The sequence below is a fragment of the Primulina eburnea genome, chromosome 12 (assembly GCF_022965805.1).
Source record: "Primulina eburnea isolate SZY01 chromosome 12, ASM2296580v1, whole genome shotgun sequence".
In the NCBI taxonomy this organism is placed as follows: domain Eukaryota; kingdom Viridiplantae; phylum Streptophyta; class Magnoliopsida; order Lamiales; family Gesneriaceae; genus Primulina; species Primulina eburnea.
The window spans coordinates 13,288,890-13,360,978 of record NC_133112.1 but is presented as its reverse complement, the minus strand read 5'-3'; the positions used below and the strand labels follow the sequence as shown (position 1 = coordinate 13,360,978).

Genomic DNA, 72,089 nt, shown 5'->3' with positions numbered 1-72,089 from the left:
AGGTTGAACCACCTAAACTTTAAATCTATTGCTTATCTGAGTAACCAAGATCTTGTAACTGGTTTGCCCAAAATAAATTTTTCAAAAGATAAAATTTGTTCAGCATGTTAGTTTGTTAATCAAATAAGATCTTCATTTAAAAACAGGGGCTGTAAATCATCTTGTCGATGCTTAGAACTGCTACATATGGATCTTTTTGGTCATATACGAGTCATGAGGTTAGGGGGAATGAAATACACCCTGGTGATTGTTGATGACTTTTCAAGATTTACTTGTGTTATCTTTATAAAATCCAAAGACCAAACTACTGCACAACTGATAAGCTTTTTAAAAGTCTCTTAAATGAAAAATCATTTGGGATTGATCGAATAAGGTCTGACCGAGGGACTGAATTCATCAATCAAACTCTTTCACAATGTTTAGAAAATACTAGGATCAAGAATGAACTCTCAACAGCTAGAACTCTTCAGAAAAATGGTGTAGCTGAGAGTAGAAATTAAATAGGACCCTTAAAAAAGCTCCTAGAACAATGCCTGCTGATTCTGATATTTCTCAGAGGTTTTGGGTAGAAGCAGAAAACATTTCACGCTACACTCAGAACAGAACAATGATTAATAAGAATTATTTGAAAACACCGTGTGAGATCTGGCATGGACACAAAAGTGTGGTTTCTTATTTCAAAATATTCGGTTGCAAATGTTTTATTCTTGATAATGGAAAAAATCATTTAAAAGCTTTTGATGCTAAATCTACAGAGGAAATATTTCTTGGGAATTCTTCAGTTATTAAAACTTACAGAGTTTTTAAAAAATGCACCTTAAATATAGAAGAATCTATTAATGTTGTATTTGATGAATCTGTGCTAACTGATAAGCCAAATTGATAGGACTCGTTTTTACGTGTTTTTAGTGTTGGTTTTGAGTCGCATTCATGCATCATATTTGTTTGTTTTAGTTTAATTTAGCATTTTTCTAGCATTATTTAGCATATGACTGATCTCGTGTAGTTGGTGGTTATTTTGTAGGAATTGAACCAAAAAGTGGGAGAATATGTGCCAAAACATCGAGAAGGACTCGCTAGGGCGGTCACAATTGACCGCCCCAGCGAGCATGTTGGTCTAGCCGAGGAGTTGTTGCGAAAGAGTCTCGCTTGTGACCGCCCCAGCGAACCCAGGGACATGGCCGAGGAATTTTCTGCGAGAACCTCTCGCTAGGGCGGACACTTTTGACCGCCCTAGCGAGGCACGAGATTTGAAAAGATTTGTTTCACTTTTTATGGACTCTATCCTACACCATAGACCTAATACACGAGAGGGGCGCCGTTTTTCAGACTTTATCAGACTTTTCATCATCTTTCTTGGAGAAAAGCCGAGGAGCAAAGGAGATTTCGAAGACATCGAGATTTCCACGCGTCGTGGCCGTCATCCGTCGTCATCTTTAGTATTTTCATTATTCAGTTTTTAATTCTTAGGTTGTTGTTGGTTTTTATTATGAATTTTAGTAGCTAAACTCTAGATTTGTTGGGATTTGAGGGGATCCTACCCCGTACTCGTTGTTTAACATTATTTCTCGACGTTTTTACTAGTGATTTGTTTATGCTATTGTTCTTTTTTATGTCAATCGAAGCTTAGCTAACTTCCTTTGATTATTTCATGTTGTTAATGATTTCGATAGAATAATTAACAATACGATCAAATAGTATAAACCACGGATTTACAATTTTAGTAGATATACGGAATTGGGTACGTGTCGATAGTGATAGTTCACCCGGATGAAAGCTAGTGGATTCCATAGAATGTAATGCAATCTTGAACTGTTAAATATTTGAGAACACTTAAGTACTGCATGTTTTTGATTAGTATTAATATAGCTCGACAGAGTATATTAATTAGTCTAGGGAATTCCGTCGAATGCACGAGTAAAAGTCGAGTGTAGTTAGTTAAACACGAGTGGTAGGTGAACTGATAATTTCCAAACAAATTCATTTCTCATTTGATTTAATCCAAATTAATCATTGCTCTCTTGAACACATTTTCTTTGCATTTTAATTATTTGAATTGTTTATTCTACATTAGTTCAATCATCAAATCAATTTATCGTTGCTAAAGAAATTTTACTTGAAAATAAAAATAGTCTGACGCAGTCCTTGTGGATCGATACTCGTATTCACTTACGTTTATTATAACTTGACTATCGTGCACTTGCGATATTTAAATCGAGCTTTCAATTATAAAATAAATTTTGGGACTATTCACTGTGCAAGTTTTGCTCGATCACAAATGATCCAGTTGAGCTAGTTGATCGCCTTACAGATATTAGTTTGGAGGATGATAATGAAGAATAGAATCACATTAATTGAAATATCTTTCAAACGCCAGAACCAGAAGTGCTGGATCAATCATTTGAACAAGAAATTGTTACTGATAACCAGTTGGTGGAGCAAAATGACAATACTCAGTTACCTACTGATACAACAGCAACTGAAACTGAAGAAAATATTCAGTTGCCAACCGAAGCAGTTGCTGAGATGGATGCAACAAATGCTGAGTACAGATGAAAGAAATCACATCCACCAGAATTGATGATAGATAATCCATCTGATCTGGTAAAAACTCGGAATCAAATGCTTAATTTTTGTCTTGTGTTGCATGCGAAGATCACTCGAGATAAAGCTTGAGCCTTTTGACCCCGAGATTGAACGCACAGCTAGACGTCGAAGACAACAACAAAGACTCAAAGAACAGATGGAAAGACACGAGCAAGAACGTGGAGAGGAACATCGTGACAATAGACAAGTTGAGATACCACGTCGCATACCAATGTTGGATTATGCACAGCCGTCTCTTGATGGAGCACGTCCAAGCATCGTAAGACCAGTCATCCGAGCTAATCAGTTTGAGATCAAGCCAGCTATCATCCAGATGATTCAGAACACTGTTCAATTTGGGGGAAGTGCACTTGACGACCCTAATTCTCATATAGCTGACATTTTCTTGAAATTTGTGATACTTTTAAGTTTAATGGCGTGTCTGATGATGCTGTTCGTTTGCGCTTATTTCCATTTTCACTGAGAGATAAAGCTAAGTCGTGGTTAAACTGTTTGCCTGTAGGGTCTATCACTACATGGGAGGATATGGCAAAGGCATTCCTGATCAAGTACTTTCCTCCATCGAAGACTATGAAGCTTAGAGCCGACATTACTACTTTTGCTCAATATGAGAACGAGTCACTCTACGAGGCATGGGAGCGCTACAAGGACTTGTTGAGGAGATGTCCACACCATGAGCTGCCGCTTGGGTTAGTTGTTCAAACTTTCTACTACGGTCTGATTACTCCTAACCGTACCATGATAGATGCTGCGGCATGTGGTAATTTACTGAGGAAAACGGCTGAGGAAGGGTATGAGTTATTGGAGGAGATGGCTGCGAGTAGCTATCATCCTCAGTCTGATAGGCAGAGACGAGGTGCTGGAGTTCATCAAGTTAATGATTTGTCTGCGGTTTCAGCACAGTTAGAGACGTTGAATAAAAAGATTGATGGGATGAGCATGAGTGGGTCGGTTATGCGTCTGCAAGAAATTTTCTGTGACAAGTGTGGGGGTGAGCATGACGTGCAGGATTGCCAAGATGGCAATCCATTCTATGTGCCTGAGGGAGCACCGGTAAAACAAGTGGGATTCCAGAACCGTCCTAGAAATGATCCTTATTCGAATACATATAATCCGGGATGGAGGAATCACCCAAACTTTTCATGGGGAGGTCAAAACAACCAAAGTCGCCAACAAAGAGGTCCACCATATGGGATGCACCAAGGATTCAAGCCAGAACCGCCTCGGGAGGAGAAATCCAATTTAGAGCAAATGATGACTAAATTTATTTCTGCCACCGAGACGAGATTTCAGAACCAAGATGCATCCATAAAGGGATTAGATAATCAAATTGGACAATTGGCTAAGTTGATTGCTAATAGGGAGCAAGGAGCTTTGCCAAGCAACACCGAAGTTAACCCAAGAGAACATGTGAAGGCTGTGGAATTGCGTAGTGGGAAAGCACTCGAGTCTAATGAGGAAAAGACCAAGCACGGTGAGGATGAGGTGGAAACTCGAGGAGGTAAGTCTTCTAACTCTACACCTACACCTATTGCACAAAATAAAATTGTTATCCCCCCACCTTTTCCTGCAGCAATGAAGAAAGCTAAATTAGATGCACAATTTGGTAAATTTCTTGAGATGTTTAAAAAATTGCATATTAACATTCCTTTTGCTGATGCTTTATTGAATATGCCAAGTTATGCAAAATTCTTGAAAGATATCTTAGCAAATAAGCGGAGGCTAGAAGATCACATGACTGTGAATTTGACTGAAAATTGCTCCGCTTTAGTTCAAAACAAGATGCCTCCTAAGCAAAAAGATCCAGGGAGTTTCTCTATACCTTGCATTATTGGTGAAATTAATTTTCATAAAGCTCTATGTGATCTTGGTGCAAGTATTAATCTGATGCCTTTGTCTGTGTTTAGGAGACTGGGATTAGGTGAACCCAAGCCAACTAGGATGTCGTTGCAGCTGGCTGACAGATATGTCAAATATCCACGTGGGATTATCGAAGATGTTTTGGTGAAAGTGGATAAGTTTATTTTTCCTGCAGATTTTGTGATACTTGACATGGAGGAAGATGTAGAGATGCCTTTGATTCTAGGGAGACCGTTTCTGGCTACAGGGAAAGCACTGATTGATGTTGAAGAAGGGAAATTGAGACTGAGAGTTGGAGAAGAAGAAATTGTTTTTGATATCTTTAATACTCTCAAACACACAATGCACAATGATAGTTGTTTTCGTATTGATGTCTTAGATTCTCTCATTTGTGATTTTGTGCAGGACGGATTGAAGGAACCATTAGAGGTCACTCTCACTACTGAAAAGCAGGAGGACGAGCTAGACGAGGAAGAGATGGAGATGGTAGCTCACTTGAATGCCATTCCACCTTGGAGAAAGCAAGTGAGGCTTAGACTAGAGGAATTGGGAGACAGAAAAGATTTAATGCCTCAAAAGTTAAGCCTAGAGGAGCCACCTACTTTGGAGCTCAAACCACTACCTCAACATCTCAAGTACGTATATTTAGGAGAAGATAATAAATTGCCTGTTATTATTTCCTCTTCTTTGACAGATGATATGGAGAGTAAGCTCTTGGGAGTCCTTAAGGAGCATTCGCTTGGAAGGTTTCAGACATAAAAGGGATAAGTCCTTCGATCTGCATGCACAAAATTATCATGGAAGATAAATACTCACCTCTAGCACAACCACAAAGGAGACTCAATCCAAAGATGCAAGAGGTAGTAAAAGCTGAAACAATCAAACTTTTGGATGCAGGTATTATCTATCCTATCTCTGATAGTGCGTGGGTAAGTCCTGTACAATGTGTGCCTAAAAAGGGTGGGATTACTGTTATTACTAATGAAAAAAATGAGTTGATTCCCACTCGAACTATTACGGGTTGGCGTGTGTGCATAGATTATAGGAAGTTGAATGATGCAACCCGTAAAGATCACTTCCCTTTGCCATTTATCGATCAAATGATTGAACGACTAGCAGGTCATGAATTTTATTGCTTTTTAGATGGATATTCGGGGTACAATCAAATCACAATTGCACCTGAGGACCAAGAGAAAACTACTTTCACTTGCCCTTATGGTACTTTTGCGTTTAGGCGTATGCCCTTTGGTTTGTGCAATGCACCTGCAACATTTCAAAGATGCATGACCGCTATCTTTCATGACATGACTGAAAATTTCCTTGAAATCTTTATGGATGACTTCTCTATTTTTGGCTCCTCATTTAATGAATGTTTAGAGAATTTGAACTTGGTGTTAGTTAGATGCGAGGAGAGAAATTTGGTGTTGAATTGGGAGAAGTGTCATTTTATGGTTCAAGAGGGGATTGTGTTAGGACACAAGGTATCAGAGAATGGAATTGAGGTTGACAAAGCCAAGGTGGAAGTAATCAAAAACTTACCCCCACCTTCATCAATAAAAGGAGTTAGAAGTTTCCTAGGGCATGCTGGTTTTTATAGGCGTTTCATTAAAGATTTTTCCAAAGTTGCTAAACCTTTATCCTCTCTGTTGATGAAAGATGCTGAATTTAATTTTGATTCTACTTGTCTGCATGCGTTTGAGATACTCAAGGAAAGCTTGGTGACAGCACCTGTTCTGACTGTCCCTGATTGGGAGTTACCGTTTGAGGTGATGTGCGATGCTAGTGATACAGCTGTTGGTGCGGTGCTGGGTCAAAGGAAGAACAAGGTATTTCATACCATCTACTATGCAAGTAAGACTCTAAATGATGCTCAATTGAATTACGCTACTACTGAAAAGGAGTTACTTGCTATAGTATTTGCGTTCGACAAATTTCATTCATACCTTGTTCTGTCTAAAGTAATTGTGTATACAGACCATTCTGCCCTCAAATACTTGCTTGCTAAGAATGATGCGAAACCTAGGTTAATTAGGTGGATTTTATTATTGCAAGAATTTGATCTCGAGATTCGAGATAAAAAGGGTGTGGAAAATGTAGTTGCTGATCATCTGTCTAGGCTTGAGCATGTTAGAATTAAGGGGGTTGATGTCGATATAGATGACTGGTTTCCTGATGAACAATTGCTTGAGGTAAATGCGTGCCCTTGGTATGCCAATTTTGCAAATTTTCTTGTCACTGGCACACCTCCACCTAATCTATTGTTTCACCAAAGAAAGAAATTCTTTTCAGACGTGAAATATTATTTTTGGGAGGAACCATTTTTGTTTAAGATATGTGCAGATTCCATGATACGAAGATGTGTGGCAGAGGAGGAAACCAATCAAATTCTGAACCATTGTCATGATCGTGAGGTAGGTGGTCACTTTGGACCCATACGGACGGCATCTAAGGTACTTGAATGTGGCTTCTATTGGCCAACTCTTTTTAAGGATGCTCGTTTGTATGTTCTCAATTGTGATAGATGCCAACGCAAAGGTAATATTTCCAACCGTCATGAGATACCCTTAAATAATATTGTTGAGTGTGAGATATTTGATGTGTGGGGGATTGATTTTATGGGTCCTTTTCCTGCATCTTTTACAAAGAAATTTATTTTGGTGGCCGTGGAGTATGTATCGAAATGGGTGGAGGCGGAGGCTTGTGGCACTAATGATGCACAAGTGGTGTTAAAATTTTTGAAGAAACATATTTTTAATCGATTTGGTGTACCACGTGCAATCATAAGTGATGGTGACACCCATTTTTGCAACAAAATTTTTGATAAACTATTGGGCAAATATGGTGTCACCCACAAGGTTTCCACTCCATACCATCCCCAAACTAGTGGACAAGTTGAAGTGTCCAATCGAGAGATTAAGAGGATTCTAGAGAAGACGGTCAATGTGAATAGGAAGGACTGGTCCATTCGGTTAGATGATGCTTTGTGGGCTTATCGTACTGCTTTTAAAACACCTATAGGCACTACACCATATAGGTTACTTTTTGGTAAAGCATGTCATCTACCAGTAGAATTAGAGCATAGAGCATATTGGGCGACCAAAGCACTAAACTTTGATTTTGCTCTTGCAGGTGAGAAACGTTGTCTGCAGTTGAATCAGTTGGATGAGTTTCGAGGACACGCTTATGATCTGGAACTATCTTACAAGGAACGCACCAAACGAGCCCATGATAAACGCATCATAAGAAGGGAATTCAAAGTGGGTGAAGCAGTGTTGTTATACAATTCTCGCTTACGACTCTTTCCGGGCAAGCTAAAGTCAAGGTGGTCAGGACCTTTCACTATAGCCAAGGTGTTCCCATCAGGTGCAGTGGTGTTGCATGATGGCAAGGAAGGGACGTTCACTGTGAACGCTCAACGATTGAAGCACTATATCGGTGGCACAATTGAGCCACAAATTGGGGTCACTCCGCTCCATGACAGTCATTGAGGACATGGGTGAAAAGTCGAGCTCTAGACTGTAAATTGAGAACTACTTCTACTCCCTATGTTGAGTTTATCTTTTTCCTTTATTCCTTAATCGCATCATTTGCATTTAGGTAGTTGCATGGCATGGCATTCATTGTTTTTAATTTTTTATTTATTTTTTTTCGAGAGTGTCTCGCTAGGGCGGTCAAAACCGACCGCCCCAGCGAGACCTCGTTTTTTTTCAAAAACATAGCCACCGAAAATGCCTCGCTAGGGCGGTCACTTTTGACCGCCCCAGCGAGCGAATTTTTTTTAAATTGGTTTTACTGGCGAGAACCACTCGCTAGGGCGGTCCAAAGTGACCGCCCCAGCGAGCACTCATATTTTTCAAATAAGTTTTCGGCGAGAACCACTCGCTAGGGCGGATACTTTTGACCGCCCCAGCGAGCCCTCATATTTTTCAAATAGTCTGTCACCGAAAACTTCTCTCTAGGGCGGACACTTTTGACCGCCCTAGCGAGTCGCGCAGATATAAAAACCTTTCCCCTTCTCCTTTCTTCCCCACTTCGAACCCTACCCCTTTCCTCTCAAATAATCGGCGCCCCCTCCATCTTTTGTGCTTAATCCTTCTTCTTTGTTGATTTTTCAGGGCAAAGACTCCATTTTGGTCCATACTTTACACAAGGAAGCACTTAGATTACAAGATTTTCTGCTCCGGTCATCTTCCACAAATTCCGGCGAGCTTCTCCGGCGACCTTCAACAATTTTCCGGCGGTTGGATATTTTGTGCACTCCACTCCCCACATGGCACCCAAAAGATCTAAGGTAACTCGTGGTGCCTCTAGTTCTCGGTCTACTCCGTCTATGTTTGTGAATGATAATGCTAGGGAGAGATATGAAAATGCTAGACTACATAGGAAACCAATCCCTGAGCGAGGATTTAGCCCGTGTATGATCGGTCAATTTGCGGAGTTCCTAGTAGCAGGAAGAGGGTGGACTGCCTTTGTGGCACAACCGAACGCAGCAGTGGTTCCGGTTGTGCGTGAATTCTATGCCAACGCTCCGGAGGGGAATGAGCACAAGGCATTTGTGAGGGGACGTCTAGTCCCGTATGATTCCCATACGATCAATGACATGTTGGGTTTACAGTCGGTTGATGATTCGGTGTTTCAGGCGTGGGTGCTTAACCCGGATTATGATTTGATTATTCGCACACTCTGTTATCTGGGCACCATGTGGAAACAACCGGGGACGTATACGGTTTTTCTTGAAAAATTTTTGAAAGTGGACGCGGCATTGTGGTATGCGTTTTTATCTAAGAGATTGATGCCGGTCGGTCATACGAGTGATGTGCAGCGTGAGCGGGCGGTTGTTCTGTATGCCATCTATACTGGGATGGTGATTGATGTGGGCAGACTCATCTTTGGACAGCTCAACATGTGTATAAACAACAGCAATTTGGCGTTTTACTTTCCGACGATCGTGACTGAGCTATGTGCCCGAGCGGGGGTGATATTTGCTGACGATGATGAGTGGCTACCGCCGATGAGAGCCATTGATGAGGCTCTTTATCGATCCAAGAGGGAGAAAAGACAGGCTGAGCTGCCCGAGGAGGTATTTTTCGATTATGGGAGAGCAGCTCAACCACCTCCGGCCTTAGGACATGCACCACCACCTCCGCAGCCACGCCGCTGTGCCATGCGAGATCGCATCAACGAATTGGGCGCTTGGGCCACTTATCAGACTGAGTATCAGGCCGTTAATCAAGCTCATATTCAGAACATCGAGTACTTGGTGCAGGGGATCTCCACTCATTTGGGCATCGACACGTCCGGACGGCCACCTGCACCCGCATACCCGCCACCCTTCCAGTTTCAGTACCATTATCCTATACCCCCAGCAGCTGACGAAGGAGTTGCACCGCCTGAGCATGACGAGGAGGGTGATTTCTGACCAGGGGAGTTTACTGTTTCCTCTTTCTTTTTATTTATTCTGTCATTACATTTGCATTCATGAGTTTTTTGGTTTTTAGTGTTTGTTTCGTTTTGTGCACTGAGGGCATTGCACAACTCTAGTATGAGGGGGGTAGATTGTTTTGGTTGTTTAGTTAATTGGCTTAGTTTCGTTGCATTTATTTTGTTTGGTGTCGTTTATGGTGAGAAAACATAGTTTATGAGCCAATGATGATTTGAATTGATAGTTTACAAAAGTATTGATTGGTTCACTTCGTGAATGGTACTCTTGATTGTTAAAGCATGAATTTTGGTACAAAATTTGAACTTTTTGAGCACACATGTGTGGGGACTAGAATTTTGTAGGAATAATGGTGAAAGTTGAAAGTTTTGTGTGGTTAACTTGAAAGGCACCATTTATGAGTTGATTTAGCATGTAAACCCTTGAAAATAAGTCGCTAATTGGGACCTTGAATGAGAAAATTTAATTTGCCACTTTACATTTACCTCCTTTCCAATGCACTGAATTAAAATGTCATACTCCTAACCAGCTGTAATCCAAAGTATTATATTCTTAGCCTAGGGAGTACATGTGTGAAAATTGTGCATTTAAAAAAAAAAAAGAAAAAGAGAAGAAAGAAGGAGATGTAAGGTGAAGGGGAGCCGAAATAAAAGGAATGAAATTCTATTCCTAGGCTAAAAGTTGGAGATGTAAGGAGACGAGGAAAGTCAGACGAAAAGTCTTGACGATTGCACAATGAAAATGATCGGTGTACTCCCAACTTTTAGCCACTTGAGCTTATTTTCCTTCTTTTCGACACCCTTATCTGCACTTAGAAGTTGAATAAAGTTCAATTTATGGCTAGTGATAAATGGACACGGGGATGCATGCTAGTGAGACTGGTATTGAAGTGTTAATTGAGTGACTCGCATGATTTGATAATTGATCCATTTGAAGTACGAATGACTAGACCCATCATGACACACACACACGTTCAAATTAGTGTCGAGATTTATGTGTAGATGAGAATGAGTATTCGGTTGCGATTTGACTTGATTGGTAGTGGGAAAGTAAACTGAGGCATGAACATAAACGGTGTCAACTCACCATTGACATTTACTCGTGTTAGTTATTTCTTTTTTGAGTAATTTTGTGGTTGTTGAGTTTGTTTAGTATCTCGTGCTTTAACCTATTTTACTCGAGGGCGAGCAAAAAGTTAGTATGAGGGGGTTGATAGGACTCGTTTTTACGTGTTTTTAGTGTTGGTTTTGAGTCGCATTCATGCATCATATTTGTTTGTTTTAGTTTAATTTAGCATTTTTCTAGCATTATTTAGCATATGACTGATCTCGTGTAGTTGGTGGTTATTTTGTAGGAATTGAACCAAAAAGTGGGAGAATATGTGCCAAAACATCGAGAAGGACTCGCTAGGGCGGTCACAATTGACCGCCCCAGCGAGCATGTTGGTCTAGCCGAGGAGTTGTTGCGAAAGAGTCTCGCTAGGGCGGTCAAAAGTGACCGCCCCAGCGAACCCAGGGACATGGCCGAGGAATTTTCTGCGAGAACCTCTCGCTAGGGCGGACACTTTTGACCGCCCTAGCGAGGCACGAGATTTGAAAAGATTTGTTTCACTTTTTATGGACTCTATCCTACACCATAGACCTAATACACGAGAGGGGCGCCGTTTTTCAGACTTTATCAGACTTTTCATCATCTTTCTTGGAGAAAAGCCGAGGAGCAAAGGAGATTTCGAAGACCTCGAGATTTCCACGCGTCGTGGCCGTCATCCGTCGTCATCTTTAGTATTTTCATTATTCAGTTTTTAATTCTTAGGTTGTTGTTGGTTTTTATTATGAATTTTAGTAGCTAAACTCTAGATTTGTTGGGATTTGAGGGGATCCTACCCCGTACTCGTTGTTTAACATTATTTCTCGACGTTTTTACTAGTGATTTGTTTATGCTATTGTTCTTTCTTATTTCAATCGAAGCTTAGCTAACTTCCTTTGATTATTTCATGTTGTTAATGATTTCGATAGAATAATTAACAATACGATCAAATAGTATAAACCACGGATTTACAATTTTAGTAGATATACAGAATTGGGTACGTGTCGATAGTGATAGTTCACCCGGATGAAAGCTAGTGGATTCCATAGAATGTAATGCAATCTTGAACTGTTAAATATTTGAGGACACTTAAGTACTGCATGTTTTTGATTAGTATTAATATAGCTCGACAGAGTATATTAATTAGTCTAGGGAATTCCGTCGAATGCACGAGTAAAAGTCGAGTGTAGTTAGTTAAACACGAGTGGTAGGTGAACTGATAATTTCCCAACAAATTCATTTCTCATTTGATTTAATCCAAATTAATCATTTCTCTCTTGAACACATTTTCTTTGCATTTTAATTATTTGAATTGTTTATTCTACATTAGTTCAATCATCAAATCAATTTATCGTTGCTAAAGAAATTTTACTTGAAAATAAAAATAGTCTGACGCAGTCCTTGTGGATCGATACTCGTATTCACTTACGTTTATTATAACTTGACTATCGTGCACTTGCGATATTTAAATCGAGCTTTCAATTATAAAATAAATTTTGGGACTATTCACTGTGCAAGTTTTGCTCGATCACAAATGATCCAGTTGAGCTAGTTGATCGCCTTACAGATATTAGTTTGGAGGATGATAATGAAGAATAGAATCACATTAATTGAAATATCTTTCAAACGCCAGAACCAGAAGTGCTGGATCAATCATTTGAACAAGAAATTGTTACTGATAACCAGTTGGTGGAGCAAAATGACAATACTCAGTTACCTACTGATACAACAACAACTGAAACTGAAGAAAATATTCAGTTGCCAACCGAAGCAGTTGCTGAGATGGATGCAACAAATGCTGAGTACAGATGAAAGAAATCACATCCACCAGAATTGATGATAGATAATCCATCTGATCTGGTAAAAACTCGGAATCAAATGCTTAATTTATTTATTTATTTATTCAACTTTCGTTTCCCAATTGGAACCTAAGAAAACTGATGAAGCTCTTGCTGATCCTAATTAGATAAATGCTATTGAAGAAGATCTAAATCAGTTTACCCATAACAATGTCTGGAACTTAGTTCCAAGACCAGTTTCTAAAACCATTATAGGTACAAAGTGGGTATAGAGAAACAGATTGAACGAAGATGGTTTAGTTGTGCGCAACAAAGCGAGGCTTGTAGCACAAGGATATAGGCAAGAAGAAGGAATAAATTATAATGAAACTTATGCAACGGTTGCAAGACTGGAAGCAATCAGAATTTTCCTTGCCTATGCCTCATTCAAGAACTTTAAAGTCTATCAGATGGACGTGAAAAATGATTTTCTGAACGGTCAGTTGCAGGAAGAAGTATATGTTGAACAACCACCATGTCTTGTCAATCACTCTCTTCCTGATCTTGTTTATCATTTGAACAAAGCCTTATATGGTCTTAAACAAGCTCCAAGAGCTTGGTATGAAACTCTTTCAAAATTCCTAACTGATCATAATTTTAATGTTGGATCAGTTGATAAGACTCTGTTCAAATTTTCAAAGAATGATCACATTTTACTTCTGCAAATATATGTTGATGATATTATTTTTGGGTCAAATAACCCCAAATTATGCGAGAAATTTGCTAAGTTAATGCAGGAAAAATTCGAGATGAGTATGATGGGTGAACTGACATTTGTCCTCAGTCTGCAAGTGAAGCAACTAGAAATTGGTCTTTTTATCAGTCAGACCAAATATACGAAGGAATTTCTTAAGAAATTTGGCATGAAAACATGTTCAGCTGCAAGTACTCCCATGAGTTCATCAATCAGATTAGACAATGATCAAGGGGGAATATCAGTTGAGACAACACTTTACAGAGGTTTAATAGGTTCATTATTGTACCTAACTGCTTCTCGTCCTAATATTGTATTTGTTGTTTGCATGTGTGCTAGATTTCAGACATATCCTAAGCAGTCTCATTTTCAGCTGCCAAATGTATTTTAAAATATCTTAAAGTACACAAAATGTGGGCTTATGGTTTGCTAAGAATTCTTCTTTCAATTTAGTTGGATATTCAGATGCAGATTGTGTAGTATGTAAGCTAGATCTTAAGAGCACCAGTGGATGATGTCAGTTTCTAGGAGATAGACTGATTTCATGGTTCAGCAAGAAGCAAACATCCATAGCAACTTCCACAACTGAAGCAGAATACCTTGCTGCTGGAATCTGTTGTGCACAATTGATCTAGATTCAGCAACAACTGAAAGACTATGGAGTCATTGATAAAGAATCGCTAATATTTTGTGTTAACATAAGCACGATTGCAATTACATACAATCCAGTTCTTCATTCTAGGACCAAGCATATCAATGTCAGGCATCACTTCATCAGAGATCATGCACTGAGGAAAGCAATAAGGCTGAAATACAAACAAACTGAACAAGAAGCAGCTGACATCTTCACTAAACCTTTACCAGAGACTAAGTTTTTTCACTTTCGTAATATTCTTGGTTTATTTGATTTGTCTTAATTATGTTAAATGTTGTTATGTCTGTCGATGATAATCTTTATTCAGTCAGTCAAATATCAGTTAAAAACAATTTATTTAGTCATTATCAGTTAGTTATTTGTTTGTCAACTGATATAAGTTCATATGCAGATAAGGAAAGAACAATGAATCAAAACAACAATTTTATTGATAAAATCTCATCCAGATTACATAATTAATTTCCCTTTCAGTGGCATCTTGCCAAAGGGACAACCAGTTAGATAAATCATGGCAATTATTTCTTCTAAATATTTCTGAAGAAGAAATCTTCTCCAGCACGTGCCACTCCTTCATAAACATCAGCTGGATAAGACCATCATCAGTGGCAAGCTCTGAATTACGGTTGACTTCAAGACAATTCTTGTACTTTCTTTAGTTGCCCTCTGCTTCCTAGTAGCAACTAATCCATCATGTTTAATGTTCTGAAGCTCGTGTACCTTGGTCCAAGTAGACATGACCTTTGCAAAGACGAGTTCTTCCATAGATTCCTTCAACTTCTCCAAACGATGAAGTGTTAATGCATGATGAGGGACGTTGGAACTAATTGAACTATCCATCGGCGTTTAACTGTTATTATCTAACTACTTTGCTTTTATTTATAGACAGACTGGTATTGAAGAAATAAAAAAGACGAAGAGACACTAGTTAACTGCAAACCTTTCGGCTTACTCAGACTAAGCTTCTCTTTTCCTTTCTTTTATTTAAATGCATTTATTGAGGGGAAATATCCTATATAAATGGTTAACTGAGAAGACAATAGTCAGTTGGTCTTCAACTGAAATGATTCAGACTTTAAATTATCACTCAGTTGCTGACCTAACTGATCTTCTCCAATAAGTTAACTATTTAATAGATAAATATTCTAAAATAAGCGATGTGATTGATAATTACGCATTATGACGTCTTTCAATGAATGGTATTTTAAAACGTGACCCCACGTAGCCCATTTAAATTCTACACACGTTTTTATCACACATACACATGATTTTATTCAAATTTGTCTTGAAATGACACGTGTCCAAAGATTTGAACAATCAAATACATATGTACTTGTCTGCGCCTCATTTCATTTTTTCTTTACGTGCATATCAGTTTACAGAGCAAATCAATACTCAGAACTCTCTTTATCACAGATAATTGATCCTTCAGCAATGGCACACCAAATTCCGACAAATATGTTGAATGCAATGACTATTGACTTTGACTCAGTCCTGTTTGTCCAGGACGAGAATATCAAAAATGTGTTTGTCAAACTGGAAGCTGCTGGACTAAACACATTTCTGGGATTATCTTCCTAAGAAATCTATCCAAAAGAGATTCAGGATCTCTATGATAATGGATTTATCGCTGCTGACGGAAACATCACTACCACCGTCAACAATCAGCAGCTGATAATCGATGAAGACGCATTCACAATATTTTTCAGCTGCCAACTGATGGACTGGCAAACATTTCGGAGGTCAAAACTTATGATGTTGAGGAGATACAAACTCTTCTGTCAACTGATGGACGGAAAATCAAAGTTTCTGATTCCAAGAAGGAACTGAAACCAGAGATCCAGTTACTGCATGACATTGTAAACAAAGGGCTATTAGCCAAGGCAGAGATTTTTGCTGCTCTTACTTTGGAGAAATTTCAAGTCATGACTCTCTCATGGCTGTAAAAAGACTGACTTGGAAAGGTATCATTTTCAATCTCTTTAAAAACATGTTTCAGTCTTCAAATCAGTCGAAGAGATTTGCTGTGCCACTCAGCTGTCTGCTGAAGAAAAAGGGCTTGGTGGGTGACTCGTCTAAAAGGTCATCCAAATTTAAAATTTTCAATGTCAAGAATGTTCAGCTGCCGAAGATCAAACTGGACATTTCTCCTGAGCAGTTTGTTAAAGTAAAGAAGGAGATTGAGATGCAGGATGCTCCCAAACCAGTCAAGAAGGCCAAAACTCAGGCAAAGACAATCAAAAGGAGACTGATTGTCTGTGATACTGACTCAGAGAAAATTCCATCTCCAAAGATCGCCAAGAAACCAAGAACTCTCAAAACCAAGCCAACAACTACTCTGGGCACCATTCCAACCGATAGGCTGATCACATCTGGAGCTGAACAGCCGATCAAGGCTACTCCCTTAAGAGCAATATCAGTTAAATCTTTAACTAAAGTTCAGTTACCTTCACCTGCTGCTCCTCTCAAGAAGACTATCACCAAATCTGGTGATAAGAAGAAACCTGCTGGAGTTAAAGCTCCACTAATCACTATCACTATCACAACTTCAGTACCATTTGCCAGACCCAAAAGGGTAGTGATTACGGAAATGGTCGATGCAACCAAATCAGGACTGAACATTCCTCATGTCCTGACTGACTCAAAGGGCAAATAAAAAATGATAGAAGAGCCCAGACCCACAAATACAATCCAGACCCATATTGACCTTATTTGGAAAGAGATCAATGAATTTTCTGAGACTAAGCTGAAAGCTTATGATAAATGGGTAAGGTTTAGGACTGAAGTGTTTGCCAGGCAACGACAAAAGAAATCCGTTTTGAAGAAATTCATCGCCATGGAAACTATAGTCTTGAAAATAGTTATAGCAACTTCAGTTGTTCAGGCACTGTAGAGGAAGAAGTATTTCTTTGATCTGACATGCAAAGAAGTTGAGACAAATGGTTGTTCAGCTATGCCAAAATTATTATCCTACCAGTCCAACTGTCTTTAATGATAAAGCAATTCATGATCAACTGGACTCAGATCTTATATCACTACAGATGGAGATTAAAGATTGAGAACTGGATCAAGAACTGAATATTCCAGCAAATTCCCAAAATCTCTCGTCAGAAGAAGAAACTGAAAAACCAACCCACCGCAAAAGCCATCTCAGGAACCAGTTGCTGAATCTTCTGAGCAAGTAACCGCTCCTTCTTCAAAGGATGCGCAACCGTCAACTTCTGCTTCTCAATCCTCAACTGCATAAATTCAGCTTTACATTGATGTTGATTTGTCATTGGCAAACATCGACAAAGTTATACAATCAGTCGCCACTGATATTCAGCTGAATACTTTATCCACAGAACCAGCTGAAAAGCCGAGGGAAAATGAACAACCAGCCTCTGAGGCTATTTTGAAACAAACTGAAGAGCTAGTTCAGTCGACTACCACGACTGAACCGGCAGTTATCTGAAGAGCCATTTCATTCATCTACCATGACTGAACAACTAATAACTTAAGAGGTGCCTGCTGAAGAGGCAATCATATTTTCAGTTGTTCAAACTATTGAAGAACAAATTTTTGAATCAGCTGAGGAACTAATTGAAGAACCAGCTACTATTTAAGTTGATCAACCAACTAAAGAGCCTTCAAGCTCTACTGTTGTTCTGAATCTTTTGTCTCCTCCACGGCTTTGACAGGAAGCTAGATGCTACAAAAATGGTCAATTTTGAAACTGAAACAACTGACAGGGCCATGGTGGTTTTTAATCAAGAAAACGTGGAACATGAACCAGATAATTCTAAAGCCGCATCTCCTGCTATCTCAGTAGCAACTGAATTGTTGTTCGAAGAGATTCAAGCCATTCAGACTAACTTTGTCGGTGTATTGACTTCCATTTCTTACATAAAGTCAACCCAATCTCTGCACACTATGAAGCTCGAATCTGTCAAAGAGAACACGATGGGAAGACTTCAGCAAATCCAAAAAGATGTAATGTCACTACTTTTCCAAATGGAAGAACTTCGAAAAGACAGAGTTTCAGCCGAAGCACACTTCCAGACTCAAGCTTTGGTTACAAGACGTCTTGATTTTTTTTGAAAATACTGTCTCAAAAAGAATGGATTTGTTGCAAGAAATTCTGATGAATACAGTATCAGACATCTCCTCAGATGTACGAATACTATCCAAAAAGGTTGAGGAGTTTGACAAAAAAAGGGGAAGAAGGAGGAAAAGATCAGCCGGAGCAATCTACTAAGTTGATCAAGAAGAAATAGAAGATTTTTGGCAGATTTTTTGAAGATTTTTGAAGAATTTTTTGAAGATTATTATCTCTTTCTTTGTACGAATCTGTACATTGAATTCTTTATTATTTCATTCTTTGTATGAATCTGTACATAGAATTATTTTGTCTACGAAGTATTCAGTTTGATCGGTTTATATTTTTCCAAGTTTTGTCAAACACTAAAAAGGAGGACATTGTTGGAAACTGAATTTTGGAAGTATGAAAAACTGAGTGTTCATTAAACTGAACTAACTGATAAAGAAGACTGATAGAAAATGATCTAATATGCAAATTATTGATTGCCCAAAACTGAAGAATAATACGCAGATTTTCAAAGACAACTGAACTACGCAGATTACTGACTGATCAATTGGAATTGAACAGTCACTACAATCAGTTGTGAGCTTATTGACTGATCAGTCACCATAATCAGTTGATATCTTATCAGCTACATTCTATCAACTGATCCTTCAGCAGTTCACGTCATCAGTTAAGGAATGCAACAATCAGCTGACAATAGTACAAAAGATGACTGCAACTAGTAGTGGGATCACCGCATTTCAGAAAAGCTGCAGCATAGAATATTGAAGTGGCAAACGGATAGAAAAATTTAAACGCATTCATTGTTACCGTTGGAGGCAAAGCATATAAATAGGCAAGAATACCAGCTGAAGAAATATACGAAAAACATTCTACCAAGCTATTACTCTGCTGAAATCATCTCTAAACAGTTCATACTCAAAGATTTCAGAAGCTTAGTCTTATTGTATACATTCATAGAATCAAGGCTATAGTTCGAGCTTGCAACCACAAACTGTTAGTTGTGATAAATTATTTCAGTCGAGCGAGAACTATAAATTGTTTGTAACTAAGAGTTTCAGTTTGGCATTGTTAAGTTCAAAACTGAAGTGGGTATGTACAAATTTTTGTATCGATCAAAGGTTTTTAGTGAATATCATATCTTTGTGATAGAAGGGATGACGTAGGAGTGTTTGAAATCTCCGAACATCCATAAAATATTGTCTTCTTATTCCAGTTTTATTCATCTATCAGTCAGTTTATTTCCGCACATCTATTGTTAACTGATTGATATCGACTTACAAGATTCTCAAGTATCAGTTTATCATTAAACTGACTCATCATTCGAAAAATTTGTGAAATTCAGAGTGTTTATTCAATTCCCCCCTTTCTAAACACTCTTCCACCTTTAAATGATTCTATCAATGCAAGATAAAGAGTAATATACTAGCTTCTATGTCAAATAAAGTGTGGAGATAATTTGAGGAAATAATGAATTTTGCTGACATTTAAATGCACATGCAAGATTTGTATTGTGCTGAATCTCGTACAGTAATGCACACTACTTCCAAGAGTTCATGACTACATGAATGCAAGATGGGCTCCGGCCCATGAGCATGATGTACATATGATTGAGCTTATTGAGAAGGTGGTGGACCTAGAATTGATGATTACTAACAAGTTATATGATGACATTATCTTGTTGTGAATCTCTTACTCATTTGATGGGTTCTTATTGAACTTCAACATGAATAAGATAGAGGATAGCATTGAAGAGATAGTCAATATGGTTACGACTTTACGTGGTGTGGGGACCCGGACGCTAATCATGTTCATAGTCATCATTGGGACTAATTAAACAATTATAAAACAGGGTCTACAATTTTTTTTTAAAATGCGGAACGTAGTGAAATTACACGTATATACATCTCAGTATAGAAGTACAAGTCCTGTACCACATACATTTATTCAACTAAGGTTTAACAACTAATCTCAAGTGTCCAACCCTATCTTTAATCCAAGTCCGGAGCCTCCACTCTAATCACGAACTCTCCTCATCTCCTAGACCCTAAACCTGTCCCACCTGTTGTCATGCACACATACAAACACGACAATAGCCGGATAATTTCGGTGAGAATATAATCCCAGTATAAATCAACGAAACATGCAATCATATGATAAACATAAAAGCATGGATATATAACAACAATATATATATCAAAAGCTGAAATATAATCAATATCAACTGTCGACAATGCTCGTGACTCCACGACTCAGACTAGACTCAATCCTAGTCTAGGGATACCGGTTTCAAGATGTGGGTATTCCTATATCGACCAACAGTAATAAAAAGACTCCAATTCTATCCACGTCGATATAACCAAACATCCAGTGTCATGACCTAACCGTCATGGACTGTGGCCCTATCGCCAATATCCTATCTTGTGACATCGTGCAATGTGCCCGTGGCGATCCCGCCACTATCAGGCACATCTGTCCCAAGATTCCTATACTATCTTGTGACAACGTGCAATGTGCCCGTGGCGATCCCACTACTATCAGGCACTTCTGTCACAAGATTACTCGTCTAATACCTGCTATCTATAATTCAGGAAAACAAGTACCTCAATCAAATCAATGCAAATATCAATGCAATAAAGTAAAGTATGTGATTTAGGGAAACTCAAGTCTAAACCGACTCAAGTCGATCTCCCGATACCAAATTGACTTATACCTTTCGTTGTTAGTCTCAGTCTGCAGCAATATCAGTTCTGAACTCAAGACTGTCTCTATAAATCTGAAACGACATATCGAGAATCATAATATCAATGTTCTATTCTTAATTCAAAACCAAATATGATTAATCTGGATTTAATTCAAATCATCGGCATAACGGTACAATCCCGATATCCCGGTCAATACAACGTCACCAGATAATAATTCCCTCAACCAATAATCTATACTGATAAAATTTGATATCATATCTTAGTCAATTAACTTCAGAAAATCATAACAATTTCATAATCAGTCTGTTTCTTAATCTGACTTCGATTCTATGATGTCTAACATGTCAAGAACATCATATATGAATTCCATTCAATTCTGGTAACATCATAATTTCAAAACATATCAAAACGTGGCTTCATTTTTAATCCAACACGTCTCGCGCATATGCGCGACCTACATCGGCGCATATGCGCGAGACCTTCTGGTCTTCGCACATTTATTCTCGACAGCTCGCGCATATGTGCGACGTCTTACGCACATATGGGCGAGGCTCTCTGGACGTTGATAACATAAGCTCGCGCATATGCGCGCACTCACTTCGCGCATATGCACGAGGCCTTCTGTCCACCTTGTGCATGTGCGCGCACTCGGTCGCGCATGTGCGCCTATGCTACTGTCCTCGCACAACGAATCTCACACGTGGTCTCATTTCGTGTCCCGGTTAGCCCTTTCATAATCACCTTAAATTAAAATCAATAATTACATATTACTAGGATTAAATTTCCGGGCATTACATTTCTCCCCCCTAAGATATGATTTCGTCCTCGAAATCACAGATAGTCAAATCATATCATTAAGAAGGAATGTAATTACAACCGAATAAAAATTTACATCAGTTAAACAATGCTGGGAATTCTTGTCTCATATTTGATTCAGTCTCCCAAGTGGCTTCTTCAATGCCATGACGAGTCCATTGAACTTTCACAAGAGGAATCGTCTTTGTTCTGAGCTGTTTTTCTTTACGATCGATAATCCGAATCGGTTTCTCGACATAACTTAATGTCTCATCCAGCTCGGTCTCGTCTGGCTAAATAACGTGAGAATCATCAGGGAGATATTTCCGCAGCATAGATACATGAAAAAAATCATGTATTCCTGATAATGAAGGCGGCAAGGCGAGTCGATAGGCACGACCTCCTATCTTTTCGAGAATCTCATATGGACCAACATATCGTGGAGAAAATTTCCCTTTCTTCCCAAATCTAACCACACCTCTGAATGGAGAAATCTTCAAAAATACTCTGTCTCCTGCCTCAAATATCAACGGTCTACGTCGCAAGTTGGCATATTTGGCTTGTTGGTCCTGTGCTGCCTTCATTTTCTTCTGAATCAGTTTCACTTTTTTTGTCATATCTCTGATCCTATCAGGTCCAGTCTCGGAAACTTCAGAGATATCATCCCAATATAATGGGGATCTTCATTTCTTTCCGTACAAAGCCTCGAATGGAGCCATCTCAATACTCGTCTGATAGCCATTGTTGTACGAAAACTCACAAAGAGGCAATGCATCTTGCTAGTTAGTGCTAAAGTCAAGCACTACAGCTCTCAGCATATCCTCCACATGTCTGGATCGTACGCTCTGACGGTTCATCAGTCTGTGGATGATATGCGGTACTCAGATGTAACTTTGTACCGAGAGCTTGCTGTAGGCTCTGCCAGAAGTGCGAAGTAAACCGAGGATCACGGTTTGAAATAATCGACTTCGGCATTCCGTGTAATCTAACAACTTCTTTGACGTAAATCTCAGCCATTTGGTCATATCTATAGGTCATATTGTATGGAATAAAGCATGCGGATTTGGTCAATCGATCAATCACGACCCAAATCACATCACAACCTCGGGAGGAACGTGGCAACTGTGTCACAAAATCCATGGAAATGTGATCCCATTTCCATTCAGGAATCGACAAACTCTGTAACAGTCCTCCTGGTTTCTTTCTTTCAGCCTTCACCTGTTGGCAATTCAGACACTTGGAAACAAATTCTGCAACATCAGTCTTCATCTGTTTCCACCAATATTGTGTCTTCAAATCATTGTACATTTTCCTGCCACCAGGATGAATGCTAAAACGACTGTTGTGCGCTTCTGTCAGTATTCGCTGTCTTAAATCCGAAACATTCGGCACAACAAGACGATTATTCACATACAAAATACCATTTTGAACCTGATATTCCGATCGATTTCCAGCTCTGACCATAGCAATCAACTTCTGTATATTCTGATCAACTTTCTGAGCTGCTTTAATTCTCAAAATCAGCTCTGGTTCAGCTTGAATAGTATATAATCTCATAGGTCTCCGATCTGTCTCAAATACTAATCCAGTCAAACAGCAGTCTTCAATCAAATTCGAAACACCCATAGTCGATAAGGATAAAGAACATACCTTTAGACTTAGTGCATCAGCTGCTGCATTGGATTTTCCTGGATAGTATTTGATTTCACTATCAAATCTTTAAGCAAATCAAGCCATCTTCACCGCCTCATATTCAATTCGGATTGTGAAAACAGATATTTCAAGCTTTTGTGATCAGAATAGATCTCAAAATTCTCACCGTAAAAATAATGTCGCCATATCTTCAATGCAAAGACAATGGCTGCCAATTCAAGATCATGAATTGGATAACGGGATTCACGGGGTTTTAGCTGTCTCAAGGCATAAGCAATCACATGCCCCCGCTGCATCAAAACACAACCCAATCCGCGGTGAGATGCATCACAATAAACAACAAAATCACTAGTACCTGACGGGATAGTCAACACTGGAGCACTGGTCAATCTCTTCTTTAATTCCAGAAAACTAGATTCACAGTCTTCTGACCACACAAATGGAGCATTCTTCTGAGTCAACTGTGTAATCGGTTTGGAAATACTCGAAAAATCTTTAATGAATCGACGATAATATCCTGCCAAACCCATAAAGCTGCGTATCTCTGGTACAGATGTCGGCCTCGGCCAAGAAATCATTGCCTCAACCTTACTGGGATCAACGGATATCCCGTCTCCGGATATAATATGCCCTAGAAATACCACCTATTTCAACCAGAACTTGCATTTCGACAGTTTAGCATACAGTTTCTCCGCCCTCAAAATTCTCAACACAGTTCTTAAATGCTCAGCATGTTCCATCACATTCTTTGAATAGATCAAAATATCATCGATGAATATAATCACAAAATCATCAAGATATTTCTGAAACACACGGTTCATTAATCCCATAAATACCGCTAGTGCATTCGTCAAACCAAATGGCATGACAATAAATTTACAGTGTCCATACCTAGTTCTGAATGCTGTCTTTGAGATATCAGAATCCCTGACTCTCAGTTGATGGTATCCAGTTCTCAGATCGATCTTGGAATACACCGAAAAACCCTGCAACTGGTCAAATAAATCATCAATACGAGGCAATGGATATTTATTCTTTACCGTTGCCTTATTCAGTTGGCGGTAGTCAATACAAAGTCTCATGGAACCGTCTTTCTTCCTCACAAACAGTACTGGAGCACCCCAAGGAGATACACTCGGTCTGATATACCCCTTGGCCAGTAAATCCTCCAACTGTTCTTTCAGCTCTTTCAACTCGATCGGTGCCATCCTGTACGGAGCCCTCGAAATCGGAACTATTCCTGGTATCAACTCAATGCTGAAGTCTATATCTCGAATAGGAGGTAATCCAGGAATCTCATCTGGAAAGACATCAGCAAACTCACACACCACTGGCAAGTCCGCCAATGATGGGCTCGAATTCACTAAATCAACTGAATATACCAGGAATCCATCCGCTCCTTTCTGCAATAATCGAGTCATATTTATCGTAGATATCAAAGGAATTCTAGCTCGAGAACCCTTACCGTAAAATTTCCACTACTCAGCCACCTCAGGTCTGAATCTCACTATCTTGTGAAAACAATCAACTGTAGCTCGGTACTTGGTCAACATATCGATACCGATAATACAATCAAAATTAGATAAACCAAGCACAATACAGTCTAACTCAATTGTATGCCCATCGTACTGCAGTATACAAGATTTCACAGACTTCACTGATATCAAACCTGTACCTAACGGGGAAGAAACAGACACTACCGCAGACAATGACTCAATAGGTAATGCATGACTCAATGCAAACCTCTCAGAAATTAAAGTATGCGATGCACCAGTATCAATCAATACGTATGAAGGATAACCAGAAATAAAACAATTACCTGCCACAACATCATCAGGTGCATCCTGTGCCTACTCCTCGGTCAAAGCAAAAACTCGGGCCTGCTGTCTAAGAGGCTGGCTCACTGTCTGGCTTCCTCCTGGCCTCTGTTGTGACTGAGTAGACGGTGCTGGCTGGAAAGAATGAACAGCCGATGGTCGTCTACCTGTCTGAGCCACTGATCCAGATGACTCAGATGCCTGGGATCCCTGGGCACTTCTCTGTGGACACACTCGGGCAAAGTTTCCTTGTTGTTTGCAGATACGGCAGCTGCCAAACACTCCTCGGCACTGCTCAGTGGGATGCTTCCCTCCACAAGTATTGCAAATAGGTCTAGTATAGCTTTGGCTCTGTCAAGGACTCCCAGAGCTAGAAGAACTGCTTGCGGACTTCTTGAACTGCTTCCCTCTAGCCTTCAAGAAATCCTTCTTCCTGCTACTGCTGCTGCCACCTTCAAATCGAGGAGGTGGTTGTTGTGGTCCCGGTTCTGGAATCATAAACGAAGCTCCTCTCTGTCTCATCAGACCGGATTCGGCTCCCTTGGCTATGTTCAAGGCATCGGTAAAATTGTTCGGTCTCCCAGTGTTTACCAACGTAAATATTTCCGGATTTAGGCCATTTATGAACTGGTCAGCAACGACCTCATCATGTTCAGCCACATGTGGAGCAAATCGCAACAGTGAAGAGAACTTGGCCACATATTCCTCAATGTTAAGCTGGCCCTGTCTCAAATTAGCAAATTCGGATCTCTTGTCCTTTCTGTAAGACACTGGAAAGAACCTCTGATAGAATTCAGTTTTAAACACATTCCAGGTAATGGTCGTACATCGGTGTTCCAATGCCTGTTTTTTCGTGTAACTGGTATCCTATCAATTTCACCCTCCGCTCATCAGTATACTCTAAAGATTCGAACATCATCTCAATATCGTCCAACCAACTCTCACACTCCACGGAATTCTCCGTACCCCTCAAAGTCGGTGGATCGAAAGACTGAAACCTTTTTAACAATGTCTCCATTGGAGAGGCTGTAACGTCCATTGGAGGATTGGACGTGCTACCCTGTTCTGGTACTCTTCTCGGAGGCATATCTGAATATCAAAAAGGTTAGCAATCACATATTAAATATGTCTCAGCCCCTTTCTGATCATCTTACCTCTGATCAAGAATCGGTTCTGATCCATATTCAATAATACACATTATCATATCAAAATCAGATAAACAAGTAACATGTATTAAAGCAGTAAGACATGCTAGCATTAAAAAGCATGAATGAAAACCTCAATCTACCCCGCTCACAAGCTCCTATCTCAGTCTCAAGGATCTATCGCTCTGATACCACCTGTTGTGGGGACCCGGACGCTAATCATGTTCATAATCATCATTGGGACTAATTAAACAATTATAAAACAGGGACTACAAATTTTTTTAAATGCGGAACGTAGTGAAATAAAACGTATATATATCTCAGTATAGAAGTACAAGTCTTGTACCACATACATTTATTCAACTAAGGTTTAACAACTAATCTCAAGTGTCCAACCCTATCTTTAATCCAAATGCGGAGCCTCCACTCTAATCACGAACTCTCCTCATCTCCTGGACCCTGAACCTGTTCCACCTGTTGTCCTGCACACATACAAACACGACAACAGCGGGATAATTCCGGTGAGAATATAATCCCAATATAAATCAACGAAACATGCAATCATATGATAAACATAAAAGCATGGATAGATAACATCAATATATAACAAAAGCTGAAATATAATCAATATCAAACTGTCGACAATGTTCGTGACTCCACGACTCAGACTAGACTCAATCCTAGTCTAGGGATCCCGGTTTCCAGATGTGGGTATTCCTATATCGACCAACAGTAATAGAAAAGACTCCAGTTCTATCCACGTCGTTATAACCAAACATCCAGTGTCATGACCTAACCGTCATGGACTGTGGCCCTATCGCCAATATCCATTCTTGTGACATCGTGCAATGTGCCCGTGGCGATCCCGCCATTATCAGGCACATCTGCCCCAAGATTCCTATACTATCTTGTGACAACGTGCAATGTGCTCGTGGCGATCCCACCACTATCAGGCACTTCTGTCACAAGATTACTCATCTAATACCGGCTATCTATAATTCAAGAGAACAAGTACCTCAATCAAATCAATGCAAATATCAATGCAATAAAGTAAAGTATGTGATTTAGGGAAACTCAAGTCTAAACCGACTCAAGTCGATCTCCCGATACCAAATTGACTTATACCTTTCGTTTGTAGTCTCAGTCTGCAGCAATATCAGTTCTGAACTCAATATTGTCTCTGTAAATCTGAAACGACATATCGAGAATCATAATATCAATGTTCTATTTTTAATTCAACACCAAATCTGATTAATCTGGATTTAATTCAAATCATCGGCATAATGGTACAATCCCGATATCCCGGTCAATACAGCATCACCAGATAATAATTCCCTCAACCAATAATCAATACTGATAAAATCTGATATCATATCTCAGTCAATTAACTTAATAAAATCATAACAATTCCATAATCAGTCTGTTTATTAATCTGACTTCGATTCTATGATGTCTAACATGTCAAGAACATCATATATGAATTCCATTCAATTCTGACAACATCATAATTTCAAAACATATCAAAACGTAGAAAAACTTTCGTCCAGTTGTAGCCTACGTCGATAGGAACACAATACTGAAGTCGGATTCAAAATCAGACGAGCGGATTTCTCGCAAATCAAAATCGAAATTCAAGAATGTGAGTTGGCTTCGTTCCTTCGTTTTCCTTCCCTTTTTCTGAATGAAAGCTTGTATGTATATATATATCCCTACACATTGCATGAGAAAGGAACGTGGCTTCATTTTTAATCCAACACGTCTCGCGCATATGCGCGACCTACATCGGCGCATATGCGCGAGACCTTTTGGTCTTCGCACATTTCTTCTCGACAGCTCGCGCATATGCGCGACACCTTCCGCGCATATGCGCGAGGCTCTCTGGACGATGATAACATAAGCTCGCGCATATGCGCGCACTCACTTCGCGCATATGCTTGGGGTCTTCTGTCCACATTGGGCATGTGCGCGCACTCGATCGCGCATGTGCGCCAATGCTACTGTCCTCGCACAACGAATCTCACACGTTGTCTCATTTCGTGTCCCGGTTAGCCCTTTCATAATCACCTTAAATTATAAATCAATAATTACAGATTACTAAATTAAATTTCCGGGCATTACACGCGGCCACCATAAAGAAGCAAAATGTTGTTTTCATAGTGTGTTTTTAATTAGAGACAAAAAATGACCCACATTATAAGGGAAATGAACGTTCTGCCCTTACAAAAAAAAAACACAAGCCCAGTGGGAGGCAAGTTCCAAAGGATACTTAAACAACCCACAAAGCCTGATAAGTCTAGACATGTATTGTTTCACTGCAAGAAGTTTGGATACAAGAAAATATATGGGCAAAAAATATTTTGACAATGATAAGAGAATGTCCAAAACGTTTCAACAAAAGTAAAAAATAAACGAGGTAGTCTAAATAAAGCACACAAGTGGCATGCTAGGCTAGAACATATTTCTCAAATAGCTAGTGGGAGAGGCATATTTGATATGTCAGAGATAAACTCTCTTGAAACATGTGAGTCAGGTTTCAAAGGAAAGATGATCAAAGCCTTTTTTCCTAGGGAAAGTGGAACGTGCATATGATCTATTAGATTTGATCCATACAGAAATGTGTAGCCCGCTAAAGTCTAGCGCGAGATCTGACTAATCCTAATTCATTACCTTTATTGTTGTGTTCTCGAGGTATGGGTATGTGTATTTATTGAAATACAAGTCTGAAGCCTTTTGAAAAGTTTAAAAAATCCAGAGTCGAAATAGAAAAACATTATATAAAAGTATTAAAACACTTCAATGTGGGCCCCAAATACTGAATGTCTAATATAATGTAAAGCTAGTTATAATATGAATATAATATAAACATAATAGCGGAAACATTACTACAATTTATTTAAATTTATAGCACGGCGTCAAAAAGACGCTTTTCTATAAAATCATACTTTATTTTAGTTTACCATGCAGTACAGTCCAATCTACTAGTTAACCTATTTTTTGTGTTTCCTCTAGTTGTGATTCCGGTTCCCCTGTATCTGGAATTTAAAGTAAATGGAAGAAACATAGTTAAGTCTTTGAGGAGTTAGTGAGGTAATAATCCATACATCACATATATTTTTATATATAACAAATGAATCATGATGATATCCCGACTTTGATCAATAGGTAAGACGAATTTGAAAAAGAGGAATGAAGTCTTATTTCAAGACTGACCTATTCTAGAATCGATATGCAGGCTAAAAAGGTGGTTCCCACCATTATTCGGTGTAGCAATTTTCCCAACATAGTAAGCCAAGGTGAACTTATGATTCTGGATTCAACTCACGTTGTTCAAATGAACCATATACCCAGATTTGAACTCGTTGTTCATTGGACACACTTTTCGGGTGTCGCGTATTTTCCGCTCGCAAGCACACGGTTATCAAGTTTTAGTATATGTGAGTAATGTATCGTTCTCACGAGGAGTGTGTACGTAAAAATATATTCGTGCTTGTAATTAAAATAGTCACGACTTTATCGAGAAAATTCAATAAAAAGTTTGGTTTGTCGAAAATTAATTAATTGCAAATAAATATTAATCTAATTACCGAATAGAGAAAATATCAATGAGAGAAAATATTAGAGGAGTGATTTCACTAAGTTTCCAGGATAATTATTCCTGGTCGAATTTATATTCATGAAGTCCAATTATTTAATGGCCAAGAACACTTAATTGTTTTATTCCTACTTTCTCAAGTGACGAATAAACTGTATCATTCAAACTTCGATCCAAACATTCCTAATAAGAATCTAAGTTTAAATGATAAATTCAAACAATGTTCTTACCTAGGCCTCGTTAAAGTTATACGCCTTCCGAACGATATAAACATTCAACGATGTGTCTCTAATGATCTATAATCCTAGTCCTCTCCCTAGTTGTAGAATTAATCAGAAAACAATAATTTATGGCCAGCAAACTGAAGTCGAATAAAACAAAGACACAATTAAACCAAAAGAAATTCACACATGTAAACAACCACGTCAAATTATCGTATCCACAAAGATACATCTTCATCTAGACTGGAAAAATTAGTTCATAACGAAATCTAATTAAAAACAAAACATGTTTGAAGATGTAGACATTGCAACACAAGAAATATAAAGGTTAAAGATTACATGACAAATCAAAAGTGTCGTTTCTGTCCCCAGATTCGTCGTTCTTCGTCTTCGTGATTGATCTTTGCACTCCGATTCTTTTTCTCGTGTGTCCTCTCGTCTCTCGTGTGAAATCTCCTCAAAAAAGGGTCGCCCCCTGGTTGTGAAAACCTATTTTTCCTTTTATGTCTCGTTAGGCCTGTGAACTCAAGCACATCTCATGTTTCTTGCCGCTATTAGCACCGCGGTGCTGCTTGTGCAGCACCTAGGCGCCCGTATCTCGAAGGTGTGGCGCCTTGTCTATCGGCAGTGTAGGCGCCGCGGCGCTAGTTCATAGCGCCTAGGCGCTTGTTGCTCGGCCTAGTAGCACCGCGGCGCTAGTTCACAGCACCTAGGCACTTGATCTTCGCAAATCTTGCGTCGGCGCTGCGGCGCCAATTTCACAATAGATTAACATCCAAAAATACCTCTAATTGTCATCACTCAACCAATAGTCGTTTACCTCGAGCACGACACAAAAACAACAAATAACAAGCGTAATTATGTCCGAAACTAACATAATTCAAATAGATTCTCATATAAATTAAGTGCAATTCTTGCACTTATCACTGGGCCTAAGCCACGTTGTCCAGTGTACTAGAAATCCAGTATGATGACGTTGTCTCGGCTCCATTCAGTCATTCATTTCAATCAGATCTCATTTATCAAGTACAACATACAGTCAAAGCTAAATCAACGTGATCATATATAGTTCGATTTATTCAATATATTGCAATATATGGTAATTTTATATTTGAGAGAATTATGATAAATTCCAGGTCAAATGCCAAACATGCCGTTTTAAATAAAATGAATAATAAACGTAATATTTCTATCTTACAAAGTGATATGTTTTGATAATCCAATTTCTTCTATATTTCTATATTCATCCATTTTTTGATAATTCATGTGTTAGTAAGATTCTTCGATAATTAATTTGTCTAAGTTCAGATTTTCATTAAATTTGGTATTTCGACACACTTTACAATTACGAGAAAAATCATAATAATTCGAAATTGATTCCAGATCGTAGATTTTCAGGCTGGTTGACAATGTGTTCTTCCGGCGCAAAAAAATAGACTTGCTCTACTGATTCTGGCCATTGAATGAACCTTAAGCATACTTGGAATAATGTTCAATATTTTACTTTCTATACTCAAGTTCAAAAAAGTGTGCGTGATTGAAAACCAGAAGCATCAAAATTGAAGATACCATGAAACGTCCACTACTCGTTTTATTAAATAGTACTACAAATTTTTTTTATTAACCTCGGGCGAATTGAAATATACATACATATATATATATATATATATATATATATATATATATAGATACATATATATATATATATATGTTGCACCAAATAAAACAACCAATTATATTTGAAAATCAAATGAAATAGTTTAGAACATAAAATCGTCAAATGTTTTCAAATCCTAACTTAGCAATATTGCCTAAAACTAACAACCTCTCAAAAACCACTCAAAACATGATCAAAGTCGTAAAAATATCTTTAAAATAAGCTTTAAATTATAAATCATAAACATAAGTGTGGAAGAACAAGCGCTGGTATTCGGGTTATGTACACCTTCAGTTCAGTCAGATCAACCATCAAGACCTCCATTATAACTATTATCATGTTCATTTGCATCGATCACACCTATTGAGTCTAAAGACTCCACACACCATAGACTTGATAACAAATAATACGTATACAGATCACATGCAACAGTGAAAATACTTTTACGTAAAATAATATTTCATGATCATGCATAAACTTAAACATTTTCCATATTATCATAAACATATTCATATTCATATCATTATAAACATATTCATATTCATCATATATGTATACGTATTACTTTTTCGTTGAATTCAGATCGTTAACTGTGATTTTCGCATTCGTATTAGGGCGATGGATCCATCTATATGTCACCACAATACAGAGCGGCGGGGTCATCAGCGACACTCTCCCCCGTCAACGGAGCCTTGACCTTACGTATTAACGTATCATCGTACATCAGATTATAAAATCCATGCATATAAATATCATTTTTTCTTTAAATCAGAATGCAACATATCTTTTAACGTTAACTTCTCATCATAAAATTCCATAAACATTTAAAATAATCATATTAACATTATAAAATAGCATCATGAGCACTGCCATGACGTTTACTATTTTCTAGGTGTAAAAATAACGTTTTACCCCTAGACGTAAAATTTCACGATTTTGACTTTTTCTTATTTCTGTTGACTCTATACAATCCCAAATAATTATTGAAGCTTAGATAAATTTTCTCAAATTTTTATTTAGCTTAAATTCTATGCTTTCCAATTTTTCTTTAATTATTAATTCGCGGAGCGTTTAATTCTCAGATTAATTCAAACTTTAATATAAAATTCCCAATCTTTAATTATAGCCTTTTTATATTTAATTTACCATCATGAACCATGATTCAAACCTTTAGCCAATTAAACAAAAATCTTGAACCCCAAGCTACACTGTCGAGCCATCTTACGTTTTCCACGATCCATGCTCAAGCCACCTCGAGCCAACTCCTGACCAGACCCTCTAGGAACCTTCCTGGACCCACTGGACCAACCCTAGCTCATTGCAACTCCTGGTGTTCATGACCCGAGCCGCGCGACTTAGAAGAAGAACTAGGACTCTTCGGTAACCATGCTAGGACTCTAACCACCGAGCCAGCCACTGACCCAATCCCTTGTGAACACTATTAGAACCCTAGGGACCAAGCCTAGCCCAGCCCTAACAACATTGGCCGAGCCCTGTCCGCTTGCGCACGCTGCACCACCCATGAGATGGCTTGGAAAGAGTCCTAGCTTGCTAGGACCCCTTCCCAGCCGATGTACTCGAGTCCTAGCGTGGATAAGACTCCTTCCCAGACCCAGAATAATTCCTTCATGTTAAATCACCTATACATAATAATTAAGCAATATCCTTACCTTCATTTTGATAAGAAATCTCGGCCATCATCTCCCTCAAATATCCCTCAATCCCATAATATCATATCATTTCATATCTCCCAAACAACTAGGATGGAAAGATTTTTATTTGCCATTCAAAATCCCATTTAATCAGTAAACTTACCAATCATTACCTTGCCTTCCTTCCCCTCCTCTCATTCAAAAATTCATTAGACATTCAGCACAAAAAATCGTGAGTTGCATCAAGAAAGAGAAGAGAGAAAGTAAGAAAAGAAAACAACGTCTCCGCCGCGTCGTGTTCGTCGTAATTGTTTGTTTTATTCAAAACAAATTTCCAGGCATGTTTATACGTTTCTTTTCTCTTCAATCAAGTCATATATACACTTTTATACCATATTATGTTCACGAAGCACGAAAATCATCGAATTTGACAGCACCATTTTTCGAAAATAAAAAACCTGCATAGAATTTTGTCTCGGCCACTTCCTCCATGCTTCACGGGTTGGATTGTTTTTCGTGATTTCAGGGTGTTGGTCGGTTCCAGGCGCTCAAGGATGCATCTAGGCATGTCATAGAGTGTGTTAGGAAGGTGATGGTCAATTGGTTCAAGGCCATGCACTCAGGAATCAAGACTTGACAACAACTTTCCCATAGTTGCAAGTTGAGGCTCGATTTTTGTGTTTGGATTGTCTAAGGTGTGTGTTCGAACCATGGCTGTTCTAGGGACTGTAGCCACGGTTAGAACCCTCCCTTATCATGTCTAGGACATTACCAAGATGGCATTTCAAGGCTTGGTTCATGGTCTCATCGAAACTTTAAACAAACAACACAAGTGCCACTTCGGTTTTTCATTTCTGATTTTTGTGTGAGTGGTTTCGGCTTTTGAGGTTTGGGTGGATCTTGGTTGGCTTTTACCCCTTATCCATGGTTCACACAATACCTCATGATGTCTAGATCGAGCCATGGTCGATCCATGACCACTGGAACGATGCGAGACAGCAAATAATTCGACACATCACACTACACGCAAGCTTGGTGCTCTCGGTTGGAGCTTGGAGTTGTTCTAGGTGTTTGCTTGGATTAAGTTTGGCCTAGTGCCCTTTGGCCATGGTTCAAGCCACACCTTAGGATGTTGGGAAGAGACTCTGGTCAGTGGTTCAAACCCCAATGGCTTTGGTTTCGCAAACCATGCAAAGGAAAGCACGGCTGCTGTCACGGATTTGGACAGCAGCTTTGCTGCGGTTCAGAGGTATCGTGTGTGTCCTTGGTTGGCTTTTAGCCTATGGCCTTGGACTGGAAAATACCTCATTGAGTTAGGAAGGTCATGTTTTTGGCCGTTCGTGATTTGGTTAAGTTTAGAAGTCGTACAAGAATTTACGGTGCAATGTGCCAAAGTGACTCTCGAAATAGCGTTTCACGATTTTGGCCTTCCATTCACATTTTTCTTGTATTACAGCTCTAGGGTTATGTTTTCCAATATTTTTGGAGTATTTTAATAATAGATATACGATGGTTCAATGTTGGTTCGGGATGATACGAATCCATGGTTGAATACTAAGTTTGTTGGGCGTAATTATCTCGTTTTTAGTTAAATTATGAAGTGTTGGTCAAGTTAAGTATATTTGCATGTTTCTCATGTTAGAATTAGGTCGCAGCGAGCCTAGGAATGATCCAACTCATTCGGTAAAATAGGGTTATAATTATATTACGTGCATAAAATATAAAATGTTTATTTTTTAGATATATGCGATATGTCTTGTGGCCACCTTACGCTTATGGGATTACTTAACCCGGTGACATACGAACAGTTCACGATTATGCATGGGTACGGATATCTAGTCCAAGGGTTGTGATGATCTCTACCACCCAGTATAATGTGGTTTAGTCTGATTAGACGTGCATGTTATGCTATGGGCCACTTGCGTAGAAACATTATATCTACCAAAAAATTACGATGTGATATGTTATGAGAGAGCTCTATCGAGCAAAGCTTTTACGTAGGATTTTCAGATATACACGTATTTATAATTATCTGTGACACGATTTTCACCTTACGCTTTACGATACGATATTTTATGTTACACGAAATTTTATGATATATTTACTTGTTATTCACGATATGTGCATGCTAAGTCTTTTGACTCACTAGACTTGATTGTTGTAGGTACTGATGAGGTCGAGACTAAGGGCGAGGACCAGTGAGCTAGCTTGGGTCAGCAGTAGTAAGAAACCGAGGACCTCACTTTTCATCATTTACTATTTATGCTCAAACTCAATTTTTACTTTGATGAATTATTTTTAAGTTGTGGCTTTGAAAACAATATTTACTTCTGCTGTTACTTTGAACATTAAATATTTTTATCAGTTTATTTTATGAATGATGCATGTTATTTGTTTAAAGAGAATTTTTTAAATAATTTAGCAAATTTACGTATACGAAACATGGGCCTCTACAGCTGGTATCAGAGCCTATGTTCTTATAAAGGGTTGTACTACTACTGACCTCGAGAAGCTCATGAAGTCACGTCTTCGGTCAGTAAGTTTTATGTTTACGCATTTCATTTAAAGCATGAAATATTTTAACAGCATGTTTTCATGAAATGTTTTATGTCAAGATTATGATTATGCAGTATTTATTTAAATTTAAAGAAATAATGGAATTATGCATGTTGGTTACGTATGGGTTGTATGTATGGAACAACATGCCTCCTAGATGCATTCCTAAGCGCGTGAGAGATGATGAGCCTCGTCATGAGGACGGTGAGGATCTTAGACAAGAGAGGGACATAACACCACCCCCTCCACCGGACATTAACGCCCATATGTTAGTCGGAATGACTCAGTTCTTCGCACAGTTTGCGAGGAACAATGCTGGGGTAGCCAGGCAGACTGGGCCTGAGGCTACCTATGAGCGGTTCATGAAGATGAGACCGAAAGAGTTCTCAGGGACGACAGATCCTATGATTGCCGAGGGCTGGATCAACTCCCTTGAGGTTATCTTCGAATTCATGGGGCTTGGAGACGAGGATAGGGTTCGTTGTGCGACCTATCTGTTTGGAGGAGACGCACACTTGTGGTGGGAAGGAGCATCTGTAGCCTTGAATTTGGCCACTCTTAGCTGGACGCGCTTTATATAGGTATTCTACTCTAAATATTTTACTGACGAGGTGCGTTCCAGATTGACCAAGGAGTTCATGACTCTGAGGCAGGGAGACTTGACTGTTACGGAGTTTATCCTTAAGTTTGAGAGGGGTTGTCATTTTGTACCGCTGATTGCAAATGATGCTGGAGCCAAGTTGAGGCATTTTCTGGATGGTCTACGGCCGATCTTGTGCCGTGATGTTAGGGTGGCTGGCCCTACTACCAATGACGTCGTTATCTCTAGAGATCTAGCTGCAGAGCAGTACAGAATGACATCGAGAGGGATTGACAGGGCAAGTGACCAGACCAAGCGCCGCACCTCCCTCCTTATCAGCAGCATCAGAGTAAAAGGCCTTTCCACGGCCCACCCAGGAACATAGGACAGCAGCAGCAGGGACGCGTAGTCCCGAGAGCCCCGGAGTATCCAGTCTGTGCCAAGTGCTCACGCCGCCATATTGGAGTTTGTAGATATGGTTCGGGAAAGTGCTACAAGTGTGGTAGTCCTGACCACTTACTGAAGGAGTGCCCTCAGGGGAGTTTGCCTACACAAGACAGAGTTTTTTCCCTCCATGCAGCAGAGACGAACCCGGGAATGATTCTCTTGACAGGTATCTTAAAGCTTTAAGTTTATATTGGAAAGTTAATGTTTCGAGGGTTTGGGTTGAGATTCTGAACTTAGAATTGGTAATAGGATTGCATGTTCTAATCATTGTGGCTTTCAGAGCTTAGATTAGAAAAACTTTGACATTCGCATGTCTATAAGTTTAGTTCTCGTAATTATTGGGTTCAGCTTGATGTTTCAACCTTTTAGGAAGGATTTTTATAGCTGGTTCAGCTAAAAATGCCTTGATAGATTCAGGGGCTACTCATTCGTTCATTTCGGAGACCTTTGCGAATTTTCTTCAGATCAAGACCATTGGGCTAGACATAGCATATTCAGTCGTATTGCCTTCTGGAGAGGAGCTGGCAGCTATTAATGTGTTCCGAGTACATAGACCTCGAGCTTCATGGCAATCTTGTTTATGCGGATCTTATCGTACTTTCGATGCTAGAGTTTGATATCATTCTGGGTATCTACTGTCTATTTAGGAACATAGTTTTGATTGACTTTCAGAGGAGATCTGTTCTAGTCCGACCGCTTGGGAGAGAGCGATTCTTATTGAAACTGACAGGTACTTTCCTTTAACGCGTATAATACCTTGTGTCCAGGCTAGGAATCTTATGCGTAGAGGTTGTCGAGCGTTTTTAGCGACTTTTTTATCTGTTCCCGAGACACCCAGTCAGTCAGCCTCCGATGTCCCAATTGTTAGGGACTTTCTAGACGTGTTTCCTGATGACGTCTCTGGTATGCCTCCTGTGGGGGAAGTGGAGTTTTCTATTGAGCTTATGCCGCGTACCGCACCGATCTCAAAAGCCCCATACCGATTAGCACCGACAGAGATGGCAGAACTCAAGAAGTAGATTCAGTAACTTCTTGACAAGGAGTTCATTCGCCCGAGTTTTTCACCATGGGGCACGCCAGTCTTATTTGTGAAGAAGAAGGATGGTTCGATGAGGCTCTGCATTGATTACCGGGAATTCAACAGGGTTAGAGTGAAGAACAAATACCACTCCCGAAGATTGAAGATTTATTTGACCAGTTGCAGGGAGCCTCAGTATTCTCAAAGATTGACCTGCGTTCTGGTTATCACCAGTTGAGGGTGAAAGATGCCGATGTTCTCACGACTGCGTTTAGGACTCGTTATGGCCACTTCGAGTTCTTTGTGATGCCATTCGGTTTGACGAATGCGCCAACGATCTTCATGGATCTCATGAATCGCGTATTTCAGCCGTATCTTGATCAGTTCGTGATAGTATTCATAGACGACATTCTCGTATACTCAAAGAATCAAGAGGATCACAGCAGACATCTGACCACAGTTTTGCAGACCTTTGCAGAAGCACCAGCTATTCGCGAAGTTCAGTAAGTGCGAGTTCTGGTTAGAGAAGGTGGCATTCTTAGGCCACATCATTTCTAGCAGCGGTATCGAGGTAGACCCAGTGAAAGTTGCAGTAGTCAGAGATTGGGTTGTACCGCAGAATACATCAGAGATCCGTAGTTTCCTTGGGCTAGCAGGATATTATCGGAAGTTTATTCAGGTATTCTCCTCTATCGCAGTTCCACTCACGTCATTGACGAAGAAGAATGCGAAATTTGTGAAGAGCGATGAGTGTCAAAAGAGTTTGATACTTTGAAGCAAGCTCTTATCTCAGCACCAGTATTGGCCATGCCGTCAGGGCCCAGAGACTTTGTTTTGTATACCGATTCTTCAAAGCTCGGTTTAGGCGCAGTGTTGATGCAGCATGGGAAGGTGATAGCTTATGCTTCTCGTCAGTTGAAAATCCATGAGAAGAACTACCCTACCCACGATCTAGAGTTGGCAGCCGTAGTTTTTGCCTTGAAGATTTGGAGGCATTATTTGTACGGAGAGAAGTGCCAGATCTTTACCAACCATAAGAGCCTCAAGTACTTCTCTACGCAGAAAGAGCTGAATATGCGTCAGAGGCGTTGGTTGGAGCTAGTGAATGGCTATGACTGTGACATTAGCAACCACCCTGGCAAAGCTAATGTAGTGGCAGATGCATTGAGCAGAAAAGTCGCTGTGATGGCTCATTTGGTGATTCCGAGACCCCTTCAGTTTGAGATGCAGAGGTTTGATCTAGAGACATATCCTCGAGGTAGAGTTTCCCGTCTATCTACTTTGACGATTCAGTCTTCTCTTCTAGACCGTATTCGCAGTTGGCAGCCAGCAGATGAGCAGTTGGCAAAGTGGAAGCAGAGAGATGAGGCCAAGGGCAGTATTTTGTATACAATTAGCGACGGTATTGTGAGATATCGAGACAGAATGTGGGTTCATAGCGGCAGTTCTATTCGAGCATATATTTTATCTGAGGCCCACAAGTCGCCGTACTCTATTCATTCTGGGAGTACAAATATGTACAAAGGTCTGCAGTTGTTGTATTGGTGGCCCGGGATGAAGAAGGATATCGGACGTTTCGTATCCGAGTGTTTGACGTGTCAGCTAGTTGAACCGGAGCATCAGAGACCAGCGGGCTTGCTCAAGCCTCTTCCTATTCCCTAGTGAAAGTGGGAGAATATTACCATGGACTTCGTGGTAGGTTTGCTGAAGTCAGCTAGAGGATTAAATGCTATCTGGGTGATTGTTGATCGTCTTACCAAGTCAGCACACTTCTTACCTATTAAGACGACTTTCACCATGATTCACTATGCAGAGCTGTATATCCGAGAGATAGTCAGACTTCATGGTATTCCCGTCTCTATAGTATATGACCGAGATCCTAGATTCACTTCCTACTTTTGGAAAAATCTGCATTCAGCTGTGGGTACGAATTTGATGTTTAGCACAGCCTTCCATCCTCAGACGGATGGTCAGTCAGAGAGAGTTATCCAGAGTTTGGAGGATCTTCTCCGTGCATGTGTCATCGATTTCTCAAGAATTGGGAGTGAAAGTTGCTATTGGTAGAGTTGTAATAGCCAAGCCTAGTGAACGGTACGGTTTAAGATTTCGTATGTTTATTGACTCCTTGGTTAAGATTAAGTATAGTTTGATGTTACGAGTTGTGATTTATGGTTTATAGTATTATTGGTTATACTTGTTGTGTGGTTTTATTGTAGTGTTGTTGCGATTTAATTCGTGGTAATTAGCATGTTGAGCCAATTGGTATGAAGCCAATTTAGGTGGTTAGATAAGATATAGAAGTGCAACTTTCTTGTTGAGGGTGTTGTCAGATTGTGAAGAGAAGTGACGTTGCGATTCGATTTTAGTTGAAAAAGTTGGTTGTTGGCTACAGAGGTGACTGCACCCGCGGTCAGTTGGCCACCGCACCCGCGGTGTTTGGGCAGAGACCAGACCGCACCCGCGGTCAGATAGGTACCGCACCCGCGGTCGATGCTTCCAAATTTGTGAATGTTTTCCAATAAGCTCAGCGCACCCGCGGTCCAAGGCTCGTCGCACGCGCGGTGTATGAACAGTGTAAGCGTGTTTTGAGATTTTAAGTGTTATAAGACAAGTGTTGGCTCTTATTTCCTCATTTCTTCTCCTCAATTCTCGTTTCTTCAGCTCCAAGGTGACCTAGGGTTCTCAATTTCTTCATTTTGTGCCTTTGATTCAAGCTTTTTGTTGGAATGTTGTAGTAAGAACAAGGTCATTGTTGGTTCAAGGAGCTAAGGTAAGCTTGTGGTATAGTTTATTCTTGGTTTTTGTTGTTGGGAGAAATCATGGGTTTGTGATTGTGTTGGTTTTATGGTTTTTATAGTATGGATTTGTGATTATTGGGTTGTTGATGGTGCAATATATGGTTTATTGTTTTAGGTTTTCTTCCAAGGGATTAGATTCAAGGTTTACAAGTGTAGTAAGTGGAATTCATTTTCTTGTGCTCACATGATAATATATGTATTGTGTTTCAATGGTTTTAACATGTTATTCCCTTCCATTTGATTCATGCTATGTATTAATATACTTTGTTGTGCATTAGAGGCATTTTATGTCTCAATTATGTCAAAGGGAATACAAAAGAAAAGAGTATGCAAAGTGTTTGGTTTAATGCCTAAAAGAGAGTTCAAATGATTTATTGGATTTATAGATACATAGTCAGAGATTTCATGCAATTAGTTGATCAACGACCATAGGCTTATATCCCAACAGAGTATCGATTCATATCGATGGGATATAGGTACAAAGACAGAGATACTATCTAGATATCAACCCATCAGAGAAAAGAGAAATACCATATTTATTGCTATTCATGCTATGATATTTATGTTTCAGAGTTGATGGTATTTAATGTTTTCAAAGTTATGTTTTTCAGAGTATGCTATGTATCCACTGCTATGTAAGAGTTCCAATTTCTGAGATTTATACTCATTTCAGTTATTTCATGTGAGGCAGATAAGAGCGACGAGCTGAAACGTTGATTGGGGCCAGAGTCATATGCAAAAGAGAAGGAAGGAAGAAGAATATTTCGATAGCATTTTGGACATGATCAAAAAAATGATATTTTGTATTTTGTTGCATCATTTTATTGATCATGTATATACTTTTGATTATTTATTGAAATGTATTTTAAATCCTTCTTCCCTTCAAGTAAAATTTTAAATTCCGCTGCTATTTTATTAAAACCGGTCAAGAGCGTTACAAGAGTTCACCTTATAGTTTTCAGTCGTCTATAGGTATGGCTCCGTATGAAGCACTGTACAGTCGTAAGTGCAGATCGCCTATTCATTAGGATGAAGTAGGGAAAAGATCATAATTGGGTTCAGAGATTATTCAGCAGACTACCGATGTAGTAGTCAAGATCCGTGATAGGTTGAGGATTGCTTAGAGTCGACAGAAGAGTTATGTAGATCAGAGGAGGAGGGATCTAGAGTTTCCCGTTGAAGACCACGTTTTTGTGAAGATAGCACCTATGAAAGGTGTCATGCGATTCGGGAAGAAATGAAATCCGAGATTCATCGGACCATTTGAGTGAAAGGGGATCGCATTCATAGTGTGTTTAGAAAATATACCTATTAATCTTAAAAGATTGATGTTGGCTCCAACTAAGGTGTAAACACCTTAGCTCTTGATGGATGACAATCTACAAGCCTCCTTTCTTCAAAATTAGGCCCACCACCAACTAGCTAGAACCCCTCTTATTTTGCACTAGAAAAATAAGAGGTTTTTTCAAAGAGAAGAGTAAGAATTCATCAACAATTGAAGAAAGAAAAATGAGGAGAATTCTTTTGAAGAAATTTCGGCCATTGTGTATCGTGAGGAGAGAAGGGGAGAACTTTCTTGGTCCTTGAAAAAGTGATAAAGGTGCATGAGCATGCCATGCAAATTTTTAATGAAAAAGGTGCCTCAAACCCTTCACCTCCCTAGAATGCTTTTTAAGTGGGCTTGTAACATTTACAAAGCCCATGGACTTTATTTAAATGTCTCAAACACTTTTGAGTCCATTTACAACTTTACTTGATATTACTCAAGTCCACTAGTTTAATAATTATATCTAATTGGGCTCTACAAGGCCCAATGTTATTTAATTAATCCAACACTTGAAGTAATTTAATTATTTGGACTTTACTAGGTCCACTAGTGTTAAATTAATTCAACACTCGAAATAATTTAATTTAGTCCATAATAATGTTGATGAAAATCACAATTTTCAAATACATTAGTCGTTTGACCAACTTTTAATTTAGGAACACTTCATCAAATTAAAAGTTACATCTCCTTATAGAAGTCATACTTCTATTTTATTTACGCTTATAAACTCCTTTATAAGCCGTTCAACACATTGAACTATTTTAACTTCTCAATGGGATCTATAAAGCTAGTACTTGTGTGGCCCTCAATGGTTCGCTGATACAACTAGCCGTGGGTTCATATCTCCTTGTGATTCGGACTAAACATGTCCTATATGAACATACCCCAATTGCTCCATGCTTAATTATCAACTCATTGATAACAAGAACGTCAGACTCAAGTCTGATAGTACCCAACCAATCATGTTAAACGCCTACCAGCATCGCTTACATGATTCCCTAGGTATCAAATGATAGTGCCTGCAAGAACCATTCAGTTATGGTTAGCATACAGTACGGTCCCTTCAACTCATATATCCCGACCGATTCGACAACCATTGGTATATCGAGAGTTGTCAATGAATCGATACTATGTGTCATGTCGTAGTTGCATCGATGGTATAATCTAAGAAACCCCTTTCTTAATTACCATCATACTCTGATAAGAGATTTCAAACTACATACACATGAGATCACATAAGATATCCATAGCCGAAGGTAAGCGGTGAATCCCCGACTACAATGCATCGACTCCTATATGTTTCGACAAAACTCCCCACCTTGCCACCTGATGTTCTCATGAGAGTCGGTAACAAGTCAAACTGCAATGCTAGAATATAGAGTCTCAATGTTGTCCCGGGTCATAAAGACTAAAGTTGTGCAACCATAAACTAGGACGTTTCCACTCAATAAGTGAGAACCACTTGGAAATTCTTTTATGGAGGGTTGTTCATTACACTCTACAAGGAGCACCTATCTGCATGTTTGGACATCACAATGTCCCCTACCAATGAAACATGGTACTCACATCGCAGATACTAGTCTCGAACTCGAGGGACCTATATCCTTCTTAGTGGCGGCTGAATCGACTAGGAACTGTTTAGAATATACAGTATTGCAAATATGAGTTTCATGATACTCATCATATGAGCATCTCATATTCTTTCTACTATTTGTATATTGAAGGACTTTATCTATGCAACTAGCATGGGTATGCAAATAAAGAAGTGGCAAAACAATAATTTCAAATATTATTAAAATAAAGACTGTTTATACATGGAGTTTCATTGTGAACACTCGGCCAACACTTTGCTCGACGTGCACCTAGTCTAACATTGAGATCCTCGACAGGGTTGGGACGTTAGCTTATCGTGTTGCTCTTCCGCCGAATCTGGCCGGAGTACACAATGTGTTCCACAACTCTATGCTGAGGAATTATATGGCGAATCCTTCGCATGTCTTAAACTTCGAACTGTTTCGGCTCACTCCGAACCTGTCTTATGAAGAAAGACAAGTGCAAATCTTAGACAGACAGGAAAAGAAGCTTCGGAACAAATTGGTTAGGCGGGTGAAGGTCAAATGGCTTAATCATTCGGAGGAGGAAGCTACATGGGAATTGCAGCCAGAAACGAGGAGTCGGTATTCCGAGTTATTCGGTAAGTTTGAATTTCGAGGACGAAATTTCTTTTAGGTGGGGAGAGTTGTAGAACTCGATAAATCAGACTACGTATAAGCCATGCATAATTACTATTATTTAAATTAAAATGATTTTTTTATGAATGAGGGTTTAAATTCATTTTTTTTAAAATTTGTTGAGTCATGATTATTTGTTTTAAAACGCAGAAGTTTAGTTTTATATTTGCAGTTAAATACGCGAGGCCGGACTAGAGTTGGAGTATTAAGATAAAATTTAATAATAAGAAAATATTCATAAATTTAATTTAAGCCAAAGAATAAATTATTTTTAATGTAAAAGAATGTTTAAGGATTTATTTAATTAATTGGAGTTAAGTAGTAAATAAGTTCTTTTATGTCCAATAATTAATTAAAATGTGTAACCAATTAGGATAAATTAATCTAGGCCTATTTTATTTAAAAATTGTAACTTAACATGTTAGTAATTTATTTTAAGACTTAGCCACTCATGCAAGAAAAATTACTATCCTAAATTAAGTTATTAATTCACTAAAATACATAATAAGTGTTTAAAACTTTAAGGAGTTAAAATTTAATAATTAAACAATATTTTACCCCATTTTGATACCAATTTTTGGCCACTTCCTTGAGCAAGTTAATTATGTTTGGCAACTCTCCATTTTTTATTCTTTTCCTTAACCCTTCATAGTAGAATAATTCATTAATGTTAAATCACCTATAATTAATAATTAAGAAATATCCTTACATTCATTTTGTTAAGAAATCTCGGCCATCACCTCCCTCAAATCTCCCTCAATCCCATAATATCATATCATTTCATATCTCCCAAACAACTAGGATGGAAAGATTTTTATTTGCCATTCAGAATTCCCATTTAATAAGTAAACTTACCCTTCCTTACCTAGCCTTCCTTCCCCTCCTCTCATTCCAAAATTCAGTAGACATTCAACACAAAAAATCGTGAGCTGCATCAAGAAAGAGAAGAGAGAAAGTAAGGGAAAAAAAACTCCGTCTCCGCTGTGCCGTGTTCGTCTTAATTTTTTGTTTTATTCAAACCAAATTTCCAAGCATGTTTATACGTTTTTATTCTCTTCAATCAAGTCATATATACACTTTTAAACCATATTATGTTCACGAAGCACAAAATCATCGAATTTGACAGCACCATTTTTCGAAAATAAAAAACCTGCACAGAATTTTGTCTCGGCCACTTCCTCCATGCTTCACGGGTTGGATTGTTTTTCGTGATTTCAGGATGTTGGTCGGTTACAGGCGCTCAAGGATGCATCTAGGCATGTTATAGAGTGTGTTAGGAAGGTGATGGTCAATTGGTTCAAGGCCATGCACTCAGGAATCAAGACTTGACAGCAACTTTCCCATAGTTGCAAGTTGAGGCTCGATTTTTGTGTTTGGATTGTCTAAGGTGTGTGTTCGAACCATGGTTGTTCTAGGGACTGTAGCCACGGTTAGAACCCTCCCTTATCATGTCTAGGACATTACCAAGATGGCATTTCAAGGCTTGGTTCATGGTCTCATCGAAACTTTAAACAAACAACACAAGTGCCACTTCGGTTTTCCATTTCTGATTTTTGTGTGAGTGGTTTCGGCTTTTGAGGTTTGGGTGGATCTTGGTTGGCCTTTATCCCTTAGCCATAGTTCACACAATACCTCATGATGTCTAGATCAAGCCATGGTCAATCCCATGACCACTGGAACGATGCGAGATAGCAAATAATTCGACACATCACACTACACGCAAGGTTGGTGCTCTCGGTTGGAGCTTGGAGTTGTTCTAGGTGTTTGCTTGGATTGTGGTTGGCCTAGTACCCTTGGCCATGGTTCAAGACACACCTTAGGACGTTGGGAACATACTCTGGTTGGTGGTTCAAGCCACACCTTAGGATGTTTGGAAGAGCCTCTGGTTGGTGGTTCAAGCCCCAATGGCCATTAACCTTGTAAACGAAGCGAAGCAAGCTCAGCTGCTGTCACTGAAATTTGACAGCAGCATGGTTGCGGTTCAGGAGGCTTGTGCAAGTTCTTGGTTGGCTTTTAGCCTATAGCCTTGGACAGGACAGTACCTCAATGAGTTAGGAAGATCATTTTTTTGGCCGTTCGTGATTTGGTTAAGTTTAGAAGTCGTACGAGAATTTACGGTGCAATGTGCCAAAGTGACTCTCGAAAGAGAGTTTCACGATTTTGGCCTCCATTAAAATTTTTCGTGTATTACAGCTCTAGGATTATGTTTTCCAGTATTTTAGGAGTATTTTAATCATGGCTAAACGATGGTTCAATGTTGGTTCGGGTTGGTACAAAGCCATGGTTGAATACTAAGAGTTTGTTGGGCTTAATTGTCTTGTTTTTAGTTCGATTATGAAGTGTTGGTCAAGTTAAGTTTACTTGCATGTTTATCATGTTAGAATTAGGTCGCAGCAAGCCTGGGAATGATCCAACTCATTCGGTAAAACAGGGTTATAATTATATTACGTGCATAAAATATAAAATGTTTATTTTTGAGATATATGCGATATGTCTTGTGGCCACCTTACGCTTATGGGATTGCTTCACCCGGTGACTTACGACCAGTTCACGATTATATATGGGTACATATATCTAGTCCAAGGGCTGTGATGATCTCTATCGCCCAGTATATTGTGGTTTAGTCTGATCAGACGTGCATGTTATGTTATGGGCCACTTGCGTTGAAACATTATCTCTACCAAAAAATTACGATATGATATGTTATGACAGAGCTCTATTGAGTAAAGCTTTTACGTATGATTTTCAGATAAGCACGTATTTATAATTATCCATGACACGATTTTCACCTTACGCTTTAAGATACGATATTTTATGTTACACGAAATTTTATGATATATTTACTTGTTATTCACGATATATGCATGCTGAGTCTTTAGACTCACTAGACTTGATTGTTGTAGATACTGATGAGGTCGAGACTGAGGGTGGGGACCAGTGAGCTAGCTTGGGTTAGCAGTAGTAGGAACCCGTGGACCTCACTTTTCATCATTTACTATTTATGCTCAAACTTAATTTTTACTTTCATGAATTATTTTTAAGTTGTGGTTTTGAAAACAATATTTACTTCCGCTGTTACTTGGAACATTAAATCTTTTTATCAGTTTATTTTATGAATGATGCATGTTATTTATTTAAAGAGAAAAATTTTAAATAATTCCACAAATTAACGTATACGAAACACGGGCAAGTACAGAAAGTATTTCCAGCGTAGCCCCTCCGATTCTTAAGTCAATCCTAAGATCCAATTTAAGTGTTAGAGAATAACAATGCTTGTGTAAGCGACAGGTGAATGTGTAAAACCATATAGCATACCTAATATTTATAGGGTGAGATCAGCTAGATAGTTTGTATGGAAAGAATTCCAGTAAGGCAAGTTTTTTAAAATACTATATTTGTGCTGATCTTATTATCTTATCTTTGGCAATTTATAGATTTGGAATGTGTCCCAACTTCTTTAGGATTATTTCCCTATCATTGAAGATTAGTCAATAGTTTTATATGGAATGAACTTCATTCACCAACATCCTAGTTTTTTTTTCGGTTTGGTACACTTGGAGATCGGCTGCTCAGTAACAATGTGCCCCGACGTGCGGACCTTGCTTTGAATGACTTTCCTGTGTAGAGAGAAATAAATCGGACCTTGACTTGGTTATTGGGCTTCTAATTTGGTCTTATTTGTATTCAATATAGTCCCATCATTATTTTTAATGGTCTTTGGGGCCATTCGAGATGGGCCAACTATGATTTGGGCATGGTCGAATTCAAGGGGATAACAATAATAGCTCTCCATTTTGGTCTAAAATACATATACAGTTTAGACCAAGTGCTTGCGTCCAACCCGAATACAAAGAGTAGCTCATTGGGTTCGTTTTTATTTTAAGTACCAATTTATTTGAAGTACCAATTATCTGAATTGAGTTGTTGAAATGGACGTCTTAAATCGAGAATCGAGTGCTTTATGCTTTTCACTAAGACTCGGGATTAGTGTTTGTTCAGAAGTATGTAGAACGTAGAAATGAATGAGAACGAAAGGTCAGGATCTCGATCCTCAAGAATCAAAACACCAATCTGCGTGATTTTTACATTTAACTGTTTGATATACACGTCAAAACCATGATCTTGCACATATTCATATTCCCGTGGCAAAGGTTCGGGTCCCCGCCTAAATATGCATCATCTGATTTTCTTTGATCGTGTTGGTGGGAATGCCCGGGGTTGGTGATCGGGCCCATAGTCCACCCCCAAGGGGTGATCAGGCCCATATTCCACCCTCAAGCTACCATACTTTCTACAAAGACTAAGTAGATATGGGCCTTAGGTTTCCCCTCCTCAAATTAACCCAGGGGATGTGTAAATATTATATTGTATCTCCTAGAGAACTTTCCCCCAACTCATACTCCACCTTTTTGTGATTAGGGGTTATTTTTAAATATTTAAAAATCGGGATTTTCCACCCACCTCTCTACCTCTAGTCGAGAGGCATATATATGTCCATGAGGCATTCTTGCACCAAATTCCATTAGGCCCGATGACCTAGAGTATGATGCAACACTTGAATTCTGATGTCGATCACAAGGTAGTGCGACATGCATCTGATCTAGAGATTGATGAGCAGATAGCTCTCGTATTCTTTCGAGTAAGTCATTTCTCGTTTCTATTGTAATTTTCTGATCATAATTTTGTTTCAAATTTTTTTTACCGTGCAAGTCCTATTCCACATTGGGGAGCGCACGTCACCATAGTTTGCGACTGTTCCTAGTCCCACCAAAGGGACATGGACGATCTGTGGGCTCGGCACACAGAGTTGATGCGGTAACTCAGCCTTCGAGATGAAGGCAGCCAAGGAGAAGGCATCTCTTTATGACGAGAGGAAGATCGGGAGAAAGTTTTCTTGGCTAAGCGGGAGAAGGCACAGATGGTCTCGAATAATCTTAGCTTGGAGAGCTATTTGCAGAACCAATGATAGGAGGCCGAGGCACTCTAGATAAGAAAGAAAGTAGAATTCATCAACTCGGTAGAATTCGAGGCCCTCTGTACAAATAAGGCATTGGAGCGATTTTAGTTGGGCTTCCAGGGCTGTGTGACCCAGCTCTGAGCCAACGGCTATCTTTCCATAGAACCTAAGGGATGAAGTCAACAGCTCCGAGCCAACGGCTACTCGGATGTCGAGCATCTCTATCCTTTCATGGACTCAGATAAGGCCTTAAACGATCTTCCCGAAGAAAGGAAAGTAGACGAGAAGGAGGAAGCTGAAGAGGAGATCGGCGAGGAGCCGTAATTTGTTTTTGTAGTTGTAATAATTGGGCTTGCACATTTAATGAAATGTTTCTTTTATCGTTGAGCTGTTATATATATATATGATATTTAGGTGATTGATTTGATTGTAAAGTTCCTTTTATAGACTAACCTCTCTACATTATAAATAGAGTTGTTTGGTTGTAATAAGAGACTAGTTTTTCTCTCATTCTCTCTACTAAATTTATAACACGTTATCAGCACGAGTGCTCTTCAAAGATTAATGAGGGAATATCAAGACGTTTGTCTAGCCGATAGTGGTACAACACACACCATCCTTAAAAGCAAAAGGTATTTTTTAGAATTAACATTAGCTGAAAATAATGTTATAACAATATCGGGTGCATCAAAAATTATTGAAGGCCATGGAAAGGCAAAATTCATTTTACCAAATGAGACAAGCCTATATATTGAAAATGCTCTATATGCTAGCAAATCCAATAGAAATTTGCTTAGCTTTAAAGATATCCGCCGAAATGGATATCATATCGAAACATTGAATGCAAACAATGTTGAATACCTTTGTATTACATCTATTATATGCGGCCAGAAGCAAATAAAAGAAAGATTACGTGCACTCTCCTCTGGAATGTATTGCACAATAATTAAAGCAATTGAGGCAAATACAGTCACAAACATGAAGTTTGTTGACAAGAAAATTTTCATATTATGGCACGACCGACTTGGTCACCCTGGGAGTTCAATGATGCAAAGAATAATAAATAATACTCGTGGACATCCCCTAAAGAACCAAAAGATTATTTTAAATAATGAGTTTTCATGTGTGGCCTGTTCACAAGGCAAACTCATTATAAGACCTTCCCCAACGAAGGTTGATATTGAAATTCCAACATTCTTGGAAAGAATTCATGGGGATATTTGTGGGCCTATACACCCATCATGTGGACCATTTCGATACTTCATGGTATTAATTGATGCCTCAACTAGGTGGTCACATGTTAGTTTGCTTGCAACTCGAAATATAGCTTTTTCAAAGCTACTTGGTCAAATTATTAAATTACGAGCTCAATTCCCTGATCACCCAATCAAGACAATTCGTCTTGATAATGCTGCTGAATTCAAATCACAAGCATTTGATGATTTTTGTATATCAATTGGGATCTCAGTTGAGCATTCAGTTGCTCATGTTCATACACAGAACGGTCTTGCAGAATCATTTATTAAAAGATTGCAATTAATTGCAAGACCGCTACTCATGAAAACAAAACTACCATCTTCAGCTTGGGGTCATGCTATCATACACGCTGCATCACTGATTCGTGTAAGACCAACTAACTACCACCAATACTCACCTTTGCAGCTTGTGTATGGTCGAGAACCTGAAGTTTCTCACATTAGAGTATTTGGTTGTGCGGTACAAGTACCCATCCCACCTACACAACGGACCAAAATGGGTCCACAACGTAGACTTGGAATTTATATGGGATATGACTCACCTTCTATCATTAGATATTTGGAGCCATTAACAGGCGACTTGTTTACCGCAAGATTTGCAGACTGTCATTTTGATGAAAGTGATTTTCCAACACTGGGAAGAGCAAAATTGTATCCAGAAGAACAACGAAAAATTTGTTGGAATGAGAAAACATTAGCACATTATGATCCCCGAAACAATCAATGTGATCAAGAAGTTGGAAGGATCATTCACTTGCAAAGAATTGCTAATGAATTGCCCGATGCTTTTGTTAATACAAAAAATGTAACAAAGCCACACATACAAGTGGAGAATACTCCAGTGAAGATCGATGTCCCTACAGGACCATCTAATACTTCACCCGCAAATGAATCTAAAATACGCCAGAAACGTGGTCGACCGATTGGTTCGAAGGATATAGTACCTAGGAAAAGAAAGGTGCAAGAAAAGCAAGAATTGAAAGCTCCAGAAGAAGCAACCTTACATGATACAACAAGAAAAATAAATGAAACAGATGTGGATAACGTGATTCAGGGAGAACCAGAATCACATGAAAATACCGAGACTTCAACAAATTATTTGATATCTCGTAAAATATGGGATCGGAGAAAAACAAACATTGACAATGTTTTCACTCTTAATGTGGTCCTTGATATCACGCAAGGTGTTAATGACCCCGAACCACAATCTGTTAAAGATTGTCAACAAAGAAATGACTGGCCAAAATGGAAGGAAGCTATACAAGCTGAATTAGATTCTTTAGAAAAACGTAAAGTGTTTGGACCCGTAGTTCAAACACCTAAAAATGTAGTCCCTGTAGGATACAAATGGGTGTTTGTACGAAAAAGGAATGAAAATGATGAAATTGTAAGATACAAAGCCAGACTCGTTGCTCAAGGTTTTTCTCAAAGACCTGGAATCGACTATGAGGAAACATACTCACCTGTGATGGATGCCACCACTTTTAGATTTTTGATTAGCTTGGCTGTATCAGAAAATTTGGACATGCGACTAATGGATGTGGTCACTGCATATCTATATGGATCACTTGATAACGACATATACATGAAAATCCCTGAAGGATTTAAACCACCAGAAGCAAGTGATACAACCCCCAAGACCATGTTCTCAATAAAATTACAAAAATCATTATATGGATTAAAACAATCTGGACGCATGTGGTACAATCGTCTTAGCAAGTTTCTACTACAAGAAGGTTATACAAATGATGTTATTTGCCCATGTATTTTTACAAAAAGAACGGATGAGGGTTTTGCAATCGTGGCAGTATATGTCGATGATTTAAATCTTATAGGAACTCCCGAAGAGCTCACCAAAACTGCCAATTATTTAAAAAGTGAATTTGAGATGAAAGACTTGGGAAAGACAAAGTTCTGTCTTGGATTGCAAATTGAACATTTATCCGAAGGAATGTTTGTTCATCAATCTTCATACACAGAAAAGATATTAAAACGCTTTTACATGGACAAAGCACACCCATTACCATCACCAATGGTCGTCCGATCACTCGACACTAATAAAGATCCTTTCCGTCCACTTGAACATGGAGAAAAAATCATTGGTCCTGAAGTACCATATCTTAGTGCAATTGGTGCATTGTCATATCTTGCAAATTGCACTCGACCAGATATAGCATTCTCTGTTAATCTCCTAGCAAGATATAGTTCCTCTCCAACCCGAAGACATTGGAATGGTGTGAAACACATATTTCGTTACCTTCGTGGTACAACTAACATGGGATTGTTTTATTCGAAAAAATCAGATTTATCTTTAATAGGATATGCAGATGCAGGCTATCTTTCAGATCCACATAAAGCCAAATCCCAAACAGGTTATGTGTTTACACGAGGGGGCACTGCTATTTCATGGAAGTCGACAAAGCAAACTTTAACAGCGACATCATCTAATCACTCTGAGATCATTGCAATGCATGAAGCAAGCCGAGAATGTATGTGGTTGAGGTCCGTAACCCAACATATTCAAGAATCATGCGGGTTACCAACAATGAAAGATAGCCCGACGACTATATTTGAAGATAATACTGCTTGCATCGCACAACTAAAAGGAGGATATATCAAAGGTGATCGAACGAAACATATTTCGCCAAAGTTTTTCTACACACACGAACTTCAGAAGAAAGGTGATATTGATGTACAACAAATTCGTTCTAGTGACAATGTAGCTGATTTATTCACAAAAGCGTTACCAACATCAACATTCAAGAAATTGGTGTACAAGATAGGGATGCATCAATTAACAGATCTTCGATGATTGAAATCAGGGGGAGTGTTAGTTGTTGTACTCTTTTTCCTTCGTTCAGGTTTTTCCCACTGGGTTTTACTGACAAGGTTTTAACGAGGCAACACTGGATTCTCCATCAATCATCTAAGGGGGAGTGTTATATATATATATGATATTTAGGTGATTGATTTGATTGTAAAGTTCCTTTTATAGACTAACCTCTCTACATTATAAATAGAGTTGTTTGGTTGTAATAAGAGACTAGTTTTTCTCTCATTCTCTCTACTAAATTTATAACATGAGCATTATATTTCTCAAGAAAATAATATGCCAACGTTAACCAAGTAGGATAACCACCCAAGTGACAGCTTGAGTAAAACACATCATATGTGGAATTTTGTTAGTGTATATGTGTGTAAAGTCCAAAAAATAAGAAAACTTAATCCAAGTGCATGCAAATCTAAGAAAATGGAAAATGACCAATTAAATGACTTTAATGGCATGAATTAATTGTGACATGCATGATTTCATGTTAAAAATAGGATTTTATTATTAGAATGTATAAAACTGTATTTTTAAAGGTTATTCGAGTTGCGATTGAGAAACAGAGACCAAAGGCTGAAACAGAGAAATATTTTATTAAATAATTTTTTTCAATTATTTAAAATAAGGTTGATGCTATATGATATTTTTGGAAATGATGTATTTTGAGGTGATTTTATGAGACGTACCGTATTTTTGAACTGATGAATTTTGCGGAAGAAAAAAAATTATCTTAAATGAAGAACAATTTATCAAAATACACTCATAAGTAAAATGCTTGAACCAATATTTGAAATGTAAACAAACTTGCCACAAGTACTTGTTTAAACCAACATAAAGTAATTCGTAAATCAGAGTAAAAGAGTTCAACATGCATAAAAAAATATCTTGAAACTTAAGCGGTCCTCGGGTTAGACCACCGCACAGTCCGAGGCAGTTCACTGATCCCCGCCTCTTGTCTCCTCAAACTCGTCCTCACCTGCATCGATCAAGTCTAGCGAGTCTAAAGACTCAACATGTATAACTTGGAACTGAAAGGGGATCGGTTACGGTGACCGGAAGCGCAACGGAAGTTTAAAAATTTTAATTTTCATCAAGAAATTTCGGCCACCTAGTGAAAGTGTGTAGCAAATACAATAAAACACAAAATGACATTCATAGTGTGTTATGAAATGTACCTATCAATCACAAGGATTGATGTATGGCTCCAACTAAGGTGTAAACACCTTAGCTCTTCAATGGTAGAAATTATCTACAAGCTCTCCTTGTTCTTGAATCTTTCCTTCAAATTAGGCCCACCACCAACTAGCTAGAACCACTCTAATTTTGCACTAGAAAAATTAGAGCATTTTTCTTTGAGAAGTGTAGTGTTTCTTCAACAATTGAAGAACAAAAAAATTGGAGAGGATGAATAGTATTTTCGGCCACTATTCATGCTAGGAGAGAAGGAGAGACATTTTTTTGGTTGTGGGAAAAGTTAAAGTAAAAAAGTTGCATGCCAAGCTTTGGTTATACAAAAAGTTGTCTCCCAACCTTTCACATCCCTTGCATGCCTTTCTATTTGGGTTTGTAACAATTACAAAGCCTATGGGCTTTTATTTAAATGTCCCAAACACATTTGAGACCATTTAACCATTGCTTGATTTTACTCATGCCCACTAGTCTAATAATTATTTTTAATTGGGCTCTACAAGACCCAATATTGTTTAATTAATTCAACACTTGAATTAATTTAATTATTTGGACTCTACTAGGCCCACTAGTGTTTAATTAGTTCAACACTTGAATTAATTTAATTTAGTCCATAATAATGTTTATGAAAATCACAATTTTCAAATACATTATTTGTTTGGCCAACTTTTAATTTAGAAACACTTACATAAATTAAAATTTACATTTCTCTCATAGAAGTCATACTTCTATTTTTCCTTTATGCTTATAAACTCATTTATAAGCCGTTCAACACATTGAACTAATTTCTCCATTATAGAAGTCATACTTCTAATTTTTCTTTACGCTTATAAACTCCTTTATAAGCCGTTCAACACATTGAACTATTTCTCTTCTCAACGGGATCTAGAAAGCTAGTACTTGTGTGGCCCTCAATGGTTCACTGATACAACTAGCCGTGGGTTCACATATCTATGTGATTCGGACTAAACATGTCCTTATATGAGCATACCCCAATTGCTCCATTCTTACTTATCAACTCCTTGATAACAAGAACGTGAGAACTCAAGTCTGATAGTACCCAACCAATCATGTTAAACGCCTAGCAGCATCGCTTACATGATTCCCTAGGTATCAAATGATAGTGCCTACAAGAACCATTCAATTATGGTTAGCGTACAGTACGGTCCCTTCAACTCATATATCCCGACCGATTCGACAACCATTGGTTTATCGAGAATTGTCAATGAATCGATACTATGTGTCATGTCGTAGTTGCATCGATGGTGTAATCTATGAAACCCCTTTCATAATTACAACCATACTCTGATGAGAGATTTCAACCAACATACACATGATAACACATAGGATATCCATACCCGAAGGTAAGCGGTGAATCCCCGACTACAATGTGATAAACATAAAAATTGTACATTAATTAAATGTTTTATAATATAAATATATAGTTTTTGTTTTATTAAATTTTTAAATATTATATGTTTTATAATAAATTTTATAAAATATAAGTTGTTGTGTAATTATAAGTTTTTACTATTTTTACAGGTTCGATAAAACAAGAATAACCTTGGCGTTGCAAATGGGATTAAGATGATTCTTGGACCTGTAGAAAGTTGATGTTAATATCTACAATATTGATGGCAAGCATGAGATAAAAATCCTCTCACAATTGGGATCAAATTAAGCAACAATTAAAGTTACCGAAGGAGTGGCAGTTTTACCATGCTCTAGTATTTTGACCATATCTCTCAAACTACTTGGTCAAATATTCTGAAAAAAATACCACAACTAGACAACTCAATTATCCACATGTTTCATTTTATGTGAAGAAGAAAATTCGGAGAAGATGCTTGTCAAAAGTGATGTGCAATATAATATTAATTTCTTGGAACACCAATGAAGACTTATGTGTAAAAAATAATATTTTATTTGTGGTTGTCTCCCCAAATTTGGCTATAAATAGGGGTGCATTGTAATGTATTGAGATATCCCTCATTCTATGAACAAATCTTTGAGTTCATAATATTTCTCTCTATATTTTTCTTTTATTTCTTCATTTAAATATAATTAGCATGATAATTTCATATTCAAAGTTTTACACTTTGAATAATGAATAGCTAACTTCCTAAAGTTGAGATGATAAGGTGAAGCTCTTGGCATGATAATAAGGTTATTATAAGGTAAGAATCTATGTTTTATATTATTTAATCATTATTTATTGTTTATGTTATATTTATTTCTTTAAGCATTTTTATACCCTACTTATAAGTGGGAGTTTTGATTTATTGTTGCTATATGTTACACTAAATTCTTGGAACCATTTAAATGTTAGTTTGGTATTACCAACCATTTAAAATGGATGCCTTGAGTTATTATATATAAATATATTATAATATTAAATTCTTGGAACCATTTAAATGTTAGTTTGGTTTTACCAACCATTTAACTTGGATTCCTTGATTTATTATATATGAATATATTATAGTATTAATTTATTGGTACCATTTAAATGTTTGTTTGGTTTTACCAACCATTTAAAGTGGGAACCTTGATTTAGTGTTTACAAATATATATAGCACAATAAATACTTGACCACATTTATAAGTTTTGGTATATATTATGTACTTATAAGATTATAATTTATAACATAATATAAATATGATTATTTAATATATTGGAACCATTTTATTAAGTGGATTTCAATATTGTTCGTTAATGTTAACTTTATTAAAATACCAAGAGTGGATCCTTTAATCTCAACTACTTAAATTTAAATTTGAACAATTAAAATTTATCCATTAAAGATTCAATTAAAATTAAAAAGAAACAAAAACAAAAACAAAAAGACATTGTAGTGGACTTGTAATTACCTTAGCTTCCCTGTGGATACGATATTCGGACTCACCGAATTATACTACTTGTGGACAACCTGCTCTTGGGAGTGCAACAATCAAAGTCGCAACAAGTTTTTGGCGCCGTTGCCGGGGAAGTATAATTTAATTTCAAGTCTATTTAATATTGTTTAAAGTTTATTTTTCTTTTTATTGCTTTTGTGTGTTTTTTTTTTCTTTTTGTTTTGCATTTGCATGAGCATTTGGTCACGTACACTTAGTGGTCGACTCATTCGAAATAACCCTTTATTTTTACAAAACATGGCGGAAGAACCCATCCAAGAAAATGAAGATGAAATTCAATCTCAACATGATCATGATAGACGAAGAACACTTAGAGATCACATGAATCCTACACGTACTAGTGCACCTTCATGTCTAGTTTTTCCCCCTGATGCATCTCATTTCAATTTTAAGCCTGGTATTATCCAACTTTTACCCAACTTTCATGGCTTAGATTCTGAAAATCCATACATGCATTTACGAGAGTTTGAAGAAGTGTGCAACACATATAATGATCTAAATTGTAGCATGAACACCATTCGCCTTAAGCTTTTTCCTTTTTCTTTAAAAGATAAAGCTAAAACTTGGCTACAAAATCTTAGATCGGGATCCATTCGAACTTGGGATGAATTGCAACAACAATTTTTGAAAAAGTTTTTTCCATCTCATAGAACAAATTCTTTCAAAAGGCAAATCATCACTTTCACTCAAAAACAAGGAGAAACTTTTTATCAGTGTTGGGATAGATACAAAGAATTGCTTAATCTTTGTCCACATCATGGTTTTGAAATTTGGAGAGTTGTTTCTCAATTTTATGAAGGCTTAACACCTAAAGATAGGCAAATGGTTGAATTTATGTGTAATGGAACATTTGAAGATAAAGATCCGAACGAGGCAATTGAGTATCTCGATTCATTAGCTGAAAATGCTCAAAATTGGGACACTATAGGTACAATCGAACCATCAAACAAGATTCAATCTCCTACATCTGGTGGAGGTATGTACACTCTCAAAGATGAACATGATCTTCAAGCTAGATTTACCTCTTTGGCAAGAAAAGTTGAGGCACTTGAATTGAAAAAGAATGGTCAATTAAAATCTGTTCAAGAAATTGTGTGTCACATCTGTGATACAAGTGATCATTTTACAAAAGATTGTCCCACTTTGCCCTCTTTTAAAGAATGTCTCCATGAGCAAGCCAATGTTTTGAACAATTTCAAAAGGCCAAATTTTGAACCATTTTCTCAAAATTACAATCCAGGTTGGCGAAATCATCCAAATTTTAGTTGGAGGAATGATAATGCTGCACAATTTCCGCAACCACATTTTCAAAATCAACAAAATTTTCAAAATTATGCACCTTATGTTCCTCCGCCGAAAAGAAATTTGGAAGATACATTGAATTCTTTCATTGCAAAGCAAGAGTCTATCAATACTCAAACTGCTCAAACCATGACAGACTTGAAAGATACTCTTGCTAAATTTGCATCTGCACTTAATGTTCATGAAAAAGGTAAATTTCCTTCACAACCTCTGCCTAATCCCAAGGATCATCATACACAAATTGGAACTTCTGGAACTCAACCGATGGATCAGGTAAAATCTGTTATTACCCTTCGAAGTGGTAAGGTTGTGGAAAAATCCATTCTTGAACCTTGTGAAGATGATGATAAATCAACTCCAAAGGGTAAGGAAGTGGAACCCATAACTTGCGAAGAGGAGGTTCAACAGACAGTGTCACCACCATTCCCTCATGCATTGAAAAATACAAAAAAATCAAATTTGAATTCTGATATATATGATATTTTTAAACAAGTAAAAGTTAATATTCCTTTATTAGATGCAATAAAACAGGTACCATCATATGCCAAATTTTTGAAAGACTTGTGCACTGTGAAAAGAAAATTGAATGTGAAAAAGAAAGCATTTTTAGCCGAACAAGTAAGTGCAATCATTCAAAATAATAATGCTTTGAAATACAAAGACCCTGGTTGTCCTACTATTTCGTGTATTATTGGAGAACGAAAGATTAAAAAAGCCTTGCTTGACCTTGGAGCTAGTGTGAATTTACTTCCATATTCAGTTTATCAAGAACTCAATCTAGGCGAGTTAAAACCTACTTCGGTAACACTTTTACTTGCTGATAGATCTGTTAAAGTGCCAAGAGGTATGGTAGAAGACGTGTTGGTCCAAGTTGATAACTTTGTATATCCTGTCGATTTCATAGTTTTAGATACACAACCTATTGAAGCTTGTAATGCAATTCCTGTAATTTTAGGTCGTCCATTTTTAGCAACTTCTAATGCTCTTATAAATTGCAGGAATGGAATAATGAAGTTGTCATTTGGTAACATGACCTTGGAGCTCAATGTTTTTAATCTTTGTAAGCAACCACATGACAAAGGAGATGAAAGTGAAGATGAAAATCTTATTGAAACTCTTGTGGAAGAAAACATTCAAGAAGGGAGTACTCGTGATCAATTAGATATTTGTTCAATTGAAACTGTTAAAGAAAATATTGAAATTGATCTTGACGATTTTTTCAGGTATCACTCGTTACCAGGATCAAAGAAAGAATTTGATGAAAAATATGAGAACAAAGACGAACCACCAGTATTGGAGTTAAAACCCTTGCCAGAAGAATTGAAGTATGCATTTCTTGGAGAAGATGAAACATATCCGGTGGTAATTTCTTCCAAACTCTCAAGTAATCAAGAAGGTAAATTAGTTGATATGCTTAAAAAACATAAAAATGCAATTGGTTGGACACTAAAAGATCTTAAGGGCATTAATCCACTAATTTGCACACACAAAATTCACTTAGAAGAAAATGCAAAAACATCTCAACAACCACAAAGGAGATTAAATCCACACATGAAAGATGTTGTGAAAACTGAAGTTCTCAAACTACTTGATGTTGGAATTATCTACCCTATTTCTGATAGTAAGTGGGTAAGCCCAACACAAGTAGTTCCAAAAAAATCTGGCATCACAGTGATAAAAAATGAAAAAGGTGAATTGTTAACAAGTCGAGTCCCATCTAGTTGGCGGATGTGTATTGATTATAGAAAATTAAATGACGCCACTAGAAAAGATCATTTTCCATTACCATTTTTGGATCAAATTTTAGAAAGAGTAGCAGGTCATCCCTACTACTGTTTTCTTGACGGATATTCAGGCTATTATCAAATTCCCATTGCACTCGAAGATCAAGAAAAAACTACATTCACATGTCCTTTTGGAACATTTGCATTCAGAAGGATGCCATTTGGTTTATGCAATGCCCCAGCAACATTTCAAAGATGTATGCTAAGCATTTTCTGCGACATGGTTGAAAATTGTTTGGAAATTTTTATGGATGATTTAACTGTTTTTGGGAATACATTTGATAATTGTCTTGAAAATTTGGAAAAAGTTTTAAAAAGATGCGAGGAAAAAGGTCTTATTTTAAATTGGGAAAAATGTCATTACATGATTACTTCTGGAATTGTTTTGGGACATGTCGTGTCATCTCATGGAATTGAAGTCGATAAAGCAAAAGTTGATGTCATTGCCAATTTACCCCCTCCAAAAACCATTAAAGAAATTCGCTCATTTTTGGGACATGCTGGATTTTATAGGAGGTTTATAAAGGACTTTAGTTTAATCTCTAAACCCATTTGTAACCTCTTAACAAAAGACAGTGCATTTGAGTGGACTCAAGAATGTCAAAATGCTTTTGATAAAATCATTCGACATTTAACATCAGCTCCTATCATGCAACCTCCTGATTGGTCTTTACCATTTGAAATCATGTGCGATGCGAGTGATTATGCAGTCGGTGCAGTATTGGGTCAAAGAAGAAACGGTAAGCCTTATGTGATATATTATGCAAGTAGAACTTTAAACAATGCTCAAATGAATTACTCCACAACTGAAAAAGAGCTACTTGCTGTAATATTTGCATTAGATAAATTTCGTTCTTATTTGATTGGATCAACAACTATCGTGTTTACTGATCATTCTGCTATTAGATATTTGTTGACCAAACAGGATGCAAAGCCACGACTGATACGATGGATTTTGTTGCTCCAAGAATTTGACATTGTAATCAAAGATAAAAAAGGAACCGAGAATGTCGTAGCCGATCATTTATCGAGACTAGTAACAGGATCATCTTTTGAAATGACACCAATTAACGATAATTTTCCTGATGAACATCTATTTTCAGTTACTACTACACCTTGGTTTGCTAACATAGTAAATTTTCTTGTGACAGGAAAAATGCCACCGCAATGGAGTTCCCAAGATAAAAGAAAATTTTTGAATGAGGTAAAAAACTTTTATTGGGATGATCCGTATCTGTTCAAGTATTGTCCGGATCAAATTTTTCGACGTTGCATACCCGACAATGAGGTAAGTAGTGTCATTAAATTTTGTCATTCAGAAGCATGCGGGGGACATTTTTCTTCAAAGAAAACAGCTGCAAAAATCTTGCAGTGTGGATTTTATTGGCCCACTTTGTTTAAAGACACCCACGAAATCTGCAAGATCTGTGAAAATTGTCAAAAATTGGGTGCGATTTCAAAAAGAAACATGATGCCTTTGAATCCTATCATTGAAATTGAAATATTTGATTGTTGGGGAATAGATTTTATGGGACCTTTTCCACCGTCGTTTGGATACTTGTATATTTTAGTTGCAGTTGATTATGTTTCCAAATGGATAGAGGCAATTCCATGTCGAACAAATGATCATAAAATCGTCATCAAATTTTTGAAAGAAAATATTTTTAGTAGATTCGGAATTCCTCGAGCTATGATAAGTGATGGGGGAACTCACTTTGTTAATAAACCATTTGCTTCATTAATGAAAAAATATGGTATTACTCACAAAGTAACAACTCCTTATCATCCTCAAACAAATGGACAAGTTGAATTAGCTAATAGGGAGATAAAGCAAATTTTGGAAAAAACTGTTAACTCAAATAGAAAAGACTGGTCTCTGCGACTTAATGATGCACTGTGGGCATATCGAACAGCTTTTAAAACATCATTGAATATGTCTCCCTATAGGTTGGTTTATGGAAAACATTGTCATTTGCCTGTGGAATTGGAACATAAAGCTTATTGGGCGATAAAAACTTTAAATTCAAGCATGGATGATGCCAACAAATTGCGTAAATTGCAACTTAATGAACTTGATGAACTCAGAAATGATGCGTATGAGAATTCAAGGATTTATAAAGCAAAAATCAAATCATTTCATGATAAAACAATTCTTAGAAAATCTTTTGAGATTGGTAAAAAAGTTTTGCTTTATAATTCTCGACTTCACATATTCCCAGGAAAATTACGATCAAGATGGACAGGCCCATATGTTATAAAGCATGTGTATCCTTATGGAGCTGTGGATATTGAAAATCCTAAAAATGGTGATGTTTTTAAAGTGAATGGACAAAGGCTTAAACCATTTTTGGAAAATGAAATCTTTCAAGAAGAGTTTATTTCCCTTTCTGATCCTTGATTTTTTTTTGTGTTGCATTTGATTATTGTTTGTTTTTATTTCAGGTTTTCTTAATCTTTTTATTTTCCCGGTTAAATGGCGGATAACGGTACTCCGTGACTCTCATAGTCGGTTAAATCAGTTTCCCACAATTGCTGATACAAAAATTTAAAAAAAAAAATCATTTCTTTTCTTTTCAAAATGGATGAAATTCTCTCAAAAATTTGTAAATATTTTCCCTCTGTTTCTGAAAATGTTCTAAGAAAAATTTATGCAGGAAGGTGTGAAAGATTGAGATTACTAATGCAAAAAGGAATTCCAGAAGATATTCGTCTTGTAATAGAAGCTAAGGTCCGATTAGGAGGAGAAGTTCCACAATCATTGCTTATTCGGTATTTGCCTGGATTAGGAAAAAGCACTTATGCGAAAAAACGAAGGGCCAAAAGTTTAGGGGTTTGTCATAAGTGTGCAAGATGGACTTGTGACAAACGATGCAGATCTTTGGGATGTGTTTCCAATAACAGAGAAGATAAAATTGATTTCATTAAGAATGGGCTGAGTAAGGAGTCTTTAGATAACATCTTATTGACTCTTGAGACGCATTCTAGTGGACATGTGCATATTGAACTTCTCCGTTTATGGAAACAATTTCAAGATGAGCGTCATAGTCTTGGGAATCTGACTAAAAAAGACCATGTTTGCCAATTTATAAGAAAATTGGATGGGAAGCATATCCTCGACTCATAGAAGGCGTTGAAGCCGTTTCTGGACGTAAAACCAGAGGAAAATTGTGAGCCACAATCACACTACTGTTTATAAGCATGTGTGTCATTATTTTTTTACTATTTATTCTGTTTACAGCTGTGACCCATAGTTTTGTCATGATAACATATTACCCCTATAAAATCTCTCATCTTTCTTTCTACTTTCGCAGAAAAAAAAAAGGAAAGTAAAAACATGACTGGATCCTCTGCACAAACATTGAAAAATATTTGTGTATTTTGTGGGTCGAGTCCTGGAAAAAATGAAGTGTTTGTAGAAGCAGCGAATAATCTTGGAAAGATATTGGCTGAGAGAAAAATTCACTTGGTATATGGGGGAGGTAATATTGGGTTAATGGGATCTGTTTCAACATCTGCTCATCTTGGAGGTAGTCAGGTATTGGGTATTATTCCTATAGCTTTAGCTGAAGGAAATATTACAGGTGTTACGATTGGGGAGGAATTAAAAGTTTCTTCTATGTATGAAAGAATCACTCAAATGATTGAAAATTCTGATGCTTTTATCGCACTACCAGGTGGTTTTGGTACATTAGAAGAAATTTTTCACACTGTTTCTTGGGCACAACTTAATATCCATAATAAACCCGTGGGCTTGTTGAATATCAATAATTATTATGACAGTTTGTTGACATTTCTTGATAAAGCTGTGGAACAGAATTTCATTTCAGAAAATTCACGACGGATGCTCATCTGTGCTTCGACTGCCGATCAATTAATTGATGATTTGGAAGCTTTTGTTCATAAGCCTGATCCGATGATAACAAAGATCAATTGGTCGCAATCAAGCAGTAAGAAAAGGAAGTTGGATCATTGATTCAAAAGTCGTGGATTGGTTTGCGTTTGTTTCAGTTTGTTATCTTCAATAAAGTTCCAGGTGATATCTCTTTCATTATGTACTCTTTATTAATAGCTATTTTGACATTAGGGACAATGTCATATTCTGATTGGGGGGAGAACACATATAAAAAAAAAAAAAACAAATTTAAAAAAAAAAATTAAATATTATTTTAAAATAAAACCATGTTTATTGTTTGTACCTTAGTAATTTTTTGCAAAAATGTCATACATTACATATTTGAAAGATTTAAATTAGAACATGCATTAATCTATTTAAGAATGTTTAAATTTTATTTGAAAAAAGGTCATTTTTAATATTCTGATCAATATAAAAATATGATTTATGAAATCTTTTTGAGTGATTAACCATTGTGATAAAATTAGGTAGTAAAGTATATGGCCCAAGATATACCTTATAAGAGTGCCTAAAATTTTTGAACTCACACATATTTTGTGAGTGAGTGGAGAGGACTGAGAAAACAGCTTTCGAGCCTTTATTGATCATGAGAGAGACTATCTATTGTTTAGATCTTGAGTTCTTATTTTGGAAAAAAAATATATATTTCCTGAAAAAAAAAAAGAAAAAAAAAAGAAAAAATACAAAAAGAAAGATGTTGAAGATCTATGTAATTTTTAAGTTATATGCTGCGACCCATTTTTCTCTCATAAGAATAAAAAAATAAAAAAAAAATAAAAAAAGAAAGAGAGAAATACATTGTACAAATTAAATAAATATGTGGTCAAAAAGCATAAACTTAGTCTGATTCCATGATGTAAAAAAAAAAAAAATCAGGAAAAAAAAAATATAATAAGAACAACTGGATTTTAAATCAATTGATTTTCTATCTTTTGATTAGTTTGGCTCGTTTGTCTGTCTGCATTCTGTAAACCATTTTTCTGAGCATTTATCTGTATTCCAACTCCATGAGAGAAATCGTTGCCATAAATTGAAACATTTATTAACCTGTGAGGATATGGAGTTGAGACTCTTACTAGGAATTTCTGAAGGCCGTGTACATTTAACTACCTAAAATAAGCTTTGAATTAATCATCTCAAATTATTTCATAAATTATAATTATGATGATCTTGATATAACTTTGACAGTTTTCAAATTTTATTTAAACACTTAGACAATGCATCGACTCCTATATGTTTCGACAGAACACCCAACCTTGCCACCTGATGACCCCATGAGAGTCGGTAAACAAGTCAAAGTGTAATTCTAGCACATAGAGTCTCAATGTTGTCCCGGGTCATAAGGACTAATGGTGTACAACCATAAACTAGGACGTTTCCACTCGATAAGTGAGAACCACTTGGAAAGTCCTTTATGGAGGGTTGTTCAGTGCACTCTACAAGGATCACCTATCTGCATGCTCGGACATCACAATGTCCCCTACCAATGAAACATGGTACTCACATCGCAGATACTAGTCTCGAACTTTAGCGGCCTATATCCTTCTTAGTAATCAGCTGAATCGACTAGGAACTGTTTAGAATATACAGTATTCCAAATATGAGTTTCATGATACTCATCATATGAGCATCTCATATTCTTTCTACTATTTCTATATTTAAGGTCTTTATCTATGCAACTAGCATGGGTATACAGATAAAGATTTGCCAAAACAATAAGTTCAAATATTATTAAAATAAAGATTGCTTATACATAGAGTTTCATTGTGAACACTCGGCCAACACTTGGCTCGACGGGCACCTACTCTAACAATCTCCCACTTGCACTAGAGCCAACTACCCATATGCTTCAAACCCATTGATTCGCGATGCATCTCGAATAATGGTCCAGGTAAAGGCTTAGCTAGTGGATCAGCAACATTATCTGCGGAGCCGACTATGTCAAAAGACATTTCTTCCTCTTCCCACAATCTCTCCGAGGATGTGGTACTTTCTCGATACATGTTTGGACTTCTGATGAGAGCTTGGCTCCTTTGCTTGAGCTAAAGCTCCCGTGTTGTCACACAACACCGGGAGAGGAGCAACTCCATTTGGAATGACGTCCAACTCTTAGACGAAATTCCTTATCCAAACAGCCTCCCTTGCTGCATCTGATGCAGCAATGTATTCGGCCTCTGTGCTGGAATCCGCAGTATTGTCTTGCTTGGAACTCTTCCAAGAGACATCAGCACCATTGAGCATGAATACAAACCCAGAGGTTGACTTCGAGTCATCGATATCGTTTTGGAAGCTAGAGTTGGTATAGCCTTCCCATTTCAGTTCTCCACCCCATAGACCAAGAACAATTTATTGGTCATTCTCAACTACTTGAGGATGTCTTTCACAGCTTTCCAATGTGGAAGACCGGGGTTCGATTGATATCTACTCACTACACTTAGTGCGAAAGCCACGTCAGGACGTGTAGATATCATCTCATACATGATGCTACCAATCGCAGATGCATAAGGAATGCTTGTCATCGCCGCTATCTCTGCATCAGTCTTGGGAGACATAGACTTGGATAGGGACACGCCATGACACATTGGTAGATGTCCTCTCTTGGACTCATCCATCGATAACCGCTTCACGATGGTATCGATGTATGTGGACTGGGTGAGACCAAGCAATCTTCTTGATCTATCTCTATAGATCTGTATTCCCAATACAAAAGATGCTTCACCCAAGTCCTGTATCGAGAACTTACTTGCTAACTATATTATAGTTGATTGCAACATTCCTACATCATTCCCAATGATTAGAATGTCATCAACATAAAACACCAGGAATGTCACAACACTCCCACTGACCTTTTTATAAACATAGGGTTCCTCAGGATTCTTATCAAAACCAAACTCTTTGATTGTACTGTCGAATATGAGGTTCCAACTCCTAGATGCCTGCTTTAGACCATAAATAGATCTTTGAAGTTTGCATAGCATATGCTCACTTCCGATAGATGTAAACCCTCCAGGTTTGAGACATGTAAATCTCTTCCTTAATATCCCCATTAAGAAAGGCTGTCTTGGCATCCATCTGCCATATCTCATAGTCATACCATACAGCTATGGCTAGCAATATCCTTATAGACTTGAACATTGCAACTGGTGAAAATGTTTCCTCAAAGTCAACTCCTTGTCTTTGAGTATATCATTTTGCCACCAATCGCGCATTGAATGTCAATACCTTCCCATCCGCCCCAAGTTTCCTCTTGTAAATCCATTTACACCCTATGGGAACAATTCCCTCAGGTGGATCCACGAGATTCCACACTTGGTTCGAATGCATGGAATTCATCTCAGATTCCATTGCTTCAAGCCATTTTGGATGAATCGGCATCAGATAATGCTTCATTGAAGGTCCTTGGATCACATCCATGGATAGGCTCATCATGGCCCTCTTCAAGAAGGAGACCATACCTCATAGGTGGTCTCGAGACTCTCTCGGATCTTCTAGGAGCTTGTATCTTCTCTCTTGGCTCTTCGGGTGTGGGTTCTATAATTGTGGATGTCTCTCGAACCTCTTCGAGTTCTATCATCTCCCTTTTTCTATCCAATAGAAATTCCTTTTCCAAAAAGGTTGCATTCCTAGAAACAAACACCTTTGTTTCTTGGGGATGATAGAAATGATATCCAACTGAATTCCTTGAATATCCCACAAAGAAACATAAAATGGATCAACTATTCAATTTATCTCCCACTACCTGCTTCACATAAGCAGGGCTCCCCATATTCTAAGATAAGAATATTTGGGAGGCTTAACCATCCATATCTCATATGGTGTCTGCCTTTGAATGGACATTTAGTGGAATATCTTTCCATTTTAAGTTATAGAGATCGTTTTCAAGTTCACCAGTACCAATCAAACATTCATTCATGTAAATGTTGCAAACAGCTTTGCAAAATAAACAAGAATATCCATTTTTATCATCATAGAAATGAAAACAATGTTTTTTCACAAAATTAGGTACAAACAAAACATCTCATAAAATTAACTTAAAACTATTGTTCAATAATAAGTAAACATCTTCAATAGCCTTGGCAGCAACTCTTGCTCCATTGCCCATCCTCAAGAAGGTCACACCTTCCTTAAGCTTCCTACTTCTTCCCATCACCTGTAACCTATTACAGATATGTGAGTCATAACCGGTATCTAATACCCAAGAAGTAGAGTTAATTGAAATGTTTACTTCAATTTAGAACATACCGTTTCCAAAACTCTTCTGGGCCAGATATTCCTTGCAATTTCGCTTCCAATGTCCAGGCTTCTTGCAGTGATGACAAACATCACTAGTCTTGTCATCCCTAACTGGTGTGGCTGCCACAACGGGATTCAGAGATTGCCTCATCAAGGGCACGTTCTTCTTGGGATGTTGGAAAGAACTCTTCTTTCCCTTCCCATGTGGATCAATCTTCGTACCAGATGAAGAACCCACATAAAGAACCAACTTCTCTTTCTTGATGGTTGATTCAATCGTAACAAGCATATTCACCAACTCCTCAAGGGTCGGCTCCATCTTGTTCATGTTGAAGTTCACCACAAAAGGATCAAATGAGCTAGGCAATGATAACAGCAACACGTCGGTGGTCAACTCCGAAGGCAAGATCAGATCCATGCCAACGAGCTTGTCCACGAGCCCAATCAACTTCAGGCCATGCTCATGGATCGAGGCCCCATCTCGCATGCGCAAAGTGATCAGCTCCTTGACGGTAGCATGCCTAAGAGGCCGTGTTTGCTCACCAAAGATCTCCTTGAGATGCAAATGAATGTCAGCAGCACTCTTTGCACCCTCAAAACGCCTCTGCAGCTCATCATTCATAGAAGTCAACATATAACACCTGGCTATCAAGTCATGGTCACACCATTCCTTGTAAGCCTGCAATTCCTCAGGAGTGCAGTCAGTCGGAGCCTCAACAGGGGGCGACTCAGTCAGTGTATATGCTACCCTTTCCGAATTCAAGACGATTTTCAGGTTTCTTAGCCAAGTGAGGTAATTAGGTCCAGTTAATATGTGTTTGTCGAGTATTACAGATATCGGATTGCGAATCGAAGACATTGTCAATTTGTACTGAAAAGTAAAAACATATAAATGTTGATGACTATTTTAACATATTTAGTAAGATATGAAGTTTGGACTTTTACTTAATAAATATTTGCTCCCATTGTTTTGACATCTTTCACTACCCTCTAGTGAAAACGGGAAACTCCTTTCCTCAGTAGGTACGTAAGGTCCAATTAGCGAATTATGATCCCGAATAATATCAGCCAATCACAATTCCTAAAAGATAGTTTCCAATTGCATCACAATGCAACCCTCTACGTAAACTTTTGTCTCACGTTTGATTAGGACCCAATAATATGACGTCGTTCATCTTCACGTGTCAAGCCTTACCCATCGATGTTGAACCTTAATGGACAGTCGCCATGAGTTCCCTCAATAATATGAGCCGAAATCATGGGAGTTCCACGTAGTTCACATCACCATGTCAATGGATGTCACAGCTTTCCGGCACCCAAAGCTCCCCCAATAATATGAGCCGAGCCCCGAGTACGGGCAGCGTTCATCATGCACCCATTGTCGATGGAAGACATGAAAATTATAAACAAATTTATAATTCACCTTTTCGGGCTTAATATAATAATTAATTTTGAAATTAATTCGGGATTATAACGCACTAGAAATTAATAATTACGAAACAAATCAAAAGCCTTGAATTTAAGCTAAATAAAATATCAAAAAATTTATTTAAGCTTAAATAGTTATTCGGTATGGTTTAGTGTCAATGAAAGTAAGAAAAAATCAAAATCGAAAAATTTTACGTCTAGGAGTAAAATGGTCATTTTACACCTGAAAAATAGTAAACGTCATGGCATTACCCTGAATGCTGTAAAATATGTCAATATGATTATTTTAAATGTTTATGAAAATTTATGATAAAACATTAACTCTAAAAGATATGTTGCATGTTTGGTTTAAAAGAAAAATAATTATTTTATGCATGAATTTAATAAAGTGATGAAAATATGAAATGTTGAAGGAAGTGAAATAATTGTGACTAATATGATCATACGATGATACTATAATACGATGATATGTAAGGCCAAGGCTCAGTTGACGGGTGAGAGTGTCGCTGATGTCTCCGCCGCCAGTACGATGGTTACACGTAGATGAATCCATCGACCCCCTGCTAATATGAAAGTCATAATTAACGATCTGAATTCAACGAAAAGGAAAAAGTATACGTGTATGATGAAATGGAATATGTTTATGATAAAAGGAAAATATTTATGTTTATGCATGTTCATGAAATGTTATGTTAAGTAAAGTATTTTCACTGTTGCATGTGATTGTATACGTATTCTCATTATTATGGTTATGGTTTGCTCAGTCAATAGACTTACTAGGTGTAATCGATGCAGGTGAGGATGGTGTTGATGTTTTTGAGGGACTTGATGGTCGATCTTGCTAGACGGAAGGTGCACATAACCCGAATACCAACGCTAGTTTTTCGCATTTATGATTTAAAGTTTATGTTAAATATTTTTACGACTGTTATTATGCTTTTCAGTGGTTTTGAGAGGGTGTTAGAGTTAGCTTTATTTTGAAATATTTCTAAGTTAGGAATGACGAACGTTTTGACGATTTTATGTTTTGAACTCTTTCCTTTGAATTTTCAAATATAGTTGATGGTTTTATTTTATATAGTGCAAAGTATTTTTTTTAAAAAAGTATGTATATAAGTATATCTTATTTTGGTCGAATTTGTAAAAAAAATATTATTAATTTTTAAGAAAAAACAGTAGTGGACGTTTCAGTTGGTATCAGAGCAATGTTCCTGCTTAGGATTGTGCCACTGTGGTGCCGATTAAGCTCAGTCGTCAAGTCTCAATATGTAATTTTAATTGCTTTATAAGATTTTTCTGATGATACCTGCATAATAACATGGATTATATGATCAGCTCTGGAGGCTAGGGCTGAAGGAATTTTCAGGCACCATTAACCCATTTTCTTATGATGGTTGGATTCGAGCACTTGAGGTGCATTTTCGCTATCTGAATATGGAGGATTCTGACCGCGTGAGGTGTGCTACTTACATGTTTAGGATGATGCTTCTCTATGGTTGGAAGGAGTTGACATGGTATTAATCTCGCTACTCTTACTTGAGCTCGATTCAAGGAAATATTCTACGAGAAATACTTCACTTCTGACGTCCGAGGACGCTTGAAGAGGGAATTCATGACTCTCCGATCAGGGGGACACTACTGTGGCTGAGTTTGTGAGGAAGTTTGATAGGGGCTGTCACTTTGTGCTCCTCATTGCTAGGGATGTTGCTGAGAAGTTTAGACACTTTCTGGATGGTCTACGACCTACTATACGTCATGACGTGATGATGATGCGACCCATGGATTATGCTGCCACCACTGCCTATTCATTTCAAGCCGAGCAAGCTTTGAAAGA

At 37.9% G+C, this 72,089-nt stretch overlaps 1 long non-coding RNA gene and 1 other non-coding gene across 2 annotated transcripts; both read right to left on the bottom strand.

The window, feature by feature from the left end:
* Positions 1 to 3,180: 3,180 nt before the first annotated feature.
* On the bottom strand, positions 3,181 to 3,287 carry LOC140808509 (small nucleolar RNA R71). The gene has a single exon (XR_012112930.1). It is a non-coding gene; the product is annotated as a small nucleolar RNA R71 (small nucleolar RNA).
* Positions 3,288 to 48,915: 45,628 nt separating this feature from the next.
* On the bottom strand, positions 48,916 to 49,735 carry LOC140806905 (uncharacterized). The gene is made up of 3 exons (XR_012112599.1): positions 49,617 to 49,735; positions 49,158 to 49,565; positions 48,916 to 49,087 (listed from the first exon to the last, which is right to left on the bottom strand). It is a non-coding gene; the product is annotated as an uncharacterized lncRNA (long non-coding RNA).
* Between the last annotated feature and the right edge of the window lie 22,354 nt (positions 49,736 to 72,089).